Source organism: Quercus lobata, chromosome 3 (genome assembly GCF_001633185.2).
Source record: "Quercus lobata isolate SW786 chromosome 3, ValleyOak3.0 Primary Assembly, whole genome shotgun sequence".
Taxonomy (NCBI): Eukaryota; Viridiplantae; Streptophyta; class Magnoliopsida; order Fagales; family Fagaceae; genus Quercus; species Quercus lobata.
Genome location: NC_044906.1, coordinates 17,871,250 through 17,943,338, shown reverse-complemented (window position 1 = coordinate 17,943,338; position 72,089 = coordinate 17,871,250). Strand labels below are relative to the sequence as shown.

The 72,089-nt window shown below is 33.1% G+C and overlaps 3 protein-coding genes across 6 annotated transcripts; 2 read left to right on the top strand and 1 right to left on the bottom strand.

Moving 5' to 3' along the window:
* Window positions 1–19,984: 19,984 nt before the first annotated feature.
* Window positions 19,985–27,907, top strand: LOC115981929 (kinesin-like protein KIN-14G). Its single transcript, XM_031104368.1, has 19 exons — window positions 19,985–20,439; window positions 21,192–21,358; window positions 21,456–21,599; window positions 21,893–22,153; window positions 22,248–22,319; window positions 22,698–22,766; window positions 22,989–23,063; window positions 23,201–23,332; window positions 23,417–23,498; window positions 23,575–23,670; window positions 23,778–23,954; window positions 24,034–24,140; window positions 24,268–24,446; window positions 24,746–24,907; window positions 25,109–25,362; window positions 25,462–25,625; window positions 25,880–26,068; window positions 26,788–27,308; window positions 27,500–27,907. The coding sequence occupies exons 1-19, from the start codon at window positions 20,322–20,324 to the stop codon at window positions 27,630–27,632; spliced, it is 3,102 nt and encodes a 1,033-aa protein (XP_030960228.1). The 5' UTR covers window positions 19,985–20,321; the 3' UTR covers window positions 27,633–27,907.
* A 17,188-nt stretch (window positions 27,908–45,095) lies between these two features.
* Window positions 45,096–48,985, top strand: LOC115981693 (probable protein phosphatase 2C 5). Of its 4 annotated transcripts, none has more exons than XM_031104003.1 (8): window positions 45,096–45,255; window positions 46,210–46,462; window positions 46,757–46,928; window positions 47,025–47,242; window positions 47,354–47,461; window positions 47,548–47,673; window positions 47,765–47,997; window positions 48,434–48,985. In XM_031104003.1, the coding sequence occupies exons 2-8, from the start codon at window positions 46,253–46,255 to the stop codon at window positions 48,651–48,653; spliced, it is 1,287 nt and encodes a 428-aa protein (XP_030959863.1). In that variant the 5' UTR covers window positions 45,096–45,255; window positions 46,210–46,252; the 3' UTR covers window positions 48,654–48,985. The 4 variants fall into 4 exon arrangements, with proteins under 4 accessions (XP_030959863.1, XP_030959862.1, XP_030959861.1 ...); XM_031104002.1 differs by having other exon boundaries at window positions 45,096–45,347; window positions 46,247–46,462; XM_031104001.1 differs by having other exon boundaries at window positions 45,096–45,347.
* A 20,890-nt stretch (window positions 48,986–69,875) lies between these two features.
* Window positions 69,876–70,914, bottom strand: LOC115979587 (wall-associated receptor kinase-like 20). Its single transcript, XM_031101641.1, has one exon. It carries the CDS (start codon window positions 70,911–70,913, stop codon window positions 70,281–70,283), a length of 633 nt encoding a protein of 210 aa, XP_030957501.1. The 5' UTR covers window position 70,914; the 3' UTR covers window positions 69,876–70,280.
* Window positions 70,915–72,089: the final 1,175 nt, after the last annotated feature.

Here is a 72,089-nt window from a genome sequence, read left to right as displayed (position 1 = left end):
ATATGAGAGAGAGAGAGAGAGAGAGAGAGAGAGAGAGAGAGAGAGAGAGAGAGAGAGAGAGAGAGAGAGAGAGAGAGAGAGAGAGATTGATTGATGTCCACTTTTCATTATTTTCAAGAATACCCTTATTGTGTACTTTATTTTTTTCTTTTTTGGGTAATTCGAAAATATATTAATTGCAAATAAGTCTATTACAAAAAAGACTCACTTTTTTCAAAAGCTAGCAGATTCTCCACCACAAATGGTGTCCACTTTTCATTATTTTCAAGAATACCCTTATTGTGTACTTTATTTTTTTCTTTTTTGGGTAATTCGAGAGTGTAAATATATTAATTGCAAATAAGTCTATTACAAAAAAGACTCACTTTTGTCAAAAGCTAGCAGATTCTCCACCACAAATGGTGAGATATCAAAATTAGGACAAAATTTAGATACAGTACTTTAAATGTTGTTCCTTAGGTTCCCCTTTTAAGATTCAGCCATGTGGTTACTTAACTAAAAAATACACTTCCATCCCATGAGAAAAAATCTATATGACAAAATTTTAAAAGGGGAACCTAAAAAAAAAATCACCTAAATACTGTACCTAAGTCTTGCCTTCAAAATTAATATAGCCAGTAGATTGGTTGGCATAGGACTTTTTTTTTTTTTTTTTTGAGAGAGAGTTTCAATCTATGGCGTCCGCTTCTAATAATAGTCTTTTATCATCAGACCAAGACACCAATCAGTTTTTTGATGTAGGCAGGGATTGAATCCCAGATCTCTTATTCAACCATCAGAAATTTTACCAGTTGAGCTAACTGAAACCCACAAGTTTGGCATAGGACTTAGCCAGTGTATCAACACACTAATTCTCTTCCTTGGAAATGTATTGGACTGTTGACATGTGAAAGTTTCTCAACAAAATCCTTCAATCATTGAGCATAGAATGATTGTCGGCAGCAAAACTATAAGCTCTGCATCTAGTTCCGCACATAGAGAGTTAGTTTTAAGTTGTGTTGCTAGAATGAGTCCATCCTTTAATACCCACAATTCAGACATGACTCTAGAGGTTACACCTAAGGATGTTGCATACTCCGCAATCCAATCTCCATTCTCATTTTGTATCAGCCCACCTCCTCCTGTCAAACTAGGCAGCATTCCCATCATAATTTAGCTTTGACCATCTAGAAGGAGGTTTGTTTCCACTTGACCTTTATACAAGTTCTTGGTTCTTTGGGAGCTTTCTCATTCATAATAGCAAAGAACTCAGCACCTTTTTACAATTTTACTTCGAATTGATTTTACAAAAGAAACAAATTAATGGCAAAAAAGTATCTTGACAAATGGTTGAAACTTGAAAGACAAATTGAAATTTAAAAGAAAGGTTAATATAAACTCAAATGCAACATTTTGATTTTAAATGCTACATAGTAATCATAACTTCCGATTCTCATCTTATTTATTTATTTATATACTTTAGATTTTAAAGATAATTATCTTTTGTTTTTTTAATTTTATCAACTCTAATTATATATCAATTATCATATATACATTTTCACCTAATTTTAGGGCTATTAAGTATTAACCATTGATTATTAAAACATTTAGAATTCAAGAAATGTAAAGAATGGAGAGGGTGTTAGGAATTACAATAAAGTGTCTTCATTTTTAATTTTTTTAAAGTTGTAATACATGTACCAAAAACATTTATATATAAAATAAAATAAAAAAAATCAGGCTTTGAGGTTGTGCATAACATATGATAAAGTGTGTAATCTATACAGTCACTTGAAAAAAAAAAAAAAAAAAACCTTCATAATTAATGGTCACATGAGACTTTGGATGTAACTATTTTTTTTTTTTTTTGGTGGTATTAAGAAGGGAATATGGAATTTAAAAAAAAAGAATTTGGTCAAAATATTCCACTAACTGATCATAAAATACCTTGAAAATTTTATAAACCGATAGTATGGTGGATGATTTGGCACACAAATATTAGAAAAGGGAATTGGACTGCATTATAGAGTTTAAAAATTGAACGAGGGAGCGCAGAAAGGGAGGGGGGGTTGTAATCTACATATGATTTTATTTAGTGTATATATTAGTGCGCACTTTAATCTCAATGATGATTGATGAGGTGAAATTGTGGTAGAGTTTTAGTGCAAATGTCGCCCATTAAAAATTAGAAGAAGAAAATAGTATCCCTTACCTATCATATTTTTATGGGCTAGAATATTGTTTTCATATATCTCTATTCTTTGCATAAATTTTATTTTTGGTCTTTAAACTTTTGAAAGTTCATTTTTCATCCTTAAACTTAGTAAAGAGTTGTTTTCAATATGTTATGGGTGCATATATGAACACATTTTTTCTTCTTCAATAGTTTGTGGATAAAAAAGATATTTTTTTAAAAAAAAATTTAAACACTAAAGTGAAATATTTTCAATAATTTAGAGATGAAAAATTAATTTTTTAAAATTTAGGATGCAAAATGAAATTTATACAAAATTTAGGAAGAGAAATAATATTTTAGCCTATTTTTATGCAAGGTACCTAAGTTGTATGGGGATTTTAAACAACCTTCTTAGATTTTTTTTTTTTTTTTGAGAGAGAACCTTCTTAGATTTGAATGTAATATTATCTATTTTATTTATAAAATAATTATAAACTTTTGGCTAGACTTAATTTTTTTTTTTTTTATAACTTGCTTAAAGTGTTAGTTTGAGAGAGTTTATTTTCGTTGGTTTATTGGACATAAGAAATAAATTGAATAAAAGTATAGTTTTATTTAGAAAAAAGTAAAACTTAAAATTCTTTACTTTAAGTTAAATAAGTTGAATTAGATCTGGCGACCATGACTACAGAGTTGTAAAATCTTTATGAATTTGATAGTACCTATGCATTACTATATATATATATATATATATATATAAATAAAGGAGTTTTTTAGTCAACGAATGTATCAAGAGTAGTGGTTAGATTCATTTAATATTTTATTAAATAATATTTTTATGCATTTTTTAAAAACAAAGTCAAATTGTATACATATATTTAAAAAAAACTCACACAGTCACATTTAATTTATGCTTGTAAGCGAATGAATCATTAACAAGTATATTTTATTTTTTGAAAAAATATGCATTACAACTCATAATTAAGCATTTATTAATCTTAATCTATGTCCTTAAGACACTTGTTATAAGTATCCAATTTTTTTAATATTAATTTAGAACTAAGTTATAGTAAAATATTTATATATGCATGCCTTTAGTGATACTTGCGCCTGTAAATATGTTTTTGTTGGAAATACCAGTAAATGACAAATTTCAGAATGAGTTGTAAGGTTGTTGGCACAAATAATTAGAAGAAGAAGAAGAAAACGGTTAATTAAGGGGGACCTGGCTCTTAGGCTATTACAGATTCCTTCACATTTTATTGGCAGCTACCAGTCTACCACCATGCATTATTTAGCTATATGAAGACAGAGAGGTAGTTCAAACTTCAATGTGCTTTGCACTTTTCCTTTGTGATTGACTCGCTCATTAAGGTATTGTTTAGTTAACAAATTTGCCTATCAAAAAAAAAAAAAAAAAAAAAGTTAACAAATTTGCATAATAAATAAATAATTAACAAAAAGGCGTTTTCTTTTGTCCTCTTAATTATTTTTTTTATTTTAAGAAAAGTAATTGAAAACTTGTTAGCCATATCTATTTACGAAATTTCCATCCCAAAAAGGTAAACTAATAAATAAATAAAATTCTCTGCTGAAATATACCATAGGGAGATTTGTTTATGACGGAAATCATCTCCATAATTGGAATAAGAAGATGATTCTCAAATATTAAAAAAATGGAATAAGGAAATTACATTAAACTATTTTTTTTTTTTTTTTTTTTTTTTTTTTTTATAGATAGGATAGAATTTGAAATATATGGTATCTATTAAATAATTATTGTTCTTTATTTTAAGACTCTAATATGTTTCTTTTTGGCGTAGATAGAAATTTTGAGCTCAATTTTAATTGTCAAATTTCATATGAAGAGTATTATTTTTTATTTTATGAGATATATATATATATATATATATATATATATTTTATGAGTCATATCTTGATACATGAGTTTTATGCTTTCAAATAACCAATTTAGTGTACCCGTTGCATGTAATAGATATTTTATGCAAGTGGAATCTATGCAAGTGTGTACATTTTTAGTGGATCTCACACGTTAGTAAGTCTTACATGTTAGAAATAATAGAAATAGTGTGTGTATGAGATAAGATAACACATTGTGTGAGACACCTATTGCAAGCAACAATATTATAATGTTCGCAAATGGGCTCACTTCTAACATTGCATTTTTATTTATTATTGACCCTATTAGTAGATTGTACAAAAGTTTGTAAAATATTTTGTGTCTTTAGTATTTCTCATAGAGTAAATTAGTTTGAGTCAAGGAGGGTAATAAATCCAATGAGTTGTAATTCTCAAATGAGCTACCAATTAAATTCTTCCATAATAAGGTTTATAAAAGAATAACCAGCAACTTTAAGCCCCAATTATTGTTGTATCTCATCTTATGAATATTGGAAGTGAAAAGCATTGATTTTTCTAGTGCTCCAATGTTGTTGCAATTATAACTAGGTGTCATTATAAACTAATTCCCTAAGCTAAAAGCAATGTTTTTTTCACTAAATTCTCGGCCTAATTAATGGTATTCTCTTTCTCAAAAAAAAAAAAAAAAAAAAATTAATGGTATTCTCACAATTGGATGTGGCTGACGTGGTCCAACACACCCAATAATTTCTCCTATATTAAAATTTAAAACCTTAGCCTCCTTTTATTTTAGCTTAGCCAAAAGAATAAATTAAAGATGGGGACATTAATTTCATCAAACAATTAGGGTAATAAATAATAATAGGATTGGGGTAGGCCTTGCTAAGAATTAGCTAGCTAAGTAATAATAAGATCACTTTCCTGATCTTTGAAATTAATTTTTGGTGATACACAATTTTTGCCATTATGATTGAAGTTAGAAGCAAAGCCCATAATAAATAAGAAAAAGCTTTGGGCTTTCTCAATGAACCCCTATTAGCTGGGTTGAAACTTTGCTAAGTCTAGCTTTTAAGTTTAAGAAAAATACTATAAAAACAAAAAAAGATCCTGCTCACTCTCTCATATGTGGGCTTGGAGTAACTTGGTAATGGGCCTATTTTGGAACCAATGCAAATATGTGTAAATCTTATGCTACAAATCTGATTTCTGAACTCCTGAGCCCCATTGCTACCTGGTTGGGCTTTGCCTTGTGCTGATGTGCTGATGCTACTCTTTTACACTAATATGGGGAGACATTCATGTTTTGCTACCCTTGTACACCAATAAAATTATTCCGTACAATTTAATATACATCTCTCTTAGGTAAGGGTGGGTTTTATATGCAAGATTCACAAGTAAAGCCTATTCTTATGGAAGAATAGAATGCACAATACATCGGGTTCATTGAATAATTTTATGAGTTGTGTTAACAGGCACCGTAATGTGCTCATTAACAATAGCTTTTTGTCACTTTTTGTAGCTTTATGTCATTTTTTTTTTGGGTGCAACTTTATAGACTGTGGAGCCAACTTTATAGAGAGGAAAAAAAAAAAAACTAAAATAGACTGTAAAGCCAGTTTTATGTCTTTTTCTTTCATTTATTCATTTTTTTTATTAAGTAGGATTCACATTAGTCCAACCTTAATATTTGCCTAATTTTATATGCACCAATGAACACATGGTGACTAATGAGACATACAATTATGAGCTCACTGAAAGTTCATATAATCATTGTAAATTCTATTGCAGTTTTTTTACACTTCTGTAATATTGGCATGAAGATAGAAACAACTATATGCAAGAGATTAAAAGAAAAAGGAAAAAAGAAAAAGAAGTTGTATCAAGTGCACAAAATTCTAAATTTTTTATGAGGCTTAAGAAAGATGATTGATAGGCTACCTTACTCCCCACCCCCCAATTTTATTTATTTATTTTTTGTTGTTGTTGGAGAAACTGAGTGTCAAACTCAAACCTGCATCCTTTTATTTTTGATGGAAGACACTTGTCATCACACTAAGACTGAGATACCCAATGTTAATTATTTTTAGTATTGTGAGCAACTCCTAATGTTTTTGGTTAAATTTAGTTAAAAATATCTTTTCATTTTCTTCTATCATGTATTGCTTTTCCTCCGCTGATATGTTATTCATTTGAAATCCTCAAAGTTCTGTCAAGATATTTGGAGAGTTGCAAATCCCATCTTGCACCCAAAGATTTCAAGTGGCAAATTAATGCAAATGAACTAATGGTTGGTTGAAATATAGGTATTCAAAGAGGAGGATCGGATTTTAAATTTTAGTTTAAACGATTATACCATAAAAAAATTGAACGAAATTACACCCTTTCTTTTATTGATGAATGTTATGGAAGAATTTGAGTTTTATTAAAATATGGATTTGAAATAATTAGGCGTAAGATGCCACTTCAAATCCATAATATCAACAAATATTTTTGTTTGAGTAAAATCTTTTAAGCTTAAACAATAATGTGTTGTTAAATTTATATCAAAATGAATATGTATCTTATTTGGAGCACTTAGAATTTTAGATATTATTGAGAACTATTCGATTTTCCAAGTAAAGAATATCGTACCCTTTTGGTTGTACCATAAATATACATACATATTTCCCACCATGATTAGTTTATCGATGATTTATAACCAATCCTAAAATTTTGGGATTAGGTATTGGTTGTTATTATTGATGTTGTTGATTGGACCACGAAATTTACAACCTTACATATAAAGTCAGAAATCTACAGTAATGTTCCACCTTTGTCGGATGTTCCTAAAGTGACAATCAACCTTACAGTACGTTCTTGTTGTAAAGTCACTGTTTTTCCTTCAAAGAAATCAGAACCAAGCAAGTAAGGTCATTTTCCATTGAAGCTCTTTCTAAACAAACTCAACGTGCTTGAATTACAATGTGTTTCAAAAGGGATAGTCTCTCTTTCTTTTTGGTCCACTGATGAAGGTCCATTACCATTAGGACCATGGTTACCAGACAAGAGACAATTGTTTCAACCTTAATTCTCTCTACCTTTCAAGACCCAAAGAAAAAAAGAAAATCTTATCTTTGATGACGGTTCGATTTGAACTGCCTTTAGTTTCAAGAGTGAGCATATTCTCTACGTGATAATGTAAATGATGTTGTATAAACCATGCTCCATTTGTCAGAATACAATCTCAAAGACAAGTCCTGCAGCTTAAATATGCTTTGCTATTTTGACTTTTGTGTTCTTCTTAAAGCATAGCTTCTCTAAGCTAGCTTAGCTCTTGCTAGAGTAGATGAATGTGATCACATAACTTTTGTAAAAGAACTGTGAGCTCTAACAGTTACATTTCTTAGTTGTATGCTTGTTTCAATATTATTGTTTTCCCATCGGGGTTTCGTCTTATTCAATAAACCCTTCCAATGCTGATGGTAAATTACCAAGTTTACCTTCATGGGGTGGGTTTGAATTTTATTGTGTAAAGAAGAAAAAGCCCCCTCCAAACATAGGCTGCTTCATATAGACAGCATATTCTATTCTTTAGTAAAATGGTTTAAGAATAGTTTGCTTTAGCACATCAAATCTAACACAAGATTTCCCAAAACTATATACTAATTGCAGGCTTCTAGCCAATAATTGTATCATAACTCTCTCTCTCTCTCTCTCTCTCTCTCTCTCTCATACTTATGAGTTCACCAAACCTTGCATGTATTAAATCTGCATATTTTTAAGGCTGGAATCACCTTTATTCTAGAAACAACTCAACCACTCCCTTTTCACCCCCCAAAGATAGGGCTTTAGCTTTCACGTGATGTCCAATTCAATGAATTGGAAGTAGTGTTATATCACCATGTATATGCATAGCCACTCAGAAATCTTCAGCTGGTAGCATTATATTTGGGGACCATCCTAGTTATGATAATTGGAGGGAGGGGGATTGAATATTGTTAAGGAAGGTTTGGAATAAAGATAGTGTTTTTCACTTCATAAAATAGAATCTTTTTCCCCTAAAAGAACATCAAAGCTTTAGGACTAAGCTCTTGATATATGATGGGACTATATATCATGATCTTTTCTTTCTTTCTCCTCCAAACTTCATGTCTGATTTAATATGACATTAAAGGGGATTGGGAATAATAATTTGACAAGCCATTTGTAAAATAAAGGGTTAGAATTTATAGCTTTATCTTTTTGGCTTGGAAGATTAAGACAACCTATGGACTTTAGTCACATGGTTCAATTGAACGTCTCTAATCCAACAATTTTTAGAGTCAAATTTGAGAGATTAATGAATAAATAATCCATATCATTGACACCAACCAAATTGTAATAACTACCTATAGGCTAAATAAGTGAAATGTAATCATTTGTGTAATATATTTTTAGCATTTAAATTAATTGGAATAGCATCATTAAACCATGATAATTTTTGGTATTATTTCTGAACTACAATACCTTACTATATTTTTTCTTTTTTGAGAAGTATACCTTATAATATGGTTGGCCTTAATATCTTAATTTTTGATGATAACATGTCCAAAACTAAAGGTAGATAGTAGTCAAGAACATTTTTATTTTTTGAGTAATAGGAAGGAGCCAAATGCTTGAGGTGTGGACTTTTAGTTCATGGCAACGTTTGAATACAAGGGGTGCATTATGAAGATCATTTGAGATGATAAAGCCAGAAATGTTATGCCGATTTTTTTTGGGGAAGTATTGAGCATTCTGATTTTTCAGAATCCCCAATCCCCTCCTAGAAAAAAAAAAAGAAAAAAGAAAAAAAAAAAGAAAAAGATTTTGAACAAATTAAAGTTTTCTGTAACAAATGCATGTTTTGTGCTTTCGTTTAGATTATTAAGGGTGATGGGTATGGTTCGACCAAAAATACTTTTTACAATTTGAAATTCCAATATTAAGAGTGCTAACTTAAGTATTGGAGGAGTTTTGACCGACATCACAACAATATTACGTCAAGCTTATTGTGTTATTCTTTGGTAGGTCTTTCAAAACTCAATTGGACCACTGACTTACAGAGATTTTTTGCATCATTAAAGGGTCTTACTGGACCAAGAATATGAGAACACAAGGGCATGTTAGTGTAGGGATTATCAAAAGAACATTGGACCAAGTAAAATGCATGAGAATTCAGGGTAATGCAGTGTCTAGTGATGGACAACTTTTGCATCAAAAGAGCAAAATGTGAGAGAAAACAAGTACCTTCCTTTAATCATCCATCATATATCGTTGGCCCAGAAGACTTAGGCAGCTACAATATGCTCTTAAGAAATGAGTCATCAATGATCTTCTCCACTCACTATCAAATAAACATACATGCACTACTTTCTCTTTTTGCGGACCAATAAAATTCCTAGAAGGGGACCAATTAAATTAGGCTTAGGAAGGGGACCAATTGAATTTAATTTAAGATCATTGTCTGCAGAAAGTGTTAGAACGGACCCAGTGAATTGACTATGTTTCTCTTTCTTTTTGTGCAAAACCAAACCCTTAGACATGACTTTGTAGGGAGTTTTAACTGAATTAAGAATAGTTATTTAATTTTGGATAAAGAATTAAGAAGAGTTAAGTAAATGAAAAGAACCAAATTTGGTTCAGTTAGACCTTCATTTGACTTGGTTAGGTCTTGGTAACTGGTCATTTGGTGGGAAAAGGACACCCCCTCACCTGGAAGTCTCAATCTTTAACTAACTGTGCTTGTCTTGAAACTATACACTTGAACTTTTTCCATGCATGTTAATAAAAATAAAGATATAGTTAATAAAAATTCAAACTTAAAACATGTTACGTTGAAATTATAGAAAACAGCAATGTAGTTCATAATATATGATTAATTACTTCTTTTTTCTAATTCATTGAACTTAATTTGCTCAAATTTTTAGGAGTTCTAGGTGGATTGTATAATTAGTTTGTTTATATAACATTTGAAGCACATATCTAAAGGCCTTTATTATTATTATAGACTCAATAAGATTTAAATTATACGTTGTTTGCTCCATGACGATTGCTATTTATCATTATGTCAAAATATTAACAAATTTCTTTTTGGTGTAGGTAAATAGGGTTGGAACTTAGATTCTTTATTTAACAACAATTTATTTTACTAGTTGAATTAACTATAACTCATCTAAAAAATGTCATACTTAGTGTGCAAATTTCACACTCTTTTGAGAGTCTAAGATAGATGATTACTAGGCAATCTTACCTCTATTTTGTGTGTGTGTGGAAATAATGATTCTCATACCTGAATCCATGACCTGTTGTTTATGGTGGAGGATATTTGCCATCACAATAAAACCTGATTTCTAGAGGCTAAATTAAAAGGCATAAGAGTGTCAATATACACTGCATGTGTGTCACAGCAAGAAATTGATGAGCTTCTTTAATTACTTTATGTACACAAATAATCATAAACAATGTCATGCGCACATGCTGTAGACGACCCATCTCAATCAAAAATCAGTTCATTGTAGACTAGGGTGTTTTTGTTGTTGTTGGATGAATAGTTCATTGTAGGGTTTCATGTCGATGCAATAATGAAAAGTTGTGTCCTTCAAGATATAGACATTTATACATTCTAATTCAGAAAGGTGGTCGTGCAACTTTTACACTTGAACATTCTTATTTTGGAAAGTGATGGATGGTATTGCATTCAAGCAAAAAGCATAGAGAATTTTTAACCTGCTAAACATGGGGCATGTTACAATGGGGCAAAACATACATTTAGATGTCATATAATGTACGACATTGTATCATGATTGGGTAATTCTTATTTTTTGCTACCACTTTTCAAAATGCATTTTATCATTCAGTATATGATTTTACATTCCTTTTCAGAGAGTTTCACCTCACATTACAGTAAATAAGTATGTTACATTTACCTAGCTAAGACCTTAAAAAATCCCAAAGAAGACCATTTTCATCATCAATCCATTTTAAATAAAAAATGAAACCTTGCATCAAATCACTTGTACTTACGTGAAAAAGTTTATATTATTTTTGTGAGGTATTACTCACCTCAGCATAGGAAAATCACTCAGAAAATCCAATATTTGCAAGCTAAGTTTGTCCGGTCTTACAACTGCTAGCACTTGGGATTTATTGTTTGGTAAGTTGTTTTTAGGGTTAATTTTCACTTTCCTTCTCTTAACTATGGTATAATTAGTTATAATGTTCTCCCAAACTTTAAAAATTAAAACTAAGCGTATCTTCCTTAACCAGTGGGAATAAGCACTTTGTCTCATACTATTAAATTTAATTTTTTGTCAAATTTAAGAGAAATCTTAACTCATAAGAGACAAAGTACTTGATTAAGGATGGACATGGTAAAGGGTATACTCTATACTCTTTCTTAGCATATAGTATCTGTTTTTTCTTTTCATAAAGTAAAGGGGAAAAAATCTTTCAAATAATACTGTGTCAAATTATATGCAGTAGAGATGAGTCCAGTCCAAGTGTCCAAGGAGAGAGAGCTGTTTGTTGTTTGACCCTATACAGGACATTGTGTATTTTGGAATGTCACTTTATATCTAAAAGCTTTGTGGATTGTATTAGTTGTAGTACTTTCAAATTTAAATTTACATAATTTCTAAAAGATATTTATAAGTTAAAAAAAAAACAAAAACTTCAAAGTTGTTTATCAGATAATGTTTTTCTTTTTGTGTTGAGTATCAATATGTGTGTACTGTCATGAAGTCTAACAAGTAATGACATTATCCTAGTTTTCTTTAAAATATAAAGAAACTTAATTCCTAAGGGCTTGTTTGTTTCTATCCTTTTAATTTTATAAATCTTATTGACTCTTCATCTTCTTCTTTATTTATTTTTTTTCTTCCAAGCAAAATATGTATTGAAATGTGAGACATGCAAACTTGTTTCATTCATTTGTTATAAACTACAATCACAATACTATTATTAAATTTAAAACCAATAAGACATTAACTAATAGTGCAAATAATCTTTCTCCACTCTCAGTAAGCAAAAATTTTCTCCATCCTAATACATAAAATTTTATCACTCACCTTCAAGAATTTTCTTAAATTTTTTTTTGTTAAAGTTGAAATGATTATTCGATAAAAAAAAAAAAAAGAAAAAAAAAGACAGCAAATATTAGACTTTTTTTTTTTTTTTTTTTTATGGCAAATATGATACTTTTATTGCAAATGGAAAAATATTCAATCAGAATAAAAAGTAAGAACACCAGAAAAGAAAGCAACCATGAGGCTGCAAATAGTAAGACATTTTGTGTGTGTGAGTGTGTAACATGAGAGGTTTCATTCCCCAAATTAAATCCCATGTAAAGGGTCAAATGCCATTGAATCATATAACCATTATTACAAAAGAGACATCTTATAATCTTTAACTTGAGTTTGAACATCATTTCTAATAGACTTTAACAACCCTTTTGTAATGTTCATCACTTCACCTGGTAACTATAAATACTCCTAAGAAAAATGTTATGTTCACAACAAATACTACGTCTACTTTTTATTTTTTTGAGTTAAGTATAAATGAGATAAACCATACTTTGAATTAAACCCCCACATAGAGGGTTGGATGCCCTTAAATCATTTAGCCATTTAAAAAAAAAAAATTCTATTCCTAATGAAATTAGGGACCATCTTATAACCTTCAACCTTTTTAAAAATAAAAATAAAAATCTTAACCTTCAACTTGAGTTAAAACAAAAATAATCTCTAATCAACTTTTAAAAATATATATATTTATAGCCTCTAACTTGAGTTCCAACATCATTTTTAATCAACATATTTTATATACAGTGGCAGAAAAAGCAAACTAGAAAAATAATTTCACTCTTAAGCCTTTTGATTTAATTTAATTGTTGTCCTCCTTTAATTAATTAATTTACTTTTTTTTTTTCTTCATCTCTCTTTATCAACATGTTTTGGATGGTCTTTAGCTGAGCCAGTGGAGCCCACTTGTTACAAGGGTTGGGCTTGGGCCGGCAGCCTTATTTCCTTAACTAACACACATGCCGCATACTAACTTTGGGTGGGTCCCACCATTTCAACTCTTCTTTTTGGGCCCACTTCCATTTTTTCAGGAGCACACTGAAATTTATTAGAAATTCACTTTATCTCTAACCCCTAACCTTCTTTTAGGTTCGGCTCCGAACCATGGGTTTGAATATTTTTGAACGTTGGAGTGAGACATCCCAACTTAATTGACGGTAAGACCCTTGTGGCCTTTTATAAATTGTTGTGCTTTACCTGGCTTGTAATGTAATTGAACCGAGACTTCAGAGTTCGGATCATGTTCGAGAAAAGTTTGTTTGTGTTCATTTATTTAACGGATGATTCAAATTTAAGTGTATATTTAAGCTCAACTATTAGACAATCTAAGTTCAAAGTTCAAACATAATAATGTACTTGCAAGTATTATGTAAATAAATAAATAAATATATATATATGTATGTATAAAAATATATTTATATAGATTTGAAATTAGATTGTATAAATTTGTAAATAAATCTATAAAATATCAAGTTATGATTTATAATTCATCAGTAATGAAAACAACCTATTTTTGTAGTAAATATTCTAACTACAATTTAGTTATTAACAATTGGTATAGATTTACGAATGAGTAAATAATACTAAATGTAGTGTTTATTATATGTGAAAAAAAAAATACGTTGATAGAGTAGTTCGTGAACAAGTATGAGTTAATTTGATAATAAAATGAACCAAACTTAAATACAATTTGATTGGGTAATAAGTTCGAGATCAGATTATGTTTAAGGGAAAAGAAAGTAAAGAATCCTGAATTCTTAATACTTTGCTTAACTCAACTCATTTACAACCTTAATGCTTTAAGCTATAAACAAGCTATTTGGTTGGTAATTCAATGAGGAACAAATACAAATAGGGAAAATTGCACTAATGTCTCTTGAGACATAAGAAAATAACATTTAACTCCAAATGTTTTATTAACACATTTTCCTCCTTGAGGTTTGTGATAAACATACTTATTTTAAACTTGAGTTATCCAATCAACATTCCTAACTTTTGGTAAATTAAGTTAATCAGATAACTTAAGGGGGAATAGGGATTCCATTGTATTTCTTATATTTATCATAAAAGCAATGATAGAGACACAAACTTTTGCACAACATTTTAAGGAAGGAAGTTACGATTTGGGCAACATTACTTTCATGTAGGCCCACTAACATGAGAAATTACAGAGTCCTCTGGTAGACCATATTACTTGTCCACCATTCCACTAAAAAACTTTCATTTGTTTAAAATTATTGAGTCAATAATTAATTTTTGTTTAAATTTTTTTTTTAACTAACAATTTTAAATAAGTGGCAGTTTTTTAGTGGAATTGTGGATCACATCACTTGTCCACAATGTGGATCTTATAATTTCTTTACTGACATCACTTTTATTTATCAATCACAAATAGGTCACATTAGTGTTTTTTTTTTTTTTTTTTGTATAAATATTTTATTGATCAAGAAAAAACAGAAAGCATCCAAAAGAACTGAGCCTGAGACGATCTTTATTCAAAGCCTGAACAATTCTAGGTCATGTAATTATGAGAAAAGTTGTTGACAATTTCATATCACTAGATTTATTAAAATTCAAGATGGGGACTACCATTTTTGAAACTTTGAAGGTCAATGTCGAAAATTTCTACCCTCCAAACTAAATAGGGTCTAAAGGAGATTGGTGTAATTTTGCCAATAAGACATGTATATAAGTTTCAGATACATGCAATCTATATTATAGCTACTGAAGATATGACACCTAATATATGGTTATGAGAGCATTAAAATTTAGACTAATTATCCTTTTTGAAACAAGCATTTTACCTTACAGGATTTATTTAAGAATTATGACACATATACAATTGGTTGGAACTCTGGATTATCAATTATAAGTCTTAATCCCTTAACATGTCATTATCAAATATACGTGTTTTGCAGATGATCACATACATAATATTGCAAAGGAAAAAAAAAGTATAGGACAATATGTTTTACGACAAAGTTATCGAACTCTTTGGAAAAATATCAAGAATTTACTGACAAAGATTGTATTTATAGGTTGCAAAGTACTGTCAATTAAAGAAACTTGGTTGTGGATATGTACAATTTATCTTTTGACAGTTTCATGAATGGATAGTATGGCTTTTAATATAATAATTACCCTAAATAAAATCTTTAAAATGAAGTCCCTTAGATTCATAAGATCTACATTATTTATATTCTCATTTCATAATAAAGCGACTAAATTTTATATTGATCATCAACCTAAAACAATTATCTTTTTCTTTTTTTGAATTTAAGACTAATTATAAACAAAATATATGACATTAAATACAGACACAAATAGAATCATCTTAAACTAGTTATCTCAAATTTGGCCTATCATTTGTTCAACAACCTACTTGTAATTTGTTTCATACCTTATCAGAGAATTTTCCTTCCAACAATTCTCATAGCAATATTTATTCTTTGAAATAAAACATTTATGAGATTACCTTACTAGCAAGCATCCAAATGTTTGGGACAAAAATCTCTTGTTCTGCCCCGGAAGCTCCTGATATACAGACATTCTTTAAACAAATGGTTAATAGTGGCCTAAATCATGAGATGGTGCACATATCATGTGCTCCTCCTACTTACTCTGTCCATGAATTGCTCACTGGTTGCCCATCACCAATCAGTGACAAATGGCATGAAAGATAAGCTGCTTTTCTGCCCCTCCCTTCTCTTATCTCCTGAAGGCTAACTTAAGTTGGTCTGCTTGGCTAGCCCCACTCTTTTTTTTTTGCTTCTTTTTCCTCTACTTGCTTACTTTCATGTTATTTCAAGGATGCTCTTGTGCATCAAGGTGGAAAGAGAGAGGGGAGGGAAAAAGAAAAGAAAGCTAAAGTATAAATGGAACATGCATTTTCTTGGGGACTTCTAACAAAATATGCTCAAAAACCCTTTGAAAAAAGAAAAAACTTTTGAAAAATAACAAAAAAAATACAAAGCCATAATTGTTTTATAATCTTTTTTTTGTTAAATTTGTGACAAGGACTCATTTTGGATTAGACTAATGACCAGTTTTAACTAGTGTATTGATCATTGAAAATGACCAACTGCCTAATTTTACCAGAAGAATTATATGATGGTGATGCTCTTATTATATGGTATTCATTTGAAGTTGTAAAGTACTAGTTAATTTAAAAAGTGGTGTGCATGGGGTATAAGAAGGGGTATATATATATGTATGTATGTATGTATAAAATAAAAAATAAAAAAAAATAAAAAAAAAAAACCCATACTATGTGGTTTTAAAAGACTCGTAATCATAAACATGGATTGGATGCAAAGAAGCTTTCAAGTGGAAATGAATGGACGAGGGCATTGCATTTTTCAAGTAATATCATGAAAAGATTAAGTTTCTTTTGCTCACAAGTACAATGGTGCTAATGATCATCTTAACCTTTCTTAACCTTTTAAGTATTTGTTTTTGATTTTAAAGTTGAGTAATCTAATCATGATGACATGTTTAGCCTTTACACATAAGCAAAGGGATTGGTTATTCATTATTATTAGAAGAATATTATGGCATCATGAAGCCATTAACAAAGGAAATACATAGTGAAGGTAAGAGGCTCTTAGTTCAGCCACAAAGTCACTCATCTTATTGTACACAACAACACCTAATCTTTAATTCCAAAATTTTGGATTCAATTATGAATTCTTTAACAGACTAGTCAGGACTAATTACATATATTCACAATTAAAGAACATAAGACCTTAATGGCTTAGAGGCACGAATGAAGTTACTATCTTTAATACAATATTTGCCCAAACTCAAAAGAGTTTTTAAGTCAGAATTCTTCGAGTAACAAACTTGAAATATTTTTTTTAATTTCTCTCTAATGGTGTGAAATCAATAGGAAAAAAAAAAATCTAAATATGGAAGCTCTATATATAGACAATGAAAAATTGCCTTTGAAAAAGCATGTGGCTGTAACTTGCCATTATAGACAAAATATCTCATTCCTCGGTGTTGTTGTTAACTGCTTCTTCTTATTGTTGGTTTTTTTTAGTAGCAAAATCTGCACATTTTGTAATTGTCTTGATCGGGCTAGACTAACCTCACTCGAGCGGATATCGAGCGAGACTAACCTCACTTATATCCACTCATCCTCACTAATGCGTTGCTCATTCTTTGCTTAACTCTCGTAACTCGTATGAGTGGACTTGGTTAAGTGCTGATATAACTATTTTGTTTCTCGTTTGACGTACTTAGTTTGCCGATCACACAATTTCTTGCACCTTGGCCTCACTTGAGTGAGCCATTAATTTTTCTTTTCATCATATTTCTTCTAAAATAATATTATTATTCTTCTTCTTTTTTTTTTTTTTTTTTTGTCTCTAGTGTGGACTCATGTCACTCATCAACCTCACACCACGTGACGACAATGAATAATACCATATGTACCACACAAGTCTTGTTAAGACTATCGCTTGAACCGCTCCTCTTTGGGTACTAGGATAAAAACTCTTACGAACAAACCACACCCCGTGTAATCTAAAATAAAATTACTCACATATAATGCAATCTATAGTTGTATATTCCTACATATACTAATGGGGCTGTTAAAAGCTTGGGCTAAAAAAAAAAAAAAAAACTTAAGCATGTTAGATTCTCAAACATATAATAAAGTCGTGCGAGGATCTAAAAAAAATGAAATCGATCAATCGACTATTTTATAAAATTCCTCTTAACTCTTAAGTTGCCCGAAAGAAGAAGAGGGCATGTTAGTTAGGGATGGAATAGGCACATTTTGGCAGAATTAAATAGGAATCCACCAAGGTAATCTTTCAAATCTGAAAGGGACAAAGCAATGTCACGCACAACTAAGCTTAAAAGGGACCTAAGTAACGTTAAATGTAAGAATAACTCAACAAATTGAGGATCATTTTGGATTAATAAAGGAGACATTTGGTTAAGAAGCAAATCACCTAGCTCACTGAGCCTTTAAGAATAATAATATATTATGTAATGACGGCACAAGTGTAAAATTCACGTCAAACCCACCTAGAACTGGTGCTTAAAACTACATAATTACTGTATTATTTTGCCTTAAAGTCAGTGAAGTAAGCTCTGTCTATTTTCTAGAGAAGACACATGATATACCTTCTCAATGATATTTTTGCATGCAAATCAGATAAAATATTAACATTAATTTTGTTATGCACTTACAACAAAGGTTTATTGATAATGTTAAAAGCAGTATTTTAAGGACTTGCAAGCAAATTGAGAAAAAAAAAAAACTGGTTTTTTATTTTATTTTATAAATGCTATGTCTACAATATTTTCACAATAAATTTTAAGTGACAAGTTGTTATTGGTTATTATTGATTGACTAAAAAATAATTTCAGTGATAATAAGTTTATATCAGAACCAATGACAACTTACCATTTATAATTTGTCATGGACATAGCACTTCTCAAATTTTTTTTTTGCATTTGGTTGATTATTTGGATAGACAGTTTTATTTATTCAACTTATTTATAATTCGTTTTAAACTACTTTTTAATTATAATTCTTTTTAAACTTTACTGTTTCAATGGACAGTTGTACTTTTGTCCTACTTATTTTGTAAGCTCCCAATAAATCAATGAAATAAGCTCCCCTCTGCAAGGCCAATAAAAATAAACTTTGTATTAGAATCTAGACCACCAATTACACTCTTTGCAACCTCAACACCATGTAAGGTTCCTATCTGATGAAAAAAAAAAAAAAACCATCTAAGGTGCGTTTATATTGTTTCCATAAATTTCTCAAATAAATTGGAGATTTTTGGGCCTTTGACATTAAACCAAAATCAAGAACAGAGTATTCAAGAAAGAGCAACAAGTGAAATTGATATTAAAAAGATTATCTTACCAAAATGATGCAAGGATTGATTTGATGTTGCAATTCAATGATGTACCCATGTTTTATTTTCACATATCATGAATGGGTGTATCATAGTTAAATCCAAATTGCAATTAATAGAACAACAATAAAAAGTTTATTCTGAACCCATTTTTTAAAACTTTTGTTATAATAAAAAAAAAAAAAAAAAAACCCATCAAATGGATGCCTCCGATTCATTGCATATACACACAAATTAGAGGTTAATTTCACCATTGCACCCAAATTTATTGAAAAAAATAAAAGCACCTAAAAATCTGCCGATAGGGTCCTAGATTTCATGAGAAAGTACAGGTGCATAATAAAATGTCATAACATTTCTACATTCTTGTTTTCTGTTCGGATGGGTCATAATACAATATTTATTATTTTATTTTGACTAATGGTAAATTGATACTTTATTTTGTTGTGAAAATATTATGATATTTTGTTGTACCCATAAAAATACTCTTTTTTATTATTATTAATTTTACCAAAAGAAGTTCTTGGATTTGAAAAGATAAATATACATACAGCTGATTTGAACTAAAAACCAGATTAGGATCTTGAAAGTTTTCTAAATAACTATAAGCATTGAATTCTTTAAAATTCCAACCATTCATTATTAAATAAATCATTCAGATTTTATCATCTCATCAATTACTTGAATACTTTCCGATAAATAATTGAGAAGAACTTCATAATAGGTCCATTGTCAAAATTAAATTCTAATTAGTTATAAGAAATTTAATATATATACAGCTTAAAAAGAACTTTTTTTTTTTGTTTTTTCCTCTCAAGGAAAAGAATTTTAAAAACAAAAATTGCTTATAAAAAATTTAGAAATAATTATATAGGAAAAATATATACCATCAAGTCCATGCCGAGAGGCTCGGAGCCAGGTTCGGTTAACCTTTTTTCCACTAATATTAGACAGAGAGAGAAAAAGAAAAACTAGAAAGAGCAAGAAAACTGTGAGAGAAACAGAGGGAAAGTAAGGGAAAGAGCTAAGAAAATTTCTCCTCTCTTTCTCTTCACTTTGCACAAATCTCTCTCTCCTCACAGATCAACTCATCAAAACCCTAGTCTCTCATTCCTCCATTTCCCTGAGAATTCAGCTAAAATAAGTTTTTTTTCCTAAATTTAACACCACAAACAAAAAAATTTGAAATTTTTGTTAATTTCTATGTAAATTGCTGAATTGAAGTTGTTTTTGGAAGTTTTAAGGCCTTTGAGTTAATGGGTATGATTTGAAATCTGAGTTTGTGATAAAAAATATTTTCTGGGTTGGTGTGTGATAAATAAAGCAATGGCAACAGAGCAAGAATTGCCTTTCTCTGTAGCTTCAATGGTGGAAGATGTTCTTCAAAAACATAGTACCAGATCAAGCGACATGGGATTGGCTTCAAGGAAGGCTGAGGAATCTTGTATGATCAAATCATTTCTTGAATTTTATTTGCACTTAAATGTTTAATTTTTTTTTTCTCTCTATAAAAATTGATTAAATTTTGGATTTAATGGTTTCTTTGATAAGCAAGGAATCATTTCTTGTAAATTGTTTGTATACAGGTTATGGTTTTAGCATATATTTTATGACAATGAAAATTTTGTAAAGTGTGGTTGATTTGATGTACATGTTATAGTGGTAATGAATTATGTGAGGGGATAATCATGTGATTACAATCTTATGTAAATTTTATAAATTTACACGCAAAAAAAAAAAAAAAAAAAAAAAGTCTTAATTATGATATGATTTTTCATTGTCCAATAATCTCATTTTTTGTATCATCTTTCTCATTGCATTAATTTTTCTTTTCTTTTCAATTCTTATTCCCAAGAAGTTTTGGAACTTTGTCATGGATAAATCCTTAACATTTTTGTTGCATGGAATTATAGCTATGAAGTTAGAATTAGAATAGGAGGTCCCAGCTCAAATCCTTAAATTTTGAAAAGCTTATTACTCAATTGCTTTATGCTCCAATGAATTTGGAAAGGATTCTAGATAAGATGGAGCTGAAATCAACAAAATGAATTCTGCGGTAAAATCAAGATTTTGCTATCTAGTCCTCTAAGGCTCTAACCTTCTTTATATTGGTGTTTGTTGGTGAAATGTGGCTTCTCTTAGCTTGAGATGTGATTAATAAGAAAAGAAATGTAATGTTGCTGCATCATTGTGTAGCCTTGAGAAGATATGAAGCAGCCGGATGGCTCAGAAGGGTGGTTGGAGTGGGTGGGGGTAAGGAATTGCCTGCTGAGCCTTCTGAAGAAGAATTCAGGCTTGGGTTGAGAAGTGGAAAAATCCTATGCTATGTTCTTAACAAGGTTCAGCCTGGAGCTGTGCCAAAGGTATGATTCAGCAAGGTTTTCATTTTCTTTTCAGCTTTTCACATGTCTGTTCATGCATATTTTAGTTGGTTTTGATGATGTTTATTGACTAATTTAGGTGGTTGAGGGTCCTTGTGATTCTCTTGTTATTCCTGATGGGGCAGCTCTATCTGCATTCCAGTACTTTGAAAATGTCAGAAATTTCCTTGTAGCTGTGGAAGAATTGGGGCTTCCAACTTTTGAAGCCTCTGATTTGGAACAGGTGTGTGATGTAGTTACATGAATAGGAAAATCTGTATAATGGGATTCATCTTCAGATTCTACACCCCTCTTGCCTTTAGTTAACTTAGTCAAAAAGAAAGAAGAAAAAAGAAAAAAGGAAAAGCTGTATAATGCCATTTCAAACTTGCCTGTCCTTGTCTCTTTTTTGGATGTAACTTACACTTGGGGGAAAAAGTGTTTATTTTGGGTTGATGATGAACCAATATGGCACATAATTACTTTGAGAGAGTTGTCAGTCTGATGTTACATTGTTTTAATCTCCTGACTGTACAGGGAGGAAAATCTGCAAGGATTGTGAACTGTGTTCTAGCAATCAAATCATATAGTGAATGGAAAGAAGGGGGAAGGAATGGATCATGGAAACCTGGTGCAAATTTGAAAGCACCCATCTGTGTGAAATCCTTTGTACGAAAAAATTCAGAACCATTCATGAATTCTTTTTCAAGGGCCTCATCATTGAATGAGAAGTCTCTACAGAGTCTGTCTAGTGATCTATCTTCATACAATGATATCGGCCATGACCTCAATGAAGCAGTTAGTGAGCTTTGAATTTCTGTTCTTTTTATATTAATTTTTACTTTTCATAGTAGCATGACACCAAAGTTTTTATATGTGTTCTTATCTGCAGGGTTCCTCTCGTTCCTTAAATATGCTAGTCCGTGAAGTTCTCTCCAATAAGAAGCAAGAAGAAATTCCAATTGTAAGTGCACTGGTGCTTTCTTTGTTTTGAATTGTCCTGATATAAATAGATTTTGAGGAGACTGCTTACAATTCTGCAAAGTATGCACTAAGCAGGAATTTGCAGAAGTTAAAAAAATTACCGACTCCAACCATGGATACATTTTAGAGAATATATTGTCCCAGTTGGATGACACTAACCATTTGAGATTCGTCCACAAACTAAGTTTATATGTAAAATCCAACCTTAGTTTGTGTTGGGTCTCACAATATTTGCCTACACGTTCATTCTTTTAGTCTTCTTGTCTGTTCTGAGCATTCTTTGTAATAACTTATAACTAGTTATATGTATTTTTGTAATTGTCACTAGAGTAACAACTGACTCTTGAGCCTGTCACAGATTGTAGAATCTATGCTTAATAAAGTCATGGAGGAGTTCAACCGTCGCTTGGAAAGCCAAAATGAACAGGTAAATGTTGGCTTTTTATTGGTATTCCACCTCATACACATGGTGTTTGCCTAGCAAAGATCCTTGCTGCCTTTGACTATGATTTATGTGAAGGGTCAGGATCCTAATTTCTGCTGATGCTAGTACAGAAATCATGTTCTTCCTATAGAAAACTCATTTTCTTTTTCTTTTTTTTATTAAAAATAATTGCCGATGATATTAATGTTTCTGGTAATCTGACAGATGAAAACAACTGCGAAAGATATGGCAGAATCTGGCCCTGATGATTCTCTATCCAAAACTTCTGATGATATAAAGGTATTTACACATGTTATAGAAAGTTTAAAATGCAAGTGATAAATTTGTCACACTCAAAATATATAGTTTCGACAAGCAAGTTAATTTCTTTGTTGAATCGGCACATATAAGTAACCTATTCTCTCAATATGATTAAGGTGGAAGAAAAATCTGGCATGCAATATAAAGAGGAGGAAAGTTATGATCGGAAGTATGATCTTGATGAGGGATCAAAAAGTCTGCTTTTGAAACAGCATATGTTTGTTGAACAACAACAAAGAGATATTCTGGTAAGTTGCAGTAGTATCAAACTTGCTGGCTAGAAAGCTGTTAATCTGCATGCAATTAGTGACTTTGCTTTCTAAATCCTGTAGGAGCTGAAACATATTCTTCATAGTACAAAAGCAGGAATGCAATTTTTGCAGGCGAAGTACCAGGAGGAATTCAACAATCTAGGTACATTATAAATCAAAACTTGCATGGTTTTATAAAGTTCTTGAAGGAGGAATGATATACTAGCTTCCCTTTATAGGTAAGCACCTGCATGGTCTGGCTCATGCTGCTTCTGGATACCAGAGAGTTCTTGAAGAAAACCGCAAGCTATACAATCAAGTGCAGGACCTGAAAGGTGACATTCCAATTGGTTTAAAGTTTAACTTAATGACTTCAGTCATTAACACTTAATTAAATTTCTCAACAAGATCTAATGGACATACATCTATTATGTTTGATTAGGAAATATTAGGGTATACTGCCGAGTGAGGCCTTTCCTGCCTGGCCAACCAAACCGTTCGAGTTCTGTGGATCACATAGAGGAAGGAAATATTTCAATTATTGCCCCTTTAAAATATAGCAGAGAGGGCAAGAAATCATTCACTTTCAACAAAGTATTTGGTCCTTCAGCAACCCAAGGTATGTTTTTGCAGAGGAGGTATTTTGAACAAAGTATTATTTTGTCAAGTTTCCTTACAGCTGCTATCATTTTTTGTAGAGGAGGTATTTGCAGACACCCAACCTCTGATTCGGTCTGTTCTTGATGGTTACAATGTTTGTATATTTGCTTATGGACAAACAGGATCAGGGAAAACTTATACTATGGTAAGAGATTCACCACATCCTCATCATATTTGATAATTTCTTTCACTATAAGGCTTTGATTTATGTTTTCCAATGAACATTTATCATTTCTAATAGTTTTATTGATTTGTCTTATCTGTCAAACCAGAGTGGACCCAGAGAGCTTACAGAGGAAGGTCAAGGTGTAAATTATAGAGCATTGGGTGATCTATTTCTCCTCTCAGAACAGAGGAAAGACACCATTTGCTATGATATTTCTGTACAGATGCTTGAAATTTACAATGAGCAAGTTAAGGATCTCCTTGTGTCAGATGGTGTCAACAAAAGATATCCTTCGCGACACTAGTTTATATCTTTATTTTAATGTGCATTTGACAACAACTTTTTCTTTTAGCTTTTTAACTTATTTTCTTATATTCAACTGTTTAAAGCCTCACCATTTGAGGTATTACTATACTTTAACTAACTCTTAGCAAATAAACAAATAAGCTTTCTGTATAATAAAATCTTTCTTGCTTATCAAAAAGAAAAGAAAAAATCTTTCAGCAAAAAGCTTTATCCAAACAGATTGTATGCCTTGTTCAATGCACCTCTTACTCCTTTATGTGTCCTTAACTCCAAAGTACATTAGAAATTCGTAACAGTTCTCAAAACGGAATCAATGTACCTGAAGCAAACCTTGTACCAGTATCAACAACATCTGATGTCATAAATTTGATGAACCTTGGGCAAAAGAATCGTTCAGTGGGTGCTACAGCCATGAATGATCGGAGTAGTCGTTCCCACAGGTATAGTTAATTTTATCTTATAAGTTTTAGAATAGAGCAATTTTTCTTTTTAAAAATTTCCATTTAGTTATTGTTTCTTACATGAACGAAGAATGATAATATCATATCTGTTTTTCATCATCTCCTGATTTTGAGAACATTGATTACAGTCTTCCCATATGCGAAAATGGATACTAACTTCTGTATGTTATCTATTTCCAGCTGCCTTACAGTTCATGTTCAAGGAAGAGACTTGACATCTGGTTCTATTCTCCGTGGTTGTATGCATCTAGTTGACCTGGCAGGAAGTGAAAGGGTTGACAAATCAGAGGTGACCGGAGATAGATTAAAGGAGGCACAACATATCAACAAATCTCTATCAGCCTTGGGAGATGTGATCTACTCTCTTGCACAAAAGAGTTCACATGTTCCTTATAGGAACAGCAAACTCACGCAACTGCTCCAAGATTCACTTGGTGAGGTTCTCAATGTCCTCTTGCCTATAGAGACATCCTCTTCCATATTTCCACAGTAATTTCCTTTGTTGTTAATTTATTGTTTTTTGTATCTATTAGGAGGGCAAGCAAAGACTCTCATGTTTGTTCACATTAGTCCGGAGCCTGAAGCTCTTGGAGAAACAATTAGTACTCTCAAATTTGCTGAAAGGGTTTCCACCGTTGAGCTTGGTGCTGCACGGGTCAACAAAGATGGTTCAGAAGTGAAAGAACTTAAAGAACAGGTTTTTACTCGTCATTTTTCTGTTTGTTTTGCTTGATGAGTTTGAGAAAATTCCTTACTTCTCTGCTCCCAGTCTCAAACATGTTAGGTCTAGTAATTGTTAATTTTATTTCAGATGGCTTATTTTTAGGCTGCCTATTTGTTTTTGTTTTTATTTATATTTCTGTATTATAAATTAATAAGTTGACACATATGTCTTGTATACTTTGATAATTGTGTTGAAAAATAAATGTGCCTTGTTTATTCTCTTTTTAGATTGCTAGCCTTAAAGCCGCCTTATTAAGGAAGGAGGGAGAAACAGAGAGTATTCGAAGCTCTCAATCTAGCCCAGAAAGATCAAAAATGAAGTCATGTGGATCTTCTCCTTCCCATCCTAGTTGGAGAAGTTTTGGAGACTTCTCAGCAGGTCGTAGGCAAGCAATGGACAATGTGGGTAACTTAGAGGTATGAACCAAATGTCATAACTGGTTGATAGGCCATGATTTCATGTTAGCTACGTAAATTGATTTTGTCTGAGCACTATGGATTCATCTCAGGAATGCCGTATGTACCAAAGTCTGGATTGAAGTCATCTTTTTTTGTCATTCTTACTGTTACATTTTTCTGTCTCCAGTGATATATTTTATAATCTTTTGGCATTGTAAAATGTGATAATTAATGAAGCATTAAGATAATGAAAAGGTGAAAGGATAGAACAATTGGCTTAGATCCCATGATTGCTTCATCCTTCATCAAAGTTTCATTTTGGGTTTGAATCTTTGACCAGCTATTTGGTGGAGTTCACTCTACTAGGACTTTATTTGAACTTCAATTTGCTTTCCTATCAGTTTTAGAAAGTTGTTATTGAGAACTGGCAGCATTTTTAGAGGAAATTGTTCTATTTTATATTTGATACCATTTGAGGCAAAATTAAGTCTTCTCCAAATAGAAAAGGAATATTAAATCGCATGGAAATAAGGAGTTATTTTAGACTATAGTCATCACCAGAAGATTATAAGAAAAGGTTTAAACAGCATCAGTGAAATAAATTAGTCTTAAATTTGATTAAAAAGCTGAAAATTGACTCATTTCTACAACGATAGAACTAAAGTGTGGTGCCTAAAATCTAACGATTACATTTATTTAATACCTTTATAAAATGCAGTTCATGGTCATATTTGCAGGCTCGGAGTAATTCCAAACTAAAACCAAAAAGATGTAGCCTAGATTTTCACGACATGTTGATGAGTTCAACTCCCTGGCCACTTGTTGGCAGTCCTACACTAATTGGAAAAGAGGATGACAAGGATTTTGTTTCTGGTGAATGGGTTGATAAGATCATGGTGAACAAGCATGACAGTGCAAGTGGAGATGAAACTCTGGTGAGACATTGGGAAGTAGACAACAGACTGTCTTCTGAGATGTTTGGTGAGAGTTATATCTCAGCTCCTTCAAAAATATACCCAGAACAAGCTCTCAATAAACTAACAGCCAACAAAAAGGACATCCAGGACTATGATGTACCTAGCAGTCGGTATGAAGTGGCCACTGATGATTCTGATGAGCTTGAGGCTGCAACTAGTGATTCCTCAGAGCCAGACATGCATTGGCAACAGAATCTTCCTAAACTTACCAAAATTTCCAATGGCTTGAAGTCAAAACCAAAGAAAACAAATCCCAAGCCAGCAAAGAACCAAGAATCAAGGTAACCTGTCTTAAATGCTTATATTTTACCATGTTCTTCTTTAAGCAGAATTCTGAATTTTCTTTGTGCTGCAACGTGGAGTGAAATAATGCTTCCCTTTCCACATACTAGCAAACTTGCATTGGTTACACCTAGGCTTGCCATTTTTCATGTTTCTAATAGAATGTTTTGAATTATGTGCTTGTAACCAGGAGTTTAATTCCATCACTGATTCCTGCACCATCTCGGATCAAACCACCCAATGGGATTAGTCAAGCTTTGCAAAAACCTGGAAGGCTGGCTGTTCGAACTGATGGAAAGAGGAAAACTGGGAATGCTAAGTGAGAATATAGTTATGGGGTTTTGATGAAAGTTGCTCCATGATTTTTTTTTTCTTATATGTGTATTCATTATGTAGTTGTGTATAGAGAGAGAGAGAGAGGATTTCTATATTGATTGGCAATAAATCCAGTTGCCTGCATTTCTCCAATAGTGATCATGAGTTGTATAAGTCCCTCCTAGCCAGTTTTAATGTGTCTATAGGGGTGCTGATATTGAGTTTTTTTTTTTCTTCTAAAACAAGTGTTTTTTCAAACTGAGAAAAAAAAAAAAAAGGAATGAAAAAGATGCAAAATGAAAGAAAAACAGTTGATTTACATACATATTTTGTATTTTTCTTTTGCTTCCCTCCTTTCATTGGCAAAGTTAGCAAACTTTTGTGTACAGTTCATGCAATGGGAAGAATTGAAGGGATTCAACATGAGTATCAGCCAATAAAGAGTTTAACAAACTAGGCATCAAAGGCAAGTTGAAAGGTTTCTAATGACATTAGTAAAATTATTCAGTGCACTCAATACAGTACATCGATACACCCTCCTATTATATAAGGATAGGTTTACTTGTGGATTCCCACATGAAACCTACTATAATGTGAGAGGCATAGTATATCTGATGTACAAAATAATTTCAAATGACAAACATTTGTACCTTTCTTGAGTCAAAATCTTCTAATTTTTCTTGCTTCACTTTATACTCCACCAATAAAAACTTGCCAAGGTTGATTGGTGGTGGTGGTAGGGAGGTGTTGGGTTATTTTATTTTATTTTAGGTAGTTAAAATAAGAAAAGTCATAATGGGAGGATTTACACTATGTTTGGTTGGGTGGAATATAGAATAGAACAAAAAGCATGGGACATGAGATTTGGGCTCAAATATCCATATCATTCAAATAAGAAGCATCTTTTTTTTAAATTGCAACAAAAATTTCACAATAAAAGACAAGCTCCATTATGTCCTATGTTGAATTGCAAGAACCTCCAAATTGAACCTATAATTGTAAGTATATCTGGCATCACAACATAATTAACAAATTACTATTAAAAAAAAAAAAAACCAATAAATCAAATAACCTTTCAAGCCAGAGTTAAATATATGCATGTATTCAAAAGTATACCCCAACGGCAACAGGCAAATACTATTTCCTTCGAATATTTTGAATAAGTAATTATATCACTCTCTTCTATTCTATGCCTAGCTCAAGTAGCTGCATTGATTGCTGGAAAAAAATATATATAATAGGACAACATATTTGGTGGTAAGAAAATAGCAAACTGTATTTCTTTTTTACTCTTGCATTTATAGGTTAATGAAAACAAATCCACACACACAAAATAAAGAGTGGTGCTTAAAAACTCTCACTTCTGAAAATTTAGATAAGGAAAAGATATTTTTTGCCATTCAATCTCAGCATGTAAATGGGAAATTACGATGAATTTACCACTAATTCGACTTTTAGTGTTTGGACGTGAGGATTTAAAATGAAGGGATTTAACGAATAATTTCTAGTATAAATTATAAAGTACTTTAAAAAAAAAAAAAAAAAAAAAAAAAAAAAAAAAAAAGTATAAAGTACTTCATATGAATAATTTTTTTTTTTTTTTTTTGGAGATAAAAGATAGAACTTTATTGAAATTTAATCCAAAACCATTTACACCGTATCAATGTATACCCGGTTCAGCCACTGGGGGAGAGACTACCATACATTAATAAACAATAACACAGTCCAGACAAGCCGAGGTTTGTTGCAGCTAGCTTCATGTTTTCCTTGGTTGGAAGGTCGTTTGCACAAGCACGCCCAAGAAACATCCTGACTTTTGGAGGCACATTCAGCTTCCATAACTTCCTCCATATTGGTCTTTCAGTGTTTGCTGCGGAGTGCTCAATCCGTGTCTGCTCCTTCATCCTAACAGCGAAGCGATAGGCAGATTTTGCACTGAGAACGATTGAGACTGATTTTCTTTCCCAACCAATACGTCCCGACTTGCTGTATTTTGCTGCAAAAGGATAGACATAATTTCCATTCGTGTCTTGTGTGCAGAGAGATAAAAAATCTTCTCCCTATCCCATTGCATTGTGCTGCTGTCTATCAAGTCCTTTACCTTGTGTCCCATCTGCTACTCCCCCAAGAAGACCGGCCTATGAGAGAGCCACTTATGTGTGGTTACTCCAATAGTATTACCATCCCCCACTCTCCACCTGGAACCTTCCCAAAGAATTTCCCTTGCAGCCAACAGGCTCCTCCATACATAAGAAGGATTACTCCCTAATTCAGCATCCATAAAAGAGCAATTAGGAAAATACCTTCATTTGTACACCCTGAAAAATAGTGAATGGGTGTTGTGAATCAGCCTCCGAGCTTGCTTTGCTAGTAATGCTAAGTTGAAAGCTTGGACATCTCTAAATCCCATCCCACTTCTATCTTTTGGATTGCACAACTTCCTCCAATTGATCCAGTATATTTTCTTCTCATCCTTTGTCTAGCCCCACCAATATTTTGCAAGTGTTGAATTTATCGTGTCACATAAGGCCTTAGAGATTTTGAAGATTCCCGTAGTGTAGGTAGATATTGCTTGGGACACCATTTTAATAAGGATCTCCCTTCATGCTTTAGGAGAAATAAGGATCTTCCTTCCTGCTAAGAAATTATAAGATCCTCATGGTGGACAAGTAATGTGATTCACCATTCCACTAAAAAACTTCAATTTGTTTAAAATTGCTGAGTTAGAAATTTTTTTAAAATAAAAACTGATTACTGACTCAACAATTTTAAACAAGTGAAAGTCTATTAGTGGAATGTTGTACAAATGACGTGGTCCACCAGAGGACTCTATAATTTCTCCTGCTTTAGAGATAAATTTTTCCTTCTAACTCATCACTCTTTTTGTTATTTTTTCTTGAAGGCCTTTAAATGCGTTAACCTTTGATTTTCCACCAACCTTAAGCAATCCAAGATAAGTCTCAAGTCCTCCATGACCCCTAGCTCCAAAAATAGCTTGGATATCATCTCTAATTGATTGTCTTGTGTTGAATAAATTTAATAATGCAAGATAATTTGAGTTGTTGGAATTTTGTTGTGATAAAAAAAAAAAAAAAAAAAAAAACATTTATGATGTAATGGATTTAAAATGGCATTTAAATCTGATAAGTAATCATTTCAAATCCACCTATTAATAAAACTTCAATCCACCCATTATAAAAATTGCACCGTCTCTTTTCTATTTTTCAAGTCATCTAGGTATATATTAAAAGCCAATCTAAGAGAAAATTCAATTAGATTTTAATTGGATTCTCAATTTTGCTCCACGTGTCCTATTTAATTTTTAATTTTCGTGCCAAGTGAATTATTGAGTGTAAAAATCGAAGAGTATAAATCCAATTATATTTTAAATTGGATTTCAATTGGAATCCAATTTTGTGCTACATATCCATCTAATCTTTTAATTTTTGTGGCAAGTAAATTATTGGATGTAAAAACTGATAGTATAAATCCAATTAAATTCTAAATTTCATATATATATATATATATATATATATATAATGAAAAACTATTGCATATTTTAGAAAGGTATGGTTTAAAAAATGTATAAACTAATTTCATGTATAATTTGAACATTTTTTTTTCGAAAAAATGTATAATTTAAATTGTATAATTATAATTATTTTTAATTGTATCCGGGCATATTCACGGGTTACACATTAGTTTAAACTAAAATTTGAAATTGAAATATCTTCTTTTGAATACTTTTACCCAAAATGAGAAATACATCTCGATGCTGAAAGTACCTTATGAACCTGAAAAGATGGAAGGGTTAGGCCTAGCATGGGCTTGGACTTGTCAATTGAAAGGCAAAAAGCCTATGGGGCTAACCAAATCCTATATTCAAGGGTCAGCAATGGGCTGGGATGAAAAGAAATATCCCGGCCCATGATCCAACCATGGACAATGTCCAACGGGCCTTTAGTTGGCTAAACGAGTGGGTTGTGTGCTTTTTGGTTACACTTGTAATGTTCGTGAAAAAAGTCATAGGAATAACTTTAGTGTCATCTATGAGAATAGATTGTGTCAAGAACGGGTGTAAAGGATGTGTTTTACACCAGCCAATCCTGACCCGCCACGTCACTAGATTTTTTTTTTTTTCCTTCAACAAAAAAGATTAAGCCTTAAGCCCTTAACCCTCTCTCCCTTTCTTTCTCTTCTCTCCTCACCCGATCTCTCCATCTCTGGATCAAACCTATGACCTCCATGGCCGGAGCTTCAAAGCTCAACACAAACACCGACTTTTTTTTTTCCAACAAAAAAGATTAAGCCTCAAGCCTCTCTCCCTCTCTTTCTCTTCTCTCCTCACCTGATCTCTTCATCTCTAAATCAAACCCACGACTTCCATGGCCGGAGGTTCAAAGCTCTACATAAGCCACCAACACCACTGCCATGGTCGAAACTCCACGGTTGAACCAATAGCCGCCACCGCTGTGTGTGTTGTGTTCATGTGATGATTTTACTCATGTTCACACTTCACAAGTATTACATAAAACACAGCACATACACATCCAGCCATAGAAAACCTGAAGCCCCAAAATCCCAACACAAAAACATAGCCACACCCAAGCCAAAAATCCAACCTTTTGAACACCCAAAACTTGAAACAAAAATCCTTTCTTTCTTACACCCCCAAACCAAAATCAAAATCCCTTATTTTTTCAAATCATTAAACCCCAAAAAGAAACCAAATCCCCAAACCCATAAACAGGCAGGCAATAAAAAGAGAAACTTTTGGCCATAAATCAAAGAACAACAACAGAGAAATAAAAAGATAAAGAGAAATAGAGATAGAGAGAGAGAGAAGCTGAGGGAAAACAGATGTAGGATTAAGGGCCCAAATTATATATTGAGCCTTGGGCCTTGGCCGAGAGCATGAGTGGTCCGAGGAGGAACGAATGGTAATGAACGATTCAGGCTCAAGATTTAATGAGTAAGATATAAATAGGAAGGTTGTCTGAGGAGGAATATCTCATCAGATACAATAAATACAGCTCAAATATGTATTCCAATGATCAGAGTGACCTTCTATGAAGCTCCAACAATAGGGACGTGCATCATGAATATACGAGAAAGAGGGGAACCCAAAAATATTTAAGGGAAAACTACTATCACTGCATTGAATGAACGGTTCAGGCTCAAGATTTAATGAGTAAGATATAAATAGGAAGGTTGTCTGAGGAGGAATATCTCATCAGATACAATAAATACAGCTCAAATATGTATTCCAATGATTAGAGTGACCTTCCATGAAGCTCCAGTGATAGGGACGTGCATCATGAATATACGAGAAAGAGGGGAACCCAAAAATATTTAAGGGAAAACTACTATCACTGCATTGAATGCACTGCAGCTACTTTTCTGGCCGCATTTATGTGGAGAAGACCTTTGAACAGTGCTATCTTGGCTACCACAACTCACAAAAAGCCAAAGAATGTGTCTGATGGGACAGATACTCAAATAATGGCTCAGATGACTAACAAGTGTAGGATCAAGATAGTCCAAAGGGAACTATATAATGTAAGAGACCCTCCATGAGGAAGGAATCGGAAAAATAGAAAGAAAATACTGTAGCCATCAAAATTATACTTGTATTCAGTCTAGTTGATTTATATAAAGACTTACCTCCTTGGACAGTAAATTGATTCAGATCAGTGCTTTTTGTTCTTATTTGATCATCATATAAATCCATACTAGTCATTGTCCAATTCATTAGGGCCTAGTTCTTTGACCCACTCTCTATAAATTTATTATACTGGGCTCACTAGGCTAAGATCTCATACATCTTGAGCTTGGACTGCAAAACGTGTCCTTACAACAAATATATAGATAATAATTGTTTTAATATTGCATTTAGTTAGTCCGGCATTTAGTTAGTTAGTTACAATTTCAAGTTAGTTGGTTAGTTAGTTACAATTCCAAGCATGTTAATCAAATTTAGTGTGCATTTGACAAAATTATTTTTGCCAACTTATTTTACTATTCAGCTTATTTTTGCTACTATTCATGGGTCTTACTGCACTTTTTAATACTATTTATAGATTCCACTGCACTATTTCAGCTAACTTTTAACTTTATCTACAGTATTTTTAACCAAAAATTTTCAGTTTTAGTAATATAAACAAATCTCAAACGGACACTTAATACATATTGGAATTATTAATACACATAGAGAATAATATAACCATTAGGATAAGACCATGTGAGACAATAAATAGGGGCAGCTCTACATTGATGTTAGGGTAGTCACAGGAACATCTTGACCTAGAAAAAAATAATAATTATTATATATAAATTTTAAAATTTTTATGACTTTTTACCTTTAAAAAAATGTTTGTGACCACCTAAAGTTTTCTAAGCCCACCATTAATAAACTTTGGACAAAGTTTAGCAACAAACTTTGTTGTAGATTAAACTAAAACTTTACTTAATATTTTTTTATTGAACATGAATTTTGACAAATAAAATCCACCGTTGGATTACATTTTCTTATTATATCATCTATGCTAGCAAAATATCAATAAAATCAAAGATCAACAGCTATGTCATCAATCAAATTTTTAAATTTTAAGTGTTTATAGTATAAATTATACATAAAAAATAATTTTATGGATCGAATAGTAAATAACATCTAATTGGCATTAAATTTGGCATGTGTTTAAAGAACATAAAGAAAATACAATTCAACTGTTAAATTTTCAAAATATGTAACTATGTTAATTTTTTTTAGTGAGAGTTGTAGCCTTAAACTACAACTAAGTTTTTAGCCAAACTTTGGTTCCCGTTACAAACAAAAAGGAAAAGCCTAAGAAAATTTTTATTGAACTAAAATTTTGAAAGAGATCTAATTTATAGTATTGATAATAAGATTATCGTGCAACAATTTCAAAATAAGAAAATTTGTAAAAGAAAATTGTAAAATCTTATGTATTTGCGTGTTTTTTTTTTTTTTGGGTCAATATATGAAATTCTATTTTTATTATATTCTGTATAATTTAACTTTCATAATGACGACTTTAGAAAAAATTTCTAGAGCCACCATTGCCAATAGAATAGTTTTATGTTTCTATAAATACCTACTTATAATCACATTTCCATTCATATTGAAGAATAAACCAATTGATTGCTTAGTGAATTTTCTCTCACTCTTAATATTTCTAAGTGACTACTTTGAATTAAGTCAATTTCCCTGCAATTTCCATACATTCCCCTACAATTCTCATCCATCCCCATTAAAGTACCCTCAAATCCAACCATTTAAAATGTTTAAATAATAAGGTTAGATAAGTAAAATACTAAAATTACTAATTTAAAATCTTCTAAATTTTAAGTAAATTTTAAAATAAATAAAAAAAAATTTATTTTTTCACCTTGTTTCTTTGCCAAAAACTGGATATTCTTTTAACTACATGGAAAAATAAAATAAAATAGAAATATAGGATAAGAATAAGGATACTTAAAAAAAAAAAAAAAAATTAACATGGTTTGTTTAATAGGAACCTAGGTTTTTTTTTGGTGGGGTTAGAAAATTGAAATGAACGTAATTTTTTTATTTTCTTTTAGGATAAATATAAATTTAAAAAACGCATGTTTACGTCTTTCCCAAAAAAAAAAAAAAAAAAAAAAAATCTTTTTCATGTTTTTTTTTACTGCTTATTTATCTATCTATATTTATCCTATATTCCTACTCACTTAGGATAAATATGTAAAATTGTGTTACATTTTAAGATCCCACTAACTTGCATTTCTTACCCACATACTTTTTCAATGTTAAAAAAATTTTCAAAAAAAAAAAAAAAAACCTACATATCAATTATAATGTAAGTGTTATTTTCAAAACTTCCCACAATCATTTGCTATAAAAATTACAACAAGATATTGTGATAATGTTTAATGTTAACCACCACAAACTTTTGACAAAGAGAAGGAAGGTGCATTATGAGAAGAAAGCGTGGTAGATTATATCAATCAGAGAAAAAGAGAAATGTAATGAGATCCAAAAATTTTTGTGGGTGGCTACCTCAAATGTTATGATTATTTCTCAGAAATTCTTTCTTGGAGAATTTTCCAGTCTTCTTTTTAGCATATTCTTGCAATTTACTTATTTGTGTATTCACTTTATATATATATAAATAAATATATATATATATGTGTGTGTGTGTGATGACACTACAAAAAAAAGGTTCTATGGCCACGTTTTTAAAACGCGGCCATATGTCAAAAAAACGTGGCTATAGCCTATAGCCGCGTTTTTTTAGGCCGCGCTTTCTAATGTGGCCTAAAACCTGTGACTATAGGACTGACGGTCCTATGGCCGCACTTTTTAACCGCGGCCTAAGGGTCTGGTCTTAGGCCGCGTTTTAAACGCGGCCTAAGGTTGTGGTCTTGGGCCGCGTTTTAAACGCGGCCCAAGACCAGGACCTGTGGCCACGTTCTAAACGTGGCCATAGGTCCTCGTCTTGGGCTGCGTTTGAAAAGTGTGGCCATAGGACCTTTGTTGACAACTATAGGTGAAAGCTATAGCTGCGTTTAAAAACGCGGCTATAGCCCTTTTTTTTCCTTTTTTTCTTTTTCCTAGCCCAAATGCCTTAAGGACCTCCACACCTGTTTTCTAGTACAGTCACCACAAACCAAGCCCTCATTAAACAGTTTTAATCTTGCATTAGTCTCACATTTACTATAAAAACTTTGAAAGTACATACATAGTAATATCTCTTGCAAAGATAAAATGCAAGAAAGGAGGGCAATGAAAGTACATACATAGTACTCACAGTGCACTTTAGATAAAATTTGTGGTGAGGACTATAAAATTTGACATGCCAAATTTCTTGATTAGTATCTAATCCATCCTACAAAGCGAGATAAAATATTTTCATTCAATAAATCACCATGGATGATCTTTGAAAAAAATACGCAAACTTCAATATGTCTATGTTTAATCATGATCTCCTCCATCCTAGATTAAGTATCCCTAGTTTCATTTATTTAATTAAAATATAATTAGTCTATGAATTATGCCATTAGATTTCAGTTTCATCCTTAGGCTCTATGCTAGTCTTCCAAAATCAATATTTAAATATTTCTATTTATCTTGTGTTTTTTTTTTTTTTTACCAGAATTTTGTGATTTAAGAACACATATATAGTAAATGTGTATCACATTAGCAATTACTGTTCTCATATAGGGCTAATAATGATTAAGGGTCCAAAATCATATATTTCCAAAAGGACATTGTGTTGGTGTAATAAACAGTACGAATTGGACAAAATGACTGCATTAGTCATCAAGAGACACACAGAATGAAAATACCCATATTAGTAAGTGCTCATTCCACTAGAGCTTCACTCACAAGGAATCCCAAAATAAAGTTATAATCAATATTTTTTTTTTTGATGAGTAAAAGTAAATTTACAGTTATTATCAGTAATTTAAGGCTACAGCTAATTGTTTGCAGCAAAAAAACACCTTCAATTTGCCCTCAGGTGCAAGTTAACCATCTCAAGTACACCAAATGAAAATGACAGTAGATTCACCAATTATTGGAAATTTACAGTGTCAAAGGAACTAAAGACCATTTCAAATAATTGGCTTTTAAGCTGATTAATAGAAACTACACTAAACTCAAGTATAAGGAAAAGAAACTGACATGAAGATCCAATGAAGTGCTCAATCTTCTCATCTATTTTCTTTTCAAGTTCCACATCTCCACATTGCACCTATACAACAGGAAAGGTTGCATTAACAAGAAATGAAATTGAAGGCTTAAGCTTCAACCAATCCAATGAAAAGAACCATATAGAATAACACTAACAAAGACTTGATCTAATCAAAGAAAGAGAACAAATGTAAAAAATACCCATTACACGAACTGATGCGTTGCAGGTTGTGGTGGGAGGCGAAGGGTTGCCGGAAGCGTCGCCAGATGGTGCGAACTGAAGCATCGCGAACGTTCTGCCAGATGAAGCGTCGCGATCGGCGCCAACGGCGACGTTTTAATCGTCACCATCGGTGCGCGGTCGCCATCGACGTCGATCGCCAACGGCGGCGCTCAAGCGTCGCGATCGACGCTGATCGCAACGCTTGAGCGTCGCCGTTAGCGATCGACGCCGAGCGTTGGCGATCGGCGCCGATCGCGACGCTTGGCGTCGCGACCAGCGCCGATCGCGACGCTTGGCGTCGCGACCAGCGCCGATCGCGACGCTTGAGCGTCGATCGAGTCTCAGCGTCGCCGTTGAGCTTCATCGGCGACGGCTGAGCTCAGCGGCGACGGTGCTTGTGGATTCTGTGTTTTTTTTTTTTTTTGACCGAAATGGCTCTGGGTTGAAATGTTCTGTGGCTTTGGGGTTGAAATGTTTTTGAAATGTTTTGTGGCTTTGGGTTTTTTTTGGTGTGCTATTACTATTGAATGGAGGTCCTTAGGCCGCGTTTTTAGCTCAAAAAACGCGGCCTAAGAATCATTCTATGGCCCCATTTTTAAAATGCAGCCACAGTTAAGGAAAAGAAAACAAATTTGCCAACAAATAAAGTATAGAGGTCCTTAGGCCGCGTTTTAAAAACGCGGCCTACGAGCTCGTCTAGAGCCACGTTTTTAAAATGTGGCCATAGTTAAGGAAAGGGAAAAAAATTTTGCCACAAAATAAAGTACGGAGGTCCTTAGGCCGCGTTTTTAGCACAAAAAAACGCGGCCTAAGAACCCATCTATGGCCATGCTTTAAAAACGCGGCCTAAGAGTCGTCTAGAGCCACGTTTTTAAAATGTGGCCATAGTTAAGGAAAGGAAAAAAAAAATTTGCCACAAAATAAAGTACGGAGGTCTTTAGGCCGCGTTTTTAGCTCAAAAAAACGCGGCCTAAGAACCCATCTATGGCCACGCTTTAAAAACGCGGCCTAAGAGTCGTCTAGAGCCACGTTTTTAAAATGTGGCCATAGTTAAGGAAAGGAAAAAAAAATTTTGCCACAAAATAAAGTACGGAGGTCCTTAGGCCGCGTTTTTAGCTCAAGAAAACGCGGCCTAAGAACCCATCTATGGCCACGCTTTAAAAACGCGGCCTAATAGCCCGTCTAGAGCCACGTTTTTATGAAACGCGGCTTCAGTCCATTTTGGGCCGCGTTTTTTATAGCCACGGCTTAAAAAACGCGGCCCAAGGCCCCCGCGTTTTGTAGTGTGAGTTTACAGGTTGAAAATTATTAATCTTAAAAAAAAAAAAATAGAAGAGCTTCCGAACATATGCATGAGCATGTATTTAGAGGCTAGTATTTCTTTAACATGTGAAAAGACTCATTATGTCCAAACAAACTAATAAAAAAGAAGATGAAGGTCAAATAACACAATTCCTTCTATTGATATGCTCAGCTGATATGCACAAATGAAGTAGCCATCCTAATCTTAGTTGCAGCAAAAATCCTCAACAAAATTAAGTTAAAATGCAAACATTAAAAGTGAAATCTAACATGAAATCCAAAATTCAAAAATGAAATTTTAGTGAGATTACAACTATGAAAAATATCCGAGACAATGTTGGTCATGTTCCCTACGTTAATTGGTTTATTCTAAAATTCTCGAAGTTGTTGCTTGACAGATGATGGTGCGATTTTTGAATAATTTTTATGGAAACTATTACTAAGGTCAGTGTTTAAATGTCACTTATTTTGCTGAAATTGAAAAATTATTGTTGAAAGTACTGTACATAAAGGTAAAAATTAGTTGAAATAGTATAGTAGGGTCTATGAATAGTGTCAAAAAGTGCAGTGAGGTCCATAAATAGTAACAAAAATAACCTAAATAGTAAAATAATTTTCATTTTTAATCTCTTCCCAAATGCACACTAATTTTACTATAAAAAGTTTACAAATTGACATAATAATAGATATAATTGTGCCACTTCAATAACTCGTCAATTTGTTAAGTATTCACATGGTAAATTTCGTAGTGTCTAGTATCACTCTTATCTCTGATAGCAAACACTTATTCAGTTCCTTCCTTTCAGTGCAGCTCTACATGCACGCAGACAATCACTTGCCATAACAATAATGATGGGCCATTTTGAGCCCATAAAAATTCTAGCCACGTCACAGAATGAAAACTAGCTAAGTCACCTCTGAAAGTTCACAAATAATGTGACATATAGCTCCAAGCAAGCAATATATCATACAATTAAGAGTTCCAAGTAATGAATAGGGCACAATTTTATCATGTTGAAAACCATCCCATGAGACTTCAATTGGCCTGTGCTTAATTGTAACCAATTTTAATGCATATTATTGCTGGTGAGCATTAATTCAAATGGCACTTTTTCCCTTTGTAACTTGTAAGAACTAAGTAGAGGATTAAAGAGTTAAAGATTCATTAGTAATGTAGGACAGTTTAAGTTTCACCACCTAAAATAGCTTCACTATAAATTTTAGGCTTCATCATCTAAGGGTTGTTTGGAAATGTAAAAAGTATTTTCACGAAGAAATCTTTAGTGAGCGTTTGGATACAACTTATTTGACTGAAAACTGAAAATTGAAAACAATAAAAAAAATATTTTTTAGATTATTGTTTGCAAGAAAATTACTGTTCACGTGCCTTTTTACACTGTTCATGTCCTATGAACAGTGCAAGAGGTGCTGGGTTAGTAAAAAAAAGGGGGCTGAAATGTAGACGGTTGCAGACGCCAATCCAAACCAACCTTTAATGTAGATTGAGGATTTTATAAGTGTTATGAATATCAAATAACACTTTAGGTGCATGTTGCAAAAGTTAGTAGTATACAAAGATTAAAGAGATTGGATTATTTAAAGAAAAACTTGAGATTAAAGCTTAATTGAGTTAAACTGAGTTGATCAATAAAAAATTTAAAGAAGAAGTTCATGTTAAGAGCATGTTAGAAGCAAGATTTGTTGCCTCTAAAGTTGTTGTTATGTTATATATATATATATATATATATATATATATCAATATATGCCTATGGGGACAAGTAAAAGCTCAAAAGATCATAAAGAATATCTCATCAGTAAGCACAAGTTTGAGAGCTGAGGCCTTTTAGGTTGCTTCTTGGACAAGTGTCAATTATGGGCATAGAAAGTACGCATTGTTAGCTACACCTGTTGATGATTTTAGCAAGTTTTGCAAACAACACCCACTTGTGGAGGCATCAAACTACTACCTTTCCAGTTGGATCCGGACCCTTTCAAAATGAGTGGCTAAAATGGTAAGTGGGTCCCAATATACACATGGCCACGTCAGCAAAAGCTTTTATTTGAGAATATCCACAACTCTTAATAAGTCTTGCCCTCCTAAAAAAAACTAAAATTAAAAAAAAAAAAAAAAAAGAGAAAAAAGAAATGGAAAATTTGAGAAGAATTTGAAAAATATCCACACGGATTTGGTTTAATGATGGGAGTTTTTATCCCAGCACCTAGAAAAGAGCGAATCAAGCAATAATCTCAATAAGAATCGTGTGGTATATTTGTTATTACTCATTGTCGTTATGTAGCGTGAGATTGATGAGTTCACATTAGAAACTCTTTTTTTTTTATTCAGCCAAAAAAAAAGTATGTATTATATATATTGAAAAATATTTCTAGAGAGAGAGAGAGAGAGAGAGAGAGGCATAACATCAAGTTATACCATAGAATTACACAATTTCATTGTTTTTATGTATGATAAATTTCATATTATTCCAATATAATTTAATATTTGATTGATAAATTTTATTTATATATATATATATATATATTGATTTTAAATGCAAACAAAATAAAATTTAAACAATGATCAATAAAATGTAATATCCCATTATAGTAATTCATTATGAGCTGTGACTTGAATCAAATAGGATTTGCCTAGGGAGTGAAAGAAAATTGAGAAAAATAAAAAGATTTAAAACTATTTCTAAAAAGTGCCATTATGAATTTATGGTGCTACCTATCAGCAAGAACTGGAGTTTAAAGTTTGTAAGTTGCAGTTGTTGTGTAATCATTGCAAACCATTCATTAAATACTAAAGACAAGCAAAAACATACAAATACAATATTGTTGCCACTACTTGTTTTGACTTCATGTTGAATTCTCAATTTATTCAATAAGACAGTATACAAATTGCAGTACATGCTTTTTCCATGTAAGTTATAATCAAACTAATGTGGATTCTCCATCATTTCTTTTCTTTTTAAGTCTCCTTTTTTTTTTCCCATAGAATCATACCCCATTATGATGATATTAAAGTTGACCCAAATTAATTTTGCAACTGAACTTTTAGTGAGCTGACCTATAATGCCTAAAATAATACATGTTGCACAAATTTAATCAGTGATTTTTGTTTCAAAAGAAAGAAAGAAGAAAAAAAAATTATTTGAGACTCAAATTCTCCCTTTTTTTTTTGGGTTCCCTTTTCAGTTTTCAATAGAAATATGCCCTGATGATGATGAAATTGAAGTTTTTTTTTTGAGAAAGATGATGAAATTGAAGTTGACCCAAATCAATTTTGCGTCTGAACTTTTTGTGGGATTACTTATAATGCCTAAATTAATACATGTTACACATATATTTTTTTTTTTTAAAATCTCCTTTTTCCCATAGAAATATACCCCATTATGATGATAAGTTGACCCAAATTTATTTTGCAACTGAAATTTTAGTGAGCTGACTTATTATGCCTAAAATAATACATGTTGCACAAATTTAATCAGTGATTTTTGTTTCAAAAGAAAGAAAGAAGAAAAAAAAATTATTTGAGTTTGTTGAGACTTGAGATGCAAACTCAAATTAGCTTCTCTTTTTTTTTTTTTTTTTTTTTTTTTTTTTTTTTGGGTTTCCTTTTCAGTTTTCAATAGAAATATACCCTGATTATGGTGAAATTGAAGTTGACCCAAATGAATTTTGCATCTGAACATTTAGTGGGCTTTTTAAAATTTTTTTTTTTAACCAAGTACTCAAATATGTTTTTTTTTTTTTAATTATTATTATTTTTTATTAAAAGTTCTCAAATATGTTGAGACTTAAGATGCAGAATAGTTTCGGAGAAAGACACATAAATAAAATAGAGAACATGTCCCAAAGGTCTTGTAGCTAAATTGGCACATCTCCATGCACAAAGTGCTTGGAAATCTAGGGGAGAAAAGATTCGAACTACGGGATTAACAGCATGTTGTAATTATTTCTTAAAAAAAAAGAAAAAAAAAAAGAGAACATGTCAAAACTGGTCTGGTTGCATGGTTCATTTGCTCCATTTGTCACCTCTCTCTCTCTCTCTTAAGATTTAAAAAATAAATTAAAAAGACAAGCACATACATAGTTGGCTTACATAGTCTAGGTAGATCACCAATCTATTTTGTCCTGATCCACCAAAACTACATGCTGTCTTAATCCATCTAATTTTTGCCAACCAAGACACAGCACTGTCTGTGTAATATTGAATATAGATAGAGGGATTATTTATCCTCTGTGGAGGACCATATTAGATTTCTTTTATAAGTCAATATCCCAACAAAATTACCTTTCTAGACTGAACCCCAAAGATAGATACTTTATATTACAAAAATGTATGAAAAAAAAAAAATCAAAACCCACTTTGCCAACCCATAATTATCAATCATAATCATAGATTCAGGGAGTTGGAATTCTAGAGTTTTGACATTAGATGAAACCTCAATTTCAGATGGGCCATGGTTTTCATCATGTAAAACTGTTCTAGATCGTGAGAGGCACGTTATATGTAACATCATTGGATTGTGACTAATATAAAATCAAATACGCAATTCTTATTTAAACAAAGAATGAGTTGGATTGCATGAGATTACACACAGATCATCTTGTTCTTTTTTTTTTTTTTTTTGAAACAATACAAAAATTAGGATGATAAAATTAAATTATAACCAATTATTCTACCTCTTTATTTAACGAAAGGAAAATCACACCTAAAAGGCATTTAATTAAAATATTGTAAATGGAATTGAAATCCTTGCAAGTTACTTACGATCATATCCTAATTCGATAGTGGGTTCTAGTTAACTCAACTGGTAAAGTCTCTGATGGTTGTATAAGAGATCTGGGGATCAATTTCTGCCTACACCAAAAACTGATTAGTATCTTGGTTTGATAATAAAAAACTATTATAAAAAACGGACATCATAAGTTGAAACTCTTTAAAAAAAAATCTTAATTCGATAAAATAACTCAATAAAATAAAATCAAACAATACAAAACTAGGATGGTAGAATCAAACTAGGATGATATCTCTTTATTTATTGAAAGGATATCGTACACAAAAAGATAGAGACCTTTAATTATATTAAAAAAAAAAAGGCTAAAAACCAAAATGAAATTGATCAAACCTTGATTTGATAAACTTCTAAAACAAATTAGGCAACACATGACCGCTACCAATACCATAAAAACACACAACTCTGCTATTTCATCATCCACAAAAATACACACGTTAACACACAAAAAGATCTGGGGATCAATTTCTGCCTACACCAAAAACTGATTAGTATCTTGGTTTGATAATAAATAACTATTATAAAAAACGGACATCATAAGTTGAAACTCTTTAAAAAAAAAATCTTAATTCAATAAAATAACTCAATAAAATAAAATCAAACAATACAAAACTAGGATGGTAGAATCAAACTAGGATGATATCTCTTTATTTATTGAAAGGATATCGTACACAAAAAGATAGAGACCTTTAATTATATTAAAAAAAAAAGGCTAAAAACCAAAATGAAATTGATCAAACCTTGATTTGATAAACTTCTAAAACAAATTAGGCAACACATGACCACTACCAATACCATAAAAACACACAACTCTGCTATTTCATCATCCACAAAAATACACACGTTAACACACAACTTAAGTAACAAAATAGAATAATATCGTGATTGTCTAATATACAGCTAACTTTATCATAAAATTCTTAAAACCTCATACATCCATTTAAAAATAAATAAATGAATTACATTTTTAAATTCATCAACCTTTAAATAAACATTGTATATCATTATTATTTTTTCATCTATTTAAATTATTAATAATATTACATAATTCAATTCACTCATTTCAAAATAAATAGATATGCTTTCAATTTAAATCATTGATCAACTTATTTCAAAATTGATTTATCATAATTCAATATACTAATTTCAAAATAGAAAGATAATTTAATAATAATATTTTTTTTAAGCAAAAGGCCCAATTTAAAAAAAAAAAAAAAAAGTCAAAAGTCAAAACCAAAAACCAAAGCACACAAAACCCAAGGAGATTTCCGTAATTTCACACTAATTTCGCATAGAAGGAGTTGGAATAATGACAGGAAACGTCATTATCAAAGAAGTCTTTGCCCCACCACCCTCACAAAAATCACGCCTTTTCCGCGTTTTCTCTCTCTAAAAAAAAACACACACACACACTACAGGTCACTACACAAACAAATACACACTGTCTCTCTCTCTCTCTCTCTCTCTCTCTAGCTCTAGATTTCTCTCCCAATCAAATCACACAGATACCTCTCTCTCTCTCTCTCTAACTTTCTCTCTCTAACTTTTTAGGGTTTTTGAAGAGGGCGTTCTTGATCGAAGAAGTTGTTTCAAAAAACACACAAATGCAGGTCTTCTTGTAGATTGTAGATTTTTTCTTTTTTGCTTCAAAACCTCTCTTTCTTCAATGTGCGTTTCTCTCTCTTCGATCTACTCCTAAACGGTGCGTTTTTTTACTATTTTTCCCTTAAAAAAAAAACTATTTTTTATTTCAGTTTTGGCCTAAATCTAGCTATAGATTTATGCTAATTATAAAAAGTTTTAATCTTTTTTATTTTGCACATTGTGGTATTATTTGTTTATTTATTTGCAGATTTTACTGATTATTTGATTTGCATTAGCTCTACTGTTTATGCATGTGTGTTGCAAAAAAATTCAGATCAGATGGTGGATTTTTTTTTTTTTGGTAAAAGAAAATTTGGTTTTGGGTTGTGGGTTTGAAAGTGTGATTGGTTTGTATTTTGGGAATGGAGTGGATTTTTTTTTTTTTGGTAAAAGAAAATTTGGTTTTGGGTTGTGGGTTTGAAAGTGTGATTGGTTTGTATTTTGGGAATGGAGGTTGGAAATGTCATTGACTTTGGTAGCTTTTAGAGATTCTTGGTTTTGAGTAATTTGGGGTTTTTGGGTCTCTGTTTTTTACTCTGAAATGTAATGTGTTTTGCTGATTAGTGAAGTGGTAATTTGGGTGATTTTGGTTGGGATTTTGAAATTATGTTGGGACAATTTTGGTTAATTGGTTTAAGTTTATTTGATGGGTAATGAAGAATATGGTAGTATAACTATGGGATGTGTGGAAGTTTTAGTTTTTGAAACATTCATAGGATTGCATTGCATGTGCAATTTTTGTTTCTCTTTAAAGTATTTATGATTGAAGTGGTGAAGTTGTTAAGAGAATGTAAATGGTTGCTTTGGGTGATTAGGCTTTGTATGTGCAAGGTTTTTAGTGTTTTTATTTTTATGCGTTTGTGATCTAAGTGTAGAAGTGTTATGAAGAGAATCTAAATGGTTATTTTGGGTTATTTAAGGTTTTGGCATTTGGTTCTTGGAAATGTTGAAATTTAGATTAAGATGAGCCGGGCGGAAGTGTCAAGGATGAGGTCTCCTCTTGTTCCGCTTGGGACTCTGATTGGTCGAGAGCTTAGGAACGAGAAGCTTGAGAAGCCTTTCTTGAAGTATGGACAGGCTGCTTTGGCAAAGAAAGGGGAGGATTATTTCCTGATAAAACCTGATTGCTTGCGGGTGCCAGGAAATCCGTCGACATCATTTTCTGTTTTTGCGGTATTATTTCCTTCCCATATATACTAACTCATCAACTGCTTTGCGAAATAATTAAATACCCTTCATTTGGTTGCTGAGAAAAAAAAAAAAAAAAAAAAAAAACATATAAAGCCAACTTAGAAGCTGAATTAGGTGCTGTTGAATAGAAGTCTTGGTTTTCAGTGGTCTCAACTGTGGGAAGTTTATCATTCGAAAGTCTGGTTTCTTATCTTTTCCATCCTTTTCTCAGCGACCAAATGGAGCGTCAATATAATCCCCTAATGGATATAATACGCACTGGATTCTTCTTGGCAGATTTTTGATGGACATAATGGTATATCAGCTGCTATCTTTGCAAAGGAGAACTTATTGGATAATGTTTTGAGTGCGATTCCTCAAGAAAGCAGTAGGGAAGAGTGGCTTCAAGCCCTTCCTCGGGCACTAGTTGCAGGTTTTGTGAAAACTGACATAGAATTTCAGCAGAAAGGTGAGCACCGGGGAGTTTGTTGTTATGTTTATATGTTCTTCGTTTTAGGCATTTTCTTTTGTGTACTTATATTTTACATTTGGTTGTTAATGACAGGAGAGACTTCTGGGACAACAGTGACATTTGTTGTGATTGATGATTGGACTATAACTGTTGCATCTGTGGGGGATTCACGTTGCATATTGGACACCCAGGGGGGTGTGGTTTCTCTCTTGACCGTTGATCACAGGCTGGAGGAGAATGTAGAGGAGAGAGAGCGTGTCACTGCTAGTGGGGGTGAAGTAGGAAGACTCAATGTATATGGGGGAAATGAGGTTTACTTTGATTATTTTTGTTCACTATGCTACTCAAAGAAGCTAGAAGCTTCCATGCATTATGTACCATTTCTACTATCTTATTGGTTCCCATCTGTATATGGTTCATAGGTTGGCCCCCTACGATGCTGGCCTGGTGGATTATGCCTTTCTAGGTCTATTGGTGACACAGATGTTGGAGAATTCATTGTACCAATACCACATGTTAAGCAAGTGAAGGTGAGTTTGTTGTCTTATTGATGATGGTTTTGTTTGCATTTTGTTCATGTTTAATGAAGTTGAGAAACCTCATTCTTGTTGTTTAGATTTCAAATGCTGGAGGAAGACTTATAATTGCTTCTGATGGTATCTGGGATGCTTTATCTTCTGATATGGCTGCCAAGTCTTGTCGGGGTTTACCTGCAGAGCTTGCTGCAAAGCTGGTTGTGAAGGTGATGTCTAGAATGGGATTCTTCTTTTAAGTCCAAGATGATACTTAAGTTTTACCTGTGTGGCTTAACACTTGTTTGTTCCATTTCTTAGGAAGCTCTAAGGTCAAGGGGCCTGAAGGATGATACAACCTGCCTCGTTGTTGATATCATCCCCTGTGACCAGCCTGTTTTACCACCAACACCAAGGAAGAAACAGAATATGCTCCGTTCTCTACTCTTTGGGAAGAAATCTCAGAGTTTTACTAACAAATCAACAAATAAGCTTTCTTCTGTGGGGGTTGTGGAGGAGTTGTTTGAAGAGGGTTCTGCAATGCTTGCAGAAAGGTACATTTTTTAGTGGCCCTTGCCTAACATTATTTGGTTATGTTACCATCATTGTTATAAATTTCGCTGTTATGAAATAGTTCATAGAGAAGGATATTGGCTGCTCCCGTTCCAAATATTAGTTTTCTTTGATTCGGGTATCACCAGGATATATAACATCCCACTTGCAGAGGGGTGGATCCCACAAGTATATCCCCGTGATAATAAAAATTTGTTGAATAGATGGCCACGTGCAAATTTTCTCCCATAATGTGCATTTAACACATTACTTAATAGACATTGTTTGCCAAATCTAGGCCAAATTATTTCTGCCTGATTATTCTATCTCCTACTTTAATGATGTGGTATCTTGTTTTAAAGAGTTAATTAGGGGGTTCTTCAGTTTTCTTATTCTGGTTGTAGTTCTTAGTTCATCTTCTTCTGCATGAAAATGCAGGCTGGGTAAGGATTTTCCTGCGAACACAAATTCTGGGCTTTTCCGGTGTGCAGTCTGCCAAGTTGATCAAGCCCCCGCAGATGGATTATCAGTAAATTCAGGGCCTTTCTTCTCTCCAGCATCGAAACCATGGGAAGGCCCCTTCCTTTGTGCTAATTGTCGGAAGAAGAAAGATGCCATGGAAGGAAAAAGGGCGGGCATACCCACAGTGATCTCATAGTAATTTGTCTGGTAAAATAGTAAATATTGATATATTTTTTTTCTCTGGCAGTGTGAGCATGCTTGGTTTTCCTCGTCGGAAATTGTCGTTATAGATGTGTGTAAGAAATGAGGTAGAAATACAGAGAGTAGGTGTTTTGGAGATTGTTGAAAGTTTGTGGCAGTTCTGTTTGTGCTCAACTGTTGGACTGACTGACAGAGGACAAACATGGTATCTACTAGATATGTTTGTGATAGTTTGATTGCTAACAGCTTGAATTTGTAAGTAAAAACGAAGATTCCGTAATGATAAGCTATGTTTCAGCAGTTTTTTCTGCTTGTAGTTGGAAGTCATGGCAAGATGCCTTTTTTCCTTTTCATTTGCTTTCTGAATGTCATTTTATTGGAATGCAATGTGCATCCTATATTTAGTAGTAATATATACTAATAATAGGATTTTACTGTTTGCGCTCGACTTTTTATCTGTCCCAATTTCCCTCACACATAACATTAATTAATGAGGAAAAATAAGTCATATTTACTAAATTTTCAAAATTCTTGATTTTAGAAAGAGTTTGAATTTGGTAAGGATGAAGTGTAAAATCTATATTTTATTTAAATTTTAATAAGAGATTGTCATAACAACATATTATTTAAATTTTAATACATTCTACCACATCTAATAACATATAAATAGACTTCCAATTTGGTTGGATTTATATATGGGGTATTAGAATTGATTGTGTTTATTCTTAAATATGTAGTAAGATAATATGACATGTTAAGATTGAAAAGTTAAAACATGAGTTTTATACATCTTTACATAATTTAGTCTTTTTAAGAAAACATAAATTGAACGGTTTCAATTTAGAGCAGTCCCCATATGCCCACGTTCACTACTTCCAAATCTCCCGTTGAGGCCTTCATGTTTTCTTTACCTTTATCTTCTTTTTTTCATTTTTTTTTTCAAAGCTTTTTTTTTTTTTTTTTTTAAAAGGAAAAGATTGTACTCTAATCTCTGCATGGTGCAGCATCTCTAACTATTGCACAATATTGCAGAGGATCCTAATTTGGATCAATCACTTGCATTTTTTCTATGCCCTTTATAAAGATATGGAAAGACAAAAAAAAATATCAATTTATTTTATCATCTGCAAGGGGGGGGTGGAATGAGAGACACCATTAAGGTCCTACTCAATCCTCATTGCCATTCAAAGTGTAGCACAATTCTCAAATTGTGAAAATATCAAGTACTAATTTCCTTTTGACCAAAAAAAAAGAAAAAAGAAAATATCAAGTACTAGACTGGCCCATAAAGCATTAAAGCCTGTTATGCAATTATCCTGAGGTCATGCACTCACAGATTCCTATCGATAAGGAAATTCGTTCCAAAACCCAAAAGGCCTGGGCCCAGTCTTAGTAATAGCCAGACTACACTGTAATCACATTTGTAAGGAAGTACACTGATGGGCCAGCTCCTCTAGTTCGTGAGGAATTCAGAATTGTTGGGGTTATTGACAATTGCAACCAATGGTCAAGGAGGGTATTTGAAAGTGACTGTCTATAGCGATGGCAATTAACATCTGAACTGTGGAGACCTGTCTAGACTTACCTCAAACCCGAACTATTATATTATTCCTTTCTTATATAAAAGGAGAAAAATGTATGGTTATGATCATGGTCACGGAGAAAGTATCTCATGCATCCGATATATGTATTATGTTTCTTACAAATATATGAATTACACACAATGTGAGATTCACATATTATAAAAGAGATTATATACATACAAAATACATGAAATAATTATTATTTGGTTACAAGTGTTAAATGCTTGTTGCTCAAAAAAGAAAAGAAAAAAGGAGTTAAAATGCCTTAAATATTATGTGGAGTATAATAACAATTTTTTTTTTTTTTGACATGATTGACTAGGTGAGGACGCTTTGTAAAATTGACATCACGATCACTTGAGTATAAAAGTCACATAGAATTGTTGGCTTTGATGTTCTATCTCAACAACGTCCAAAATCTTAGTGGTTCCTATGAAATAAATGAATACATATTATAAGTTTTAAGGTCATTTTGTCACATCTTCATATGTCGTGTTTAGATGGACTTAGGGTCCGTTTGGATATAGCTGAAAACTGAAAACTGAAAAATATTGGAGTAAAATAATTTTTAAATGTGTAAATAGTACCGTGAGACCCATTTTTAATGAAAAAGTTGCTGAAAAGTGAAATTTGTGGGTCTATGAACAGTGCACGGGACCCACATGTGGCTGAAAATTAGTTGAAAAGTCAAACTTTTCGGCTAAAAAAAAAAAAAAGGGCAGAAATGCAAACATGCGTCTAGGAAGCGCAAAACGCACTTCCCAAATGCACACTTAGTTTATGGACCTAGGCTTAAACCGGAGAGCCAAGCTTGCAACTCACATCAATAAGCTCACAAATGATGAAGTTAATCCCATAACCCACTAACAACTACGATTTGCTTTAATAGACCATGAAGAGGATAATTTTAGAGAGAGAGAGAGAGAGAGAGAGAGAGAGAGAGAGAGAGAGAGAGAGAGTAAATGCAATATATTTGATAAGTGAAATCTTGAGTTAATGCTTCCATTTGCTATGCATTTATAGAAGTACAAAAAAAATGTAAAAAATCACAAGAAGTAAGGGTTGTTTTCAATTCTTGGATTTTTTTTAAGGGTATTGCAACCTTGAGTAGCGGGTTTGATGAGAGATTGAAACAATATGGATTGATGCCAATTTGGCTAAATTGGTTAGCCAAATCCTTCTTAGTTTGTTTCCCTAAAATGATTGACACCCTATGAAGCTACTAAATTAAAGGGATTGTGTTTAGTAAGCATTAATAGTGATAGGCAAGCATTTGGGTGTTTCGGTTTTTTTGCTTAAATTCATGGGTGTTACAATAGAATTAAGCCAACTTCACCATGTACTATGTTGGGGAGATAAACACCTTGAAGAGCTTCCTTGAGTAATTAATATAACATATAGAGACACATTTTAACCCAAAAGGCCTAAGCCCCAATGGGTATGTGCTCAATTATGTTATAATAACCACTCATTCTTCTCATATTTATTCAATGTGGGACTTCACTCATACGTGTAACCCAACAAATCTCCCCCTCACGTGTGAGTCTGCCTCTTTATGGGCTTCAAGACCTCTTTGTGGGCCATGAACAAGTCCTACTCACTCCCCCTTGCCTAATGGGCTTTTCACTTCATCAGCGCGTCATCCATGGGTCTCTCGTACGCCATCCATAGGAACCACGTGTCAACCCGCACGCACATCCATGGGAACCCCGTACGTCCATGTCCATGGGAACCTCGCACCACACCATTATTTAGCACCATTAGTAATATTCCTTTGTTGGGCTTTTTTCTTTTCCAGGATCTTTATGTGTGGGCCGTTAAGGCTTTCTCTGTCCCCGCTGGGTAGGGACCATGAACACCTCACCACCTTCGCCGCACATCACCATGGGCTCTGATACCACTTGTTGGGGAGATAAACACCTTGGAGAGCTTCCTTGAGTAATTAATATAACATATAGAGACACATTTTAACCCAAAAGGCCTAAGCCCCAATGGGTATGTGCTCAATTATGTTATAATAACCACTCATTCTTCTCATATTTATTCAATGTGGGACTTCACTCATACGTGTAACCCAACATACTAGGCTTGCACTTGCATCACCAATGGGCTCTTGAGTCTTGCAAGTGTTCCAAGCCCATTTATAACTTATTTATTTGACCCCAAGGGTGCATGAAAAAATATCTCTCTTTTGCCTTCCAAACCACATCTCCTCAAATTTTCAAATAGGCTTCTCATCTGAGCATTGGCCATATGGAGAGGTAGATAAAAATAAGAATAGTGGGCCCAGGAACATTTGGATAGGAAATTTGCAATATTGGGCCTCATATTTTTGTGAAAAAAATGGGCCTACCAAAAAGAAACTATATTAGCATCATGTTTCTCTCTCTCTCTCTCATGCAAATTGTTTAGCTGTAACTATTCAATATACTTATGAAAAGTTAATCATAACGTTGCCGCGGTTGAATAAATTTTTGAGTTTGATAAATGCAATATAACTTCCTCTTTATTACTGCATATTATTTATTATAAGGAAGATATTTTGACTATTTTCTAACAAAAAGTTAACTCAAAACGTCTAGAAATTGGAATTACAGGAAATAAAAGTACACGCAGAACTCTTGAGAGAGTGGTAAGTAATTTAGAGGGAAAACACTTTACCTATTGTTTAACTTGAAAATTGCTCCATTTCAACACTAATTTATTACATATTTTGTTGACATGGGATTTTTTTTGCAATCTAAACTTTAGAATCCATTTTTGTAACGCCACATAGCATTAGAGGGAAAATGAAGGGAAATATTTCGCTCTTGTAAGCAATCAAATTTGTTCATTATTTATTTGTATATATATCTTTGGTGCATGACCTTAGTAAAATGTTTTCACATGAAACCAAATTTCTTGCCAACTCAATGAAAATTTGCCCTATTAAATTGATTTTATTTTGACGGTTGATTGATAAAATTGAAACAATAATTGAAACCATGACAAAAGTAGCGGACCAAAACTATAGTTCTACAAAAGGTAATAGTTATCGCACACTTATTATTGTATACTTATCGTACGCACATTTTCACGTGGATTAAAATTGTATTTTGAAAACACGATTATAGTTGAAATTGAAAAATCATTATTGCAAACTCTCATAAATATTGCCATGTGGGTTGAAATCGTGTTTTCAAAACACAATTTTAGTTAAAATTGTGATTTTTTTTTCAAAATACGATTTCACCATTTCATAATTTTAATTGAAATTGTGTTTTAAAACATGATTTCAAAGAAAGTGTGTACAAAATATGCAATAACAAATATATAACAAGATTTTCTCTTATACAAATATATAACAGTGCAAAGATAAAGACTACAAAATTAACCCCATATATGCATTGTTGGAAGTGATTCAGCACATCGATCATCTAAAGCATACTGTGATATTATAATTAAAAAGTACACAAGAAGTTATGAAGGAAATAGTAATTTATTTGACTACCAGCATTAAAAAAGGAAAAAAAAAAAAAGAAAAAAAAAAAAGGAAAAAAGCCAAACAAGAAGACCCATACTATAGAGAGCAAGTGGAAAGAAGCAACAAATCCACGTGATTGAGACACAATAGCGGTAACACATCAAACACTACATAATTGCAAAAACCAACGAAATATTAGGTTTTTGGCTTCCCAATTTCCCACTTTTATGTGGCTTGTGAACAATCATGAAGCACAAAACCTAACTAGAAAACACTTATCCACTAATATTATGACAACAAACTCATAGAATTAAAATACCAACAGATTCTTCTTTTTTTTTTTTTTTTTTAAAAAAAACCTATATTTTTTTACGCTTCTTAGAGCATTCATATCTGGACTATCATATGCCAAATGTAGATATATTTTACCATCCAAACACAAAAACGTCTCAGCACTCTACATGCCAACTGTAAAAAAATATACAACCGAGCTACAATAGTATTCTACATTTAGAATCTACTGTAGCAACTTGCAAAACCAAAATAATAATTTTATTTTCCTTTTTCCTAAAATATCTTCTTCTTTCTCTCTCTTTAACCTCTCATCTCCTCTCTCTCTCTACTCTCTTCTTTTCTCTTTCCACTTCTCCAGATCTTGCTCTCTCTCCTCCCTCTCTGTCTAATCGCCCTCTCTAGTGAAGGGTGGATTCCGATGGGGCAATCGCTGCATGTCTTTTTGGTATTTTCTCTTTGTGATTTCATCTTTTTTTTTTTTTTGGGTCTTTGGTCATGTAATGTGCACTTGTTGATTGTGTTTTTTTTTTTGCTTGATTTTTTACTTTGAATTTTGATTGGCTAGACCAAATGCAAGGTAGATGCTGATTTTGGATTGGATTTTTTTGTGGGTTCATAGTGGTGGAGGTGGGGGTTGCCGTCGTGGTGGTGGTGGTGGGTTTTTGTTATAGGTCATCTATGGGTTCATAGTGGTGATGGTGGTGGCAGGCGGTTTTTGGGTTTTGTTTGGGTGGGTCACAGTGGGTTTGCTACTTGGTTCTTGGGTCACGACGGGTTTGCTGTGATGGTGGTTTTGGTGTGGTGGTGCTTCTGCCGGTGGTGGTGTGCTTGAGATAGAGAGGCAGTGATAGAAATTAGAGTCAGATGAGAGATAGAGAATTTTTTATTATTTTATTGTATAATTTATAATTTTAATGTATTGTATTTTAAAATAAAAGTTTAGATGTTGGGTATATTGTAAAATAGTAAAGTATAATAGGTAAAGTAGTTTTTTGAGATGGTAAAATAGAATAGATTGAAAATATGGGATGCGGATGCCCTTACTATGTTTAATAGTCATGAGCCATAATCAATACTTACTCCGTGCATTACACATATACATTATCTTTCTCATAATATGAGTTTCATGCTATGAGTGCCCCACATGTTTGTAAAAGAGAGGATATGTGTTAGATGGACAACATACCTTTTGGTGGCCTTGGCCCCAAACTCAATTGGGGGCACCCATTGCAACTCAATACTGTAGGTCCGTGACTCAAAGGAAGATCCGGGCTTCATATTCACCATTGAAGTATAAGCAGTGCAACCTATAGCGCTGATCCTAATCGTGTGTTAAGTAAAGGAAGAATCTTTCAAGTAATGGCAGCAAAGGGTATTCTTACACCCAATTCCCTCCTCCACATTGTCCTCAAACTGCCTACAAAAGCTGGTTGAAGTACAATTCAGAGCCACATAGTAAAGGGGTTCAGTGCAATTAAACAACATGACAGTGTTATGAGCTGATATATTGAAGGGCAAGTTCTTATCGGGCTTTAACCCTTCTGAACTGAAATCAGAAGAATAACATGTGCCTTTCTGTATTGGGGGTGGGCTTATAATGAGCTTATAAGGAATTGGATTAATACTGAGGATCTTGTAGTAAAACCCTCTAGCTGACAAGAACTCAACAATGCCATTGTTGCAATAGACTTTATAACTAGGGTCTCCACAGTTGTCATCAGTGCTAAGAGGGTATGGAACATCAATGCTGCCACATCATGGGTTACTAAAATGAGAAAAAGAAACAGCATAACTATCCTCACTAAAGTGTTCATTGTTAAGACTTCAGGGAAAACACTTAAGGGAAGCAAGAAGTACAAAGAGGAAAGTGTCTATATAGAAATTCAGAGAGTTTAGTCCTAAGTAAACCTTTGGGGGGCCATTAAAATATAAAAATATCAAATAGTACACTATTGAAACCCATAAATCTTCATCCAAAAAAAAAAAAGAAAGAAAAAGAAAGAAAAAGAAAATAGAAACCCATAAATCTAGAAATCAAAAGGAAGTGCATTACCACCTATGCTATGAGTGGTAAGAAGCGTGCCCCTCCAGCTTTTATTGGAGAGACTAAAGAGCTGCATTGAATATTCAACCCCCCACTCATTGAGATGATAAAATAATTACCAAATTCAACGTGACGTTTGAAGCAAACAAGTTAGCTGTTCTACTCACCTATGCACAGTTCCTAATATATTGTACTTAACTTCTCAATTAAATTTAATCATGTGTTTACATTGGTCAATAAATCATATAGTTAAATTTATTCATCCTAGGAAAAAATAATACATTGCTTGCACTATATTGGTCAATACAACCATGTAATTGAATTTGATTGAATAACCTAAAATACAACTTCTAAAGAAAATTGTGGCCAACAATTTTATACTAGCCCGTACAACCATGATGAGTAGAGTCGGTGAATACAAAACTAGATATGCTCTACCTGTCATTTAATTAAAGCCAATGATAAGTAGACAGACATGACTATGGAAAAAGGAGGGAGATGTTTAAGATAAGAACAATCCTTTACATGTTAAAAAAAAGTCTTATTATTTGGGCCAACACAAAGTGTCACATAATCAACAAGGTAAAAAAAATGGTGTACAACATTTTTAAGGTCACCACAAAATGGATCATGATTTCTACTTCAACCCCTTATGAAACTTGAAACAGAAATAAGATCGGGACAGGATATCAAATGAAATCCTACCTTATAAAAGTCTTGATCAAAATTTATGAGAGAGGATACATAAGCTAGTACAAAAGTGTTATAAGAAAGAGAAATAAAAAGTTGGCCAATCAGTCCACACCACAGTTAATGGCTATCAGATAACATGAGAATATGAGATCCCAATCCCACTTTCTTTGTATAGAGTTTGTAGTTGCCTCCCCCATTTCTTAAAGTGGTTTGCATCATATAATATGCTCCGCTCTCTACTCTTTGGGAAGAAAGCTCAGAATTTTATAAACAAATCAACAAATAAGCTTTCTGCTGTTGGGGTTGTGGAGGAATTGTTTGAAGAGGGTTCTGCAATGCTTGCAGAAAGGTACATTTTTTAGTGGCCATTGCCTAACATTTTTTAGTGGCCATCTTGGTTATAAATTTCTCTATTATGAAATAGTTCATAGAGCTGGATATTGGCTGCTGCTGTTGTACTATATATATATATATATATATATATATATATTACTCTGGACCTGTTAAGTAGAGAGGCGGTATTTTCTATCAATAGGATATATAACATCCCACTTGCATAGGGTCGATCCCACACATGTGAGGTCCACTCTCTTGTGAGTGAGGTGTTGTATATTCCCATGATACACGTGGGTTTTGGGGGGGGGGGGGGTTAATAAATTGTCCTAACAATATTAGGCTGTTAGTTAAAGGTTTAAGGAAAAATAGAGAAGGCCCAACAGAGAAAAGAGGTATGCTCAAGCCAGGCCCATCGAGCCAAGAGTCATACCAAGGAGCTTAGTTTGGACCAACTACACTCACCGAGGATAATTTCATTGGAATTGGCTTGCGAAGGATAACTTCTCTGAGGCATGTGATCGAAAAATCACCATACTTGGAAATACTTCCTCCATTGAGCACATTCCTTAAAGAAATTATACAAATCATGAGGAACAACTACATTGGTGGTATTAGAAAGGGACAATAGGGGTCCACACATTGATTACTAAGGTGAGCAGCCAACGCAGTGAACTAGACACATTTCTCCACTATGATTCTAAAAGGGTGATGGGACACCTGACACATATCTCCATTACAAGCCCACTACTTACACATATGTAAATAGGGAAAGATGACATATAACAAGGGGTTCTAGAAAAATGAGGGAGAGAGAACAAAGAAAACCTAAGTTTTCTCCATCATAGGGTGCGTAAGCTAGAGGAACTAGGCCACCTCAGACGGTTCTGTAGCTTAGCTTTCATGTGTGTTTCATGCATTTTTTTCTTTCTTTCTCTACCATCTCATTTCAAGGTCCATTCTCTTTGGATCTCTCATTGTGAGCTATTCTTTACTGTTCCCATATATACAAATAAGTTGTGACACACGTTAAGCCCAATCCAAGTTGGTTTGACTCCCACAATACAAAATAAAATTTTGATAAGTAGATGGCCACATGTAAATTTTTTCCCATACTTAATGTGTAGTTAGCACATTACTTAATAGACATTTTTTCCCAAATCTAGGCCAAATGGTTTCTTCTTGATTATTCAATCTTATTCTTGAATGATGTGACTCTGCTTGTTTGAAATATTTAACTAGGGGGTTCTTCAGTTTTCTCATTTTGATTGTAGTCCTTAGTTCATGTAAGCCAAATCTGTGCTATACCTCAAAAGAACTAGTCACAATTGAGACTCTTTGCAGTTGTTAATAAAACCCAGTTCAACCCAGTAATTATCCGATGTGGGACTCATCACACACCCACACACATCACACAATCAATCAAATTGGGGCATCACAATCTCCCCTACTTAAATCCCTAACGTTCTCGTTATGGCCCACTTTGTGGGGTAGTGTCTCTGAGCCCACATGGGATTATCGGGCCGGCTTTGATACCATATGTAACGACCCAAGAAAAAACACCAGCCACATCTGCGCTATACCTCAAAAGGACTAGTCACAATTGAAACTCTTTATATTTGTTAATAAAGCCAAGATTTACCTAATAAATAACCGATGTGGGACTCATCACACACCCACACACATCACACAATCAATTAAATTGGGGCATTACAATCTCCTCCACTTAAATCCCTAACGTCTTCGTTAGGGCCCACTTTGTGGGGTAGTGTCTTTGAGCCCACATGGAGTTACTAGGCTGGCTCTAATACCATATGTAACGACCTAAGGAAAAACGCTAGCCACATCTGCGCTATACCTCAAAAGGATTAGTCATAATTGAGGCTCCTTGTAGTTGTTAATAAAGCCTAGATCTACCTAATAAATACTCGATGTGGGACTCATCACATACCCACACACATCATACAATCAATTAAATTGGAGCATCACAGTTCATCTTCTAAATGAAAATGTATGTAGGCTGGGTAAGGATTTTCTTGAGAACACAAATTCTGGGCTTTTTTGGTGGGCAGTCTGCCAAGTTGATCAAGCCCCTACTAATGGATTATTAGTAAATTCAGGGCCTTTCTTCTCTCCAACATCGAAACCATGGGAAGGCCCCTTCCTTTGTGCTAACTATTGGAAGAAGAAAGATGCCATGGAAGGAAAAAGTGCGAGCAAACCCACAATGGCCTCATACTAATTTGTTTGATAAAAGTAAAAATTGATATTTTTTTTTCTCTGGCAGTGTGAGCATATTTGGCTTTCCACTTTGGAAATTGTCGTTATAGATGAGTGTCAGAAATAAGGTAGAAATATAGGGAGTAAGTGTTTTGGAGATTGTTGAAAGTTTATGGCAGTTCTATTTGTGCTCAACTATTGGATTTGACTAACAAAGGACAAACAGGACATCTACTGGATATGTTTGTGATAATTTGATTGCGGAAAAAATGTTCAAATAGCACTATTTGGTGAAATATGCTGCAAGATACCACTATTCGTGAAATACTTTGGAGAATACTACCCTTTTAAAACTCGAGTTTTATATGTAACTGGAGTTAATAGAAATCGATTTCAATTAGTGAAGTGCCACGGTGGCACTGGTGATATGGATTCTAGAAATAAAAAGTGCCACGTGGAACTTGAGTTATGTGTAAGGCGAACTCGATTTCAATGAAATCGAGTTTTGTATAAATATTTAAAAAGAACATTATCAAACTTGAGTGTCTGTAAATCGAGTTATGAGTAAATTTTTTAGAAAGAACATTATGGAACTAGCCATCTCCCTTTTAGTCACTCTCCCCCCTCCCATCAGTCTAGGTTTTTGAGCTACATTTCTGCCTGCTCACCATTGAAATCAGATCCATCTCTCTCTACCTCTCATCTCATCGAAAACCAAAATCCTACTACGGTCACTCATTCTGTCTCCTCCTTGCAGATCTGATCCATCTGATTTAACACCGAAAGGTACGATTCTTAAGTGCAGTGGGTTTCATTTAATTTTACTTGTTAACATTGATGCTAAAATGAAGTAGAAGCTAAAATAAACCATTGACATTGTAGTATTGTTGAAAAACAATTTTTTAGTTAATTTGGGTGTATTTTTGTTAAAATTTGGATGTATATTGTTGAAAAATAATTTTTCATATTAATTAGTAAACAAATATTTCATTTAAATAATTCTAATTTTAATTTGGATGTATATAACTCGACGTTATATTGCAACAATTTAGATGTATATGGTTATAGTGAAGTTAGTTCAGCATGTTGTTGTGTTAAGCGACACTAGTTATATTAAATTGGGAAATGAACAATTATGCAAACTAATTACGTGAGATGGAACTTTTACTATTGTTAGATTTTATTCAATATTTGGAATTTGATGAATTCAACATCATGGATAATCAATAGATAAGGTTTGATTAGGGCTGTCCACGGGTTGGGTTTGTTCCCAACCTGGAACTGACCCGCCGGAATCAGGTGGGAAAAAAATGCACCTGCTGCCGACTCGCCTGAGTAATCGGGTTGGGCGGTTCAAACCATCAACGGGTGGCGGGCGGGTCAGTCGGAGTCATAGATCTGAGAAGACGACGAAAAAACGGAGAAAAAAACACGGATCCGGCGAAGAAACGTAGATTTCAACGATAGTTTTCCAGATTCTGGCGATATTTCCCTTAGATCTGGTGAGATTTCGCCAGATCCGACGAAAATCTCACCGAATTTAATGAGATTTCGCCAGTTCCGGTCAAACTATCACCAGATATAAGGGAAATATCGCTGAATTTTGGAAATTTTACCGGAATCTGGAAATCTTTCGGTCGGTTCGGGTTTTTTGGGTTTTAGGGGAGGAAAACTGAAACCAATCCGCCAGAATTGATTTCTGGTGGTGAAGACCTGCCGCCGACCCATCGGAGCAGGCAAGTCGGCCAGATTCGAGTCGAATTTGATCGGTTCTTCAGGTGGGTCGGGTTGCCGGATCAATCTGGACAACCCTAGGTTTGATAATGTTAAAAATTAACCCAACAAGACAAAAATATCTAAGTTCCCCTAAAATTCCTTGTGCAAATGACAATGCAGAAGAACCTTTGAAAGTGTTTATTGGTAGTTAGCCTAATTGCTTAAGTTACAAAAGTTCAGCTTACATAATCACCTTTTGTTACATGTTAACAACAATGTCTTAAGTTTCTAGGTAGAAATTTTTGAAAATCGTCGTTGCTTGAATATGAAAAGTCTGAAATATCTTTGTCATCATCTAGGTTTGTAATTTCGTTAATGGACTTGATGGCTCGCTCTTGTGCCTTTCTCCTAAGATGTTTTCTAGCCTTTTGGATTGCATGGAAATGGTCTAGTTACCTTTGCATTTGATTGTTCTTCCTTTCAAGGCGTGTAAGGGCTCGTTTGGTTATAGTTTTCAAAAATTGTTATTTAAAAAGATGTGAAAATTGTGGTTTAAAAAGTGTTGTTGAAAAACATATTTTTAGTGTGAATAAAACAAAAAAATGTGTTTGGTATCATGGTTTAAATAACATTTTTCAGTGTTCAAAAAATATAAAATATGTATTTGGTATGTGTGTTTTGAATGATAAAAAAGTTGACTAAAGTACAGAATAAATATATTTTAAATTAGGAGAGAGAAGCCCATAAATCAGGAGAGAGCCAAAACATTTTAAAAAAAACCTACAAAGTATGAAAAAGCTGACCAGCACTAGTGTTTGTTGTTTGAAATAATTACGGAATTGCCACTAAGTACTAGTGTTTATTGTTTAAAAACTATCCGGAGCTGATTTCAAAAAATGGGTTTTATAACATTAGTTTTTGAACAATGTTTTCCAAACAATAAGGACAAAACTGGTACACCAAACATTTTTTTTTTTTTGGAACACTAGTGTTCAGTGTTTTAACACTGAACACTAGTGTTTAAACATGGTGACCAAACGGCACCGAAGTATCTTTTTTTATTCATCTCTAGGTAACTCTGGTAAATGTGCTTTTGGAACTCTTAACCCATGCCGTTTACAATACACCTTCAACTCACACTATTTCTCGTATAGCATTGACCATGGTTGTACTTCTGTGGTGGCGTCTATGGTGGTGTTATTTGCACCTAGCTGTCTTGGTCCATCAACCATGATGTATCCGACACTACCAAGTTTATTGTTCGTGTATATTGAAGCATTAACAAAATCTTTCTTCTTTTCAACCCATGTCACTGTCAGCCCATAGTGGTCTGTGTATGTCTGCAGTTGTGGCTCTGTTGAATTTTTTGATGATGTACATGTAGAACTAGATCCAAAATTTTTTTTCACTGCATGATGTGATTTTGAAGTGTTGGAACTCATTTCTAATTCAACCTACAGTGTTGGTGGGTTTGAAACCATTGAAATGTTTGACGAATTTATGACCACATCTTATGGTCGCCAGTGCCAAAGGATTTGTGTGGTCATGTCAACGGAAGCTAGTAAAATAATAGTTTGTTTGAAACTACTGTTCTAGACAAACAATAGTTTGTCTAAAACAATAGTTACATTGACTATTCATGTTGTGTGCAATAGTTATGACATGTCACAAATTTGTCATATCTATCAATAACAACAAATTTTATTGGAGTCCGGACTTTGTCATGTCATGTCACGTGAACTTTTAATTCAGTCGTCATGTCACACTGTGCTTCGTACTTTAACAGAGACTCATTTATGATGTCTTTATTTAATGGAATGCATAGATCATAAGTATACATCCATCATCTATCCGCACTATTACACGTGAGTTTTTTTTTTTTTTTTTTTTTTACCACATGTTGATGTCAGTATTTAATGGAATGAATGTACTATTACATTTATTTAAATTTGTGAAGCGATTTATTATGAATATCTATATTATAGACCAGATTATGCAACTTTGTGCAGAGACGGTATTTAGTGAAACTATATGTTATGCAAACTTTAATGTTGTACTATTAACTATTTATGCAGATTTAATTTATTTACGAACTATTGCAATTGATATGTCATTGCAAGAAAATGACACTTGAGTATTCAATTTACAAGCCCAATGAAGTATTTAGAGCAATAGGTCGTCATTGGGTATTGAAAGATGAGTTCAATTATCCGATTGATCCTAATTTACGAAATAGTAGATGAGTTCACAACACAATGAGGCAGGAGTGGGCTTGGTTTGTTCAACAACAAGAAATGTTTCATGAGGAGTTAGTCGGTTATCAATTGTCACTTGTCAGTGCCTCATCGACGTGCAACTCAAATGCCAATAGATACTATAGATGGACTTCATAGGCATTAAATCGTATCAGAGATGAAAGCAATCGAATGAAGATATTCCTAAATCGATATTGGACCCAGGTTCAGACTTGTGAATTAGTTGTGTTGTAGTTATACGACCAAGCATCCTAATTGCAATCACTTCTTGTAGATGACATTCACCAGTCGGACATGGAGATGTCAGATATGTTAGATGAAGGGTAATTATGGGATAAACTGTGGTTGCAATTGTTATGTTGTAGCTTTATATTTATGATGAACTATTGTTCTATTAGCAAGATATATGTCACTATTATATCCATTTAAGGGGACAATGTAAACGTTATTATGTTTGGAACAAATACACATCTTATTATTTATATCTTATAGTATTAATTTGTAACAAATATTTAGGAATTACTAATATCGTTGATGACATCTTAAACACTAGATACCACATCATTAGATGCATAACATACGAACAAAAAAAATCCATACTTGTGATTCCGTAAATATCGATATATTAAACATTAACAATAAGGCCATTAACTCACACATAACATAAATTAGAAACTTGACATAAATGGTATTGACATAAAGTTACACATAACATAAGATAGCGAGTTACCAAAAAAAAAAAAACTTAAACATAACACAAGTTACACACTCCACATAAATAAAGCTAAACATTACATAAGATGTACACTAAACACAGATGGTGCAAAATGAAATTGACATAATGACGCGTCAATAGCTCCTTCACTGATAGGTATGAACAGCTCATTCATTCTGATAGGTACGATTCGTAGTTTAAGTTGCTGTTTTGCTCATGAGGTGTGAGTTGCCTATTGATGGCTATTGCGAGCTCTTCTACAAGCTACAACATGTAATATCTGGACCTACGGAGCAACATCAAATTGTTCTCCTTGCATATTCAGTGGATTGCACGTCTTCATTCATCGACATTGCGCCTCAGCTTGGTAAGTGAGATACGGTCCACCAAAGGTGCTCCGAGAAATATGACATCATTGTGCAAAGCATTTGACTTGTTCATGCTAACTTTCACTCACGCCTTAGTTCGGCATAATATGCTTTTACATCAGAATTTCTCTCTCTTGCATAGTTATCAGGAAAACAAGGTAGTAGCCAATTGCATATAAGCATTGTAAGGTGTGAATGACAATGTGGTTTACAAGTGAGTGAGTTGTAGTGTGTTATGAATGAGTGAAGGGCAATGTGTAGGTCTATCCGTGCACCCACCCACTCGCCACCATTGACTAAACCTAACTTGCAGCTGATCGAACCAACTTCTCTGGCGGTTGGCAACAAGTTTATTTTTCCAAAAATTGAGAAAGGTGGTTAGATGTCGGTTCTCCTCCTCTCAAACTTGAGCAACTCGAACTGATCGACCCATATGTTTTTCCATCAAGATGTGATAGATCCGATGAGATTTGGGTTATTTTTTGGTTAGATCTTGACTAGATCTGGCGAGATTCACCAAATCTAGCCGAGATCTTGCTAAAAATGACTAAGATCTTGCTAGATTTGGCAAGATCACCAAATTTCGACATTTTTTCACCTTTGTTTCGCTAGATTTCGACCGTTTTTCAACTTTTTCTCACTAGAGTCTTGCCATTTTCCAAATCTTTGACCCTAACTGATTCCCCTGACATCTGGTGAAGCTTCGACCAATCCGATCCAATCATCCTCTCGGTCGGCAGTCGGTTAATGGTTGTTCCATCTAATTTGGTCAAGTCGAATGCGAGTTAATCCCAAACCCGATCCGAACTGACCCATGGACAGGCCTAGTAGTGTGGTTTATGGAGATGACTTGCATATACATATTATATATAGGTTTAAAACCATTAGTAATTGAAGGGCAGTGTATCATCACATTTATCCTCATTGAATTCATAGTATTGGTTGTTTGTCTCTATTTGTTAAAGTTGGATAGTAAAAAAGTCTTTGTCATCATTCTGGTTCATTTGGATGTATTGAATTGGCTGGATATGACAATTCAGAAAGGCTAATACAATAGTTTGTATAGTTGATTTTCCATTACGCATCAAACTGACTATTGCAAAAGTTTGTATAATTATTTACATGCATATGAATAGGTGTGATGTAACACATCAAGCATGCTAGCATGTTATAGTTACTTGTGGGTGTTTGGTTGTGTCCGACAGTGCGAACGCATGCGCAATGATCCATGTGCATTTGATTACTACCTATCACTATACATGTTCGATGTATCTCATTACTAACACTTGTACACTTCCTTGACATATTCAAGTTGTGCATTTTAATGGTTTGTAGTTGTTGTCTTCGTCTAAATAGTTTGAAGTTTAATGAATTTTTCAAAGTGTATATAATTACATGTAAGTATCAAAAATATCTAGAAATTTAGTTCATCATCAAACTTAACATTTGCTGAACTTTTTATTTGTTTAAAATATGTAAATATTGTCTTCTTATTCTTATACCTACACGATCTTTGTAATGACCCCGCCCCAACTGTGTAGATATTGTCTGCTTTAGGACCTATACCCCTCACGGTTTTGTTCTCTCTCAAAGCACACAGCAGTGGGGGAAAAGACCTCTACACATTAAAGGAAGGTCACTCCTTATAAGCAAATCCCCATGTATTTCCCTAGACGATGTGGGATTCCATGCATTGCAAGACCCCCCTTTGGGTCACTACAATCCACCCCCCTTACGAGTACACGCTTCCTCGCGTATGGGACCCACATTTCCGACTAGAGCATGGCTCTGATACCATCTGTAATGACCCCGCCCCAACTGTGTAGATATTGTCCGCTTTAGGACCTATACCCCTCATGGTTTTGTTCTCTCTCAAAGCACACAGTAGTGGGGGAAAAGACCTCTACACATTAAAGGAAGGTCACTCCTTATAAGCATATCCCCATGTATTTCCCTAGGCGATGTGGGATTCCATGCATTGCAAGACCCCCCTTTGGGTCACTACAATCCACCCTCCTTACGAGCACACGCTTCCTTGCGTATGGGACCTACATTTCCGACTAGAGTATGGCTCTGATACTATCTGTAACGACCCCGCCCCAACTGTGTAAATATTATCCGCTTTGGAGCCCATACCTCTCATGATTTTGTTCTCCCTCAAAGCACACAGCAGTGAGGGAAAATGTCTCTACACATTAAATGAATGTCACTCCTTATAAGCAAATCCCCATGTGCTTCCCTAGGCAATGTGGGATTCTGTGGATTGCAAGATCCCCCTTTGGGTCACTACAATCTTTGTATATTTTTCTTATTTAACTAGTGACATAATGCCATTGTAGAGGCGTGTATGACATTCTCATGAAAGACTAAAGTAAGCATTAACCAAATAGCTATTGGAAAATATGCATTTTTTTATATATATAAATATAGCAATTTAAAAATACATCTTTTGAAAAAATAATTTAAAATATCACAATTAAACATTTGATTTGATCTTTTAGGCTAATTTATTTGTTTGGATAGAATTTGAGAAATTTTATTTCCACAAAATTTTCACAACAAATCCTAGTTGACAATTGTTATTGGTTCTAATTTACATATCACTGAAATTGTTTTTTTGTTCACCGGTAACAATTTACTACTTAGGATTTGTTGTAAAAATGTTGTGAATATAGCATTTTTCACAATTTTTTGGTTCAATCTTTAATGGACCAAAATTTTGGAGAGGTTAAAATTTATTTTTAATAGACACAAATTTTTATTTAGGATGCTCAAGGTTTTTTTCTATGTTGGTCAACGACCCATATTAATTTAAAATTTATTTTTTTAAGGTATTAAAAAAATTCCCAAGTTCAGGGTGGTCTTGTGACCACCCTGAATCATACATAGCGCCACCCCTAGTAGCAACCTCAAACCACGTGCTCACATGCATGCATGCTTTGAGGTCTCTTTTTTATTTATTTAAATGTAAATGTTAATAAATTTCAATTATCATAATTCAAGGTTGACACATTCCTCCATCACAACAATACTTAGAGGTGTTATGGGATTTTTGCATTTGTAGATGAAATAATTTTTTGGAATATATGCTTAAAAGGCTAGTTTAGATTTGATGAAACTTGTATCCAATTTTTTTCAACGGGAGTATAAAAATGAAGAGGTCCATGATCTAGTGGTTAAATAAGAAAGTCCAAAGAAGGTGTAAATTTAGACGAAAAGTTTTCTATGGTTTAAAATCATGAGACACCGTACTTAAAATTTTTGTGGGAATATCCATTAAAAAAAAAAAAACTGTTGTGCGAATGTCCATTATTACCAAAAAAATTCCAAATACACTCCCCATTTTCATTATAAAAAAAGTAAAAATATTCCATTCAGCAATATAAATATATATATATATATATATAAATATATATATATATATATATATATATATATATATATATATTCCGATATTTTTCTTTTTCTTTTGCACTCACTCATTCACCTAGTTTTGACGCGACTACACCTCCTTAGACTTCCAACCGTTTATTTGACTCAATTGATGCATGGAAGAGTTTGTAGCTTTTGGTTCTATTAATGAAGAATTTGTGCAAATTTTAAATTAAGATGAGATGTACTTGATCATAATATGTGGATGTTATTTTCTGAAACAGAAAAAAAACTAATTCTTAAAAGATAATTGGTTTTTCTAAAAGCTTATGAATTAGTCTTAAAAGTCATATTATTTTTAAAACTAAATATATTACTCTGAAAACTTTTGTAGCGGCAACTTTAGCTCATGAGATCATATGTTAAGTCATCATTCATCAAAATTCCAACATGCATTTCAAGTTTTCATTACATGAAATCATGAAAAAAGAAAAAAAAAAAATTCAAATTTGGGTTTTTCTTTGATTAATATCATTGACATGTCATCTATGGTAGATATGTTAGCTTTCTTTGCAAAAATATTAGAGTATTTCATATGGAACGATGAGTAATTGGTTAGATGATTGAATTTCCTGATTTAATATATATAATAATTAAGGAGAATAACATTAAACATAAACAGTTTTAGAGCAAAAGAGCTCAGCGTTGTGAAAAGTCGCAGATTAACCACCACAGGCAGTAGAATGTCATACAAAATAATATTATTAGTTTGCAATGAGATTTCTGTTTCGCCAATGCATCTACACATTGGTTTGCTTTTCTAAAGACATGGTGTAGTCATTTGTGCTTGATTTGGAGGAGTAAATTCCTGCAGTGACAGAGTAAGGGCTCCATCATGGAATTAGTAGAATTTTTACTGGTCATCAGCAAACTTATTAAGCATTACTTTGGCATACGAATGGTTTAGCTGTAAGCCTGTAACTATTCAATATACTTATGAAAAATTAATCATAACGTTGCCGAGGTTGAATAGATATTGAGTTTGATAAATGCAGTATAACTTTCCTCTTTATTATTGCTGAATATTGTTTATTATAGGGAAAGTATTTTCTAACAAAAAGTTAATTGAAAATGACCGGAATAAGAGGAAATAAAAGTACACTCGCAGAACTCTTGGGAGAGTGGAAAGGAATTTACTATTTAGAGGGGGAAAAACTTTACAATTGTTTAACTTGAAAATTGCTCCATTTCAGCACATATGTGTTACATATTTTGTTGACATGGTTATATTTTTTTTTGGAATCAATTTGTAAACTTTAGAATCCTTTCTGTAACCCCAAGTAACATTAGAGGGAAAATTGAGGAAAATATTCCTGCATGTTCGCTCTTGAAAGCAATCAAATTTGTTCATTATTTATTTATATATGTATTTATCTTTGGCGCATGGCATTAGGAAAATGTTTTCACATCAAACCATATTTCTTGCCAACTCAATGGGGATTTGCTCTTCACAACGATTAAGAATAAAATTGATTTTGTTTTGCAGGTTTTATCTTTTTAGAGATAATTATAATATGATGTTAATCCCATAGCTAGTTTGAACCATTTTCCCCCTTAGACCTCCAAACACTTTGTGCATGGGGAGATACTAATTCTACTAGAAAGCTCGCTCTTTCTCCCTTAAACCCCCAAGCATTTTATTTTGCCGGATGATAAATAATATTGAAATAGTTAATTATATAAAAACGAAATTGAAACTGTGACAAATATAGTAGACCAAAACTATAGCTCTGCAAAGGGTAATGGTTATCACACAATTACAATTGCACACTCAGTACACACATTATCGCGTGAGCTGAAATTGTGTTTTGAAAATTGTGAACTCATGTTTTCAAAAAATAATTTCACTACTTCCTAATTTTAACTAAAATAATGTTTTCAAAACATGACTTTAAAGAAGGTGTCAACGAAATGTGTAACAAGATTTTCTCTTATACAAATATAACTGCATTGTTGGGAGTGAATTAGCTCATCGATCATCTAATGTACACTGATATTATAATTAAAAAGTACACGAGGAGTTATGAAGGAAATAGTACTTTATTTGACTACCAACATTAAAAAAAGCAAGACAAGAAAATCCATACTATAGAGAGCAAGCCGAAAGAAGCAAAAAGTCCACGTGAAAGAGACACAATAGGTAACACATCAAACACTACATAATTGCAAAAGCCAACGTAATACTAGGTTTTTGGCTCCCCAATTTCCCACTTTTATGTGACTTGTGATCAATCATGAACCACAAAATCTAACTAGAAAACACTGGTCCACTAATACTATGACAATAAAAGCATAGAATTGAAATACCAACAGCCTTATTTTTTGGCACAATTCTTACTATGTTTAGTAGGTATGTGGCCGAATCAATAATTTTTCCATGCATCTCATGTATATATATTCTCTCATAATATGTGAGTTTCGTGTTGTGAAGAGCCCACATGTATGTAAGAGAAATGATATATATGTCAGATGTACAGCATACCTTCTCAAGGCCTTATAGCCAAACTCAATTGGGGGGCACCCATTGCAGCTCAATACCATAGGTCCATGAATCAAAGGAAGATCCAGGCTTCATATTCACCATTGAAGTATAAGCAGTGCACCCTACCGCCCGGATCCTAATCATATGTGAAGTCATGGCAGAATCTTTCAAGTAATGGCAGCAAAGGGTATTCTTACACCCAATTCCCTCCTCCACATTGTCCTCAAACTGCCTACAAAAGCTGATTGAAGAACAATTCAAGGGTGAGAAAAGAATGTGGTCAGAACAATTAAACAACATGACAGTGTTATGAGTTGATATGTTGAAGGGCAAGTTCTCATCAAGCTTTAAACCTTCCGAACTGAAATCGGAAGAATAACATGTGCCTTTCTGTATTGGGGGTGGGCTTATAATGAGCTTATAAGCACTTGGATTAATACTAAGGATCTTGTAGGAAAACCCTGCAGCTGACAAGAACTCAAGAATGCCATTGTTGCAGTAGACTTTATACCTAGGGTCTCCACAGTTGTCATCAGTGCTAAGAGGGTATGGAACATCAATGCTGCCACAGGTAGGGCAAGTATTGTATGCTTCTAACACATGGGTTCCTAAAATGAGAAAAAGAAACATCATAACCATCCTCACTAAAGTATTCATTGTTAAGACTATAGGGAAAACACTTAAGGGAAGTAAGAAGTTCAAAGAGGAAAGTGTCTATGTATAGAAATTCACAAAGGGCAGTCCAAAGTAAACCTTTGGGGGACCATTAAAATATAAAAATATCAAGTAGTACACTATTGAAACCCATAAATCTTGAAATCCAAAGGAAGTGCATTACTACCTGTCCTATGAGTAGTAAGACGCGTGCCCCTGCAGCTTTTATTGGAGAGACTGAGAGCTGCTTTGAATATACAACTCCCCCACTCATAGAGATGATAAAATAATCACCAAGTTCAACGTGGCATTTGAAGCAAACAAGTTAGTTGTTCTACTCACTTACGCACAATTCCTTAGTATTGTATCTTTAAGTTCACAATTAAATTTAATTATATGTTTACATTGGTTAATAAATCACATGGTTGAATTTATTCATTCTTGGAAAAAATAATACATTGCTTGCACTTTGGTCAATTCAACCACATAATTGAATTTGATTGAAGAACCTAAGATACAACATCATTGTATTTTTAAATTCTCAATTAAATTTAATCATATGTTTACATTGGTTAATAAATCACATAGTTGAATTTATTCATTCTTAGAAAAAATAATATATTGCTTGTACTGTATTGGTCAATATAACCACATAATTGAATTTGATTAAAGAACCTAAGATACAACAACATCTAAAGAAAATTTTGGCCTACAATTTTACACTAGCCCAGACAAAAATGATGAGTAGAGTCGGTGAATACAAAACTAGACATGCTGTACCTGCCATTTAACTAGAGCCAATGATAAGTCGACAGACATGACTATGGAAAAAGAAAGGAGATGTTTAAAATAAGAACAATCCTTTTACAGGTTAAAAAAGACTTATCATTTGGGCCAACACAAAGAGTCACATAATCAACAAGGTCAAGAAAATGGTGTCCAACATCTTTAAGGTCACCACTAAATGGACCATGATTTCCACTTCAACCCTTATGAAACCTGAAACAGAAATATCATATTGGGACAGGATATCAAATGAAAACCAACCTTATAAAAGTCTTGATCAAAATTTATGAAAGAGGATGACTAAGCTAGTACAAAAGTGCTCTAAGAAAGTTGGCCAATCAGTCCCCACCACAGTTAATGGCTATCAGATGACACGTGTAAAAAAAAAAAAAG

Bases quoted from the DNA above. Each gene is read 5' to 3' on its own strand.
- LOC115981929 (XM_031104368.1), top strand. From the start codon at position 20,322: ATGGCAACAGAGCAAGAATTGCCTTTCTCTGTAGCTTCAATGGTGGAA. The intron at 25,363-25,461 runs GTGAGGTTCTCA...TGTATCTATTAG, and splicing joins ACTGCTCCAAGATTCACTTG to GAGGGCAAGCAAAGACTCTC. The intron at 26,069-26,787 runs GTATGAACCAAA...TCATATTTGCAG, and splicing joins ACAATGTGGGTAACTTAGAG to GCTCGGAGTAATTCCAAACT.
- LOC115981693 (XM_031104003.1), top strand. From the start codon at position 46,253: ATGAGCCGGGCGGAAGTGTCAAGGATGAGGTCTCCTCTTGTTCCGCTT. The intron at 47,243-47,353 runs GTTTACTTTGAT...TATGGTTCATAG, and splicing joins ATGTATATGGGGGAAATGAG to GTTGGCCCCCTACGATGCTG. The intron at 47,674-47,764 runs GTGATGTCTAGA...TCCATTTCTTAG, and splicing joins CTGCAAAGCTGGTTGTGAAG to GAAGCTCTAAGGTCAAGGGG.
- LOC115979587 (XM_031101641.1), bottom strand. From the start codon at position 70,913: ATGAATACTTTAGTGAGGATGGTTATGATGTTTCTTTTTCTCATTTTA.